Here is a 72089-nt window from a genome sequence, read left to right on the forward strand (position 1 = left end):
ACACAGAGGGCATACACACAAGATGGAATATGGAAAGTGATATTTCATCAATTTTCCTATGTTATGGATAGATACTTTTTAGAAGCAGGACTATGTTCAATTCACATACGGGAGAGGCAATTACCTAAGGATGTGAGTAACAGGGGGCTGGGATCATTAGGAGTGATTTAGAAACAAACTTCTCTGTCTCTCTTTCTCCTTCTCTCTCATCTATATTTCTATCTTTCTATGTCTACTGTCTACTACTTATATTTACATATCTCTCTGTGTCACTCTCTCTAGACATTTACCTATGTAGCTATGTAGGTATGATATTTGTTTCCAGTAGAATGATTTATTAAATGATTTTGCTGAAGCCTGTCACCAAAGAGGGGCTTCCCAGATGGCACAGCAGTAAAGAATCTGCCTGCCAAGCAGGAGACACAAGAGATGCGAATTTGATCCCTGGGTTGGAAGATCTCTTGGAGAAGGAATTGGCAACCCACTCCAGTATTCATGCTTGGGAAATCCCATGGACAGAGGAGACTGGCAGGCTAGAGTCCACAGAGTCATAAAGTGTCAGACACAACTTCTCGACCAAAACACCATCACACCAAAGTAGACAGGAGTATTCCTACAGTTCATAGGGCAGGAGAATTGTGGAGGCCTGGCCTGTGTGCCTGTGGGCAGATACAATCTAAAAATTCTTAAACAGTTGAATTACTAGTACTCCCAATGAAAATAAGAGAATAAGGGGTATTACTGTCACACAAAGATAATTTTAAAAAATATAGTTAAATTGGAATTATTTAATCCAACATATTTACAAGGACACAAAGCTAATAATGATCAATAGAATCTCAAGAACCACATAACGGCTTAAACAGTTGAGAGATTTAATTTTTAAATGTTATTTTAAACTATAAAATGTGCAACAGTTTATAGAATCTCTCATTCTCAAATAAATGAACATATTTTTCATCTTAAAAAACAAAAAGACAGCATTCATTCCATGTTTGTTAGAACTCAGAGCTGGTCCCAAAGGAAAAGAAATGAAAGAAGGCAAAGTAGTTGTCTGAGGAGGCTTTACAAATGGCTGGGAAAAGAAGAGAAGGGAAAGAAAAGGGAGAAAAGAAAGATATACTCAACTAAATGCAGAATTCCAGAGAATAACAAGGAAAGATAAGAAAGTCTTCTTAAATGAACAATACAAAAAAAAAAAAAATAGAGGAAAACAATAGAATGGGAAAGGCTAGAGATTTCTTCAAGAAAATTGAAGATATCAGGGACTATTTCATGTAAGGATGGGCTGGATAAAGGACAGAAACTGTAAGGACCTAACAGAAGCATAAAAGATTAAGAAGAGGTGACAAGAATACATGGAAGAACTATGCAAAAAAAGGTCTTAATGGCTTTGTGCCATTAATGACTGTGCTAACTGTGTGGATCACAACAAACTGGAAAATTCTTCAACAGATGGAATACCAGACCACCTTACCTTTCTCCTGAGAAACCTGTATGTGGATCAAGAATCAACAGTTTGAATCAGGCTGGTTCAAAATTGGAAAAGAAGTATGACAAGGCTGTATATTGTCATTTTTGCTTATTTAACATACATGCAGAGTACCTCAGGTGAAATGCTGGGCTGGATGAAGCACAAGCTAGAATCAAGATTGCAGGGAGAAATATCAACAAGCTCAAATATGCAGATGATTCAACTCTAATGGCAGAAAATAAAGAAGAAATAAAGACCCTCTTGATGAGGATGAAAAAGGAGAGTGAAAAAGCTGGCTTAAAACTCAACATTAAAAGAGCCAAGGTCATGGCATCCCATCCCATCACTTCATGGTAAAGAGAAGGTGAAAAAGTGGAAGCAGTGACAGATTTTATTTTCCTGGGCTCCAAAATCACTGTGGATGGTGACTGCTGCCATGAAATTAAAAGATGCTTGCTCCTAGGAAGGAAAGCTTTGACAAACCTAGACATCATATTAAAAAAACAGAGAGATCACTTTGCTGACAAAGGCCCATACGGTCAAAGCCACGGTTCTTCCAATAGTCATGTACAGATATGAGAGTTGAACCATAAGCAAGACTGAGCACCAAATAATTGATGCTTTCTAATTGTGGTGCTGGAGCAGACTCTGGAGAGTCCCTTGGACAACAATAAGATCAAACCAGTCAATCCTAAAGGAAATAAGCCCTGAATATGCACTGGAAGGACTGACGCTGAAGCTGAAGCTCCAATACTTTGGCCACCTAATGCAAACAGCTAATTCACTGGAAAAGACCCTGATGCTCGGAAAGATTGAGGGCAGGAGGAGAAGGGGGGTGATAGAGGGTGAGATGGTTAAATAGCATCACTTACTCAGTGGACCTGAATTTGAGCAAACTCTGAGAGGTAGCAAAGGACAGGGAAGCCTGGCTGCTACAGTCCATGGGGTTGCAAAGAGTCAGTCACAACTTTTCAACTGAACAACAGTGGGCTTCCCAGGTGGCGCTAGTGGTAAAGAATCTGCCTGCCACTGCAGGAGATGTAAGAGACAGGGGTTCAATCCCTGTGTCAGGAAGATCCCTTGGAACAGGGCATGACAACCCACTACAGTATTCTTGCCTGGAGAATTCCAGGGACAGAGGAGCCTGACAGGCTACAGTCCATAGGTGGCAAAGAGCTGGGCACAACTGAAGTGACAGAACGTGCAAACATGGCAGCATTAGAATATTTTGATTTTGACCATATATTTACCTTTACTGGTGAATATTTTTCTTTCATAAGTTTTCATGTTATGAATTAGTGTCCTCTCATTTCAATGTAAAGAATTCCCTTTAGCATTTCTTATAAGGCAAGTATAATAGTGATACATTCCTTTTGCTTCGGCTTGTCTGGGAAAGTCTTTATCTCTGCTGGAAGGACAGCCTTGCTGACTCATGTGTTCTTGGTTGGCAGTTTTTTCCTTGAGCACTTTGACTATATTATCCCCCTCTTAGGCTGCAAGGTTTCTGCTGAGGAATCTACTTAAAGCCTTAATAGGTTTTCTTTGTAAGTGATGAGTCTTTTTTCTTTCATTGCTTTCAAAATTTTGTTTGCCTTTGACTTTTGAGAGATAGATTATAATGTCTCTCCATGAAAATCTCTTTGGATTGAATATTTGGGAGTCATAAAGCTTTATGTATGCCTTGTCTGTCCCCTGATTTGGGAAATTTTCAGCCATTATTTCTTTAAATAAGTTTTTTTTTTGCTTCCCAAGACTTCCAGAATCTGAGTATTGAGTATTGTTTCACTTGATAGTATCTCATAATTCATGTACGCTTTCTTTACTTTTGTTTAACTTTTATTTTTTTCTCCTCTGACTATATAATATCAAGAGATCTGTCTTCCAATTCACAGATTTTTTTCCCCCCACTCAAATGAACCCACTGTTGAAGCTCTCTGTTGAATTTTTTCATTTTATTTTATCCTTCAGCTTCAGAATTTCTGTTTGGTTCTTTTCTAAGATTTATATTTTTGTTGAATTTCTCATTTTGTGGGTGCATTCTTTTCCTAGGTTCCTTGAGTGTGTCCACAACCTGTGTTCTCTTGAATCTCACTGATGTTTTTTAAAATAATTAGTTAGAATTATTTTTCAGATAACATACAGATTTCCATTTTGGGGGGACAGGTGCTGAAACACTGTCTATTCCTTTGGTGATGTAATGTTTTCTTGCGTTTTGCGTTCTAAGACTTTTGCACTGATGCCTGTACATCTGAAGACACAGTTGCCTCCTCCCCTTCTCAGACCGGCGTCCCTGGGGGAAGACTTCCACTTGCCTGTGACCGTAAGTGCTGGCTGGGTGGGGTGCAGTGTCTCTTGCTCTTGGGAGGGCACACCAGCATAATCTATTCACAGCTTCATCAGCTAAAGTTAATGTTGGTGAAGAATATAGAGTTCTTCAGTGGCAAGACTGCAGAAGCCCCACCGATGGGAGTGGCAGCTAGAGCTAAAGGGGTCTTTGAGGCAAAGGCTTCTGAGGATGTCTGATAATCATTCTTGCCTGTGGGAGGAAGTTCTAGCTGAGGGAATCTCTTGGGTCAGGTCTGGTGCACTGGTGCTCAGAGCCACAGCAGAGTCATGGGCTGGAGTCAGGGGCATACAGAACCATTGCTGGGCTGGGTTTGGGGGCCCAGCTGCTGCAGCGGGGACACCAGAATCTGGGACTGAGTCTCGGGCTCTCTGCCCTCAGTTGGGCCCGGGTTAGAGGGCGGGGAAGCAGAGTGGCATATGGGCCCTGGGGTGACTGAGTGCAGGACTCACTGGGGACCAGAGCCCTCCGGTGGCAGCAGCATCCCCTGGGGATACAGTCAGCCCCGACTCTGGCCCCAGCTGTAGAGTAGCATCAAGGCAGCCCAGCGGTGGTGGCACAGAGCTGCGATTTAGGGTCAAGGGGGAGCCACAGATCAACAGCAGCGTGATCCCGTGGGTGGCTCATTGAAACTGTGGGTTGGGCCCTAGGGGGCAGGCTACAGAGAAGTAGTCCAGCCCTGGTTATGGTGGGGAAAAGCCCCCACTTAGGACCCATGCTCAGGGCGTAGAGTAGCAGTGGCTCAGCCCCAATAATGATGGGTTGACGCTGGGATGTGGGACCTGAGGGCAGGGTGCAGAGCATCAGAAGCTCTGGTTCCACAGATGGCAAGGCACTATAGCATTCTGATTCCAGATTCTGGAGCACAGCAGAGACTAGGGGAGCCTGGGGTCCAGCTTCATCCCTGGGGAAAAGATTCAGCAGTCGGAACCCTGGGCAGATCTGTCAGCTTGGTTCAGCGCCTGTGAAGACTGGGGGTCCTCGGGAACAGAGGCTGCGAATATCCAAGGTGGGTAATAGCACTCCTTTTCCTCATGGTGGGAGAATCCTACAAGGGTCCTTCTTGGCACTGGGCTTCTCTGGACCAGGGCTTTGGGTGACACAGGTAAAGTATTTCCTTTGTTTTCCTAAGTGATCATCCTTAACTTTTGAGCTCCACAGGATTTCTGCTGTGTCTTCCTGGTAATCCAGAGCTCCCTGAGAGCTATCTTCATTTGATTCGTGGTTGCTTCGTTATTTATTTATGTATTTTTTTGTGGAAGGAATGAGCAGTGGAGCCCCCCAGCCCTCTGTCTTGCTGACGTCACACCTCAGTTCATTTACGAAACTTTCCTTCTCTCACTTAGCCCCTTCCACAGCAATACTTTGACAGCTTTTGCCTGGTTAATAACTTCTAAGACTCAATGATCTGTTCTTTTGTGTGTGTAACCTCTTTGCCAGCAATGCAGTTATTTTATTAATTGTGATAATTTTTGTTCTGAGTCTGGTCTAAAGAAATATTTGCAGGATATTCAGAAGGTAGCACAATATGGTAGATACAAAACCCGGCTATGGGTTTCAGTTGCAGCTCTACCATCCAACAGTTGTATGACTTGTGTAAGATAAGTCTCTAAGTCTCATTTTCCCTGTCTTTGCAGCGGTGAGGTAAATAGTTATTATTTCATAGAGTTATTGTGAAGTTGAATGAAGACCACATATGTGAAGCATCTTGCAAATGCTAGGTACATATATAGTTGATATTTAGCTATTATTACCCCATTGTTGTCATAGCTTATCATCATCAATCACAGTATCAAACAGATGAAAATGTGTAAGGAGAGTTACAGTGACACATTATTTTACATTCTTAAATGTATAATCTTTTCTTTCAAAAAGTATGGCACAAGGGAATAATTCACTTGGTAAACCTGATGCTCTTTTAGGCCCCCTGAACCAAGGATACTTAAAAATAAAGGCTTTTATATTTGAACCAAAGACCAGAAGGAAAAGTAGATGAGATTCTACACTGGCCTTGGGAATGGGAAAGGAACACTTCAGTCACAAACCCGTGTTTTGTAAAAGAAAAAAGAAAACCTTTGTAGCGTGAGTGGGAACGTGTCTGTAGATCAGGACCCAGGTGGCCCCAATTACTGGGTCTCTGGGAGGGAGACAGGAGTGTCAGAGGGCTGATGGAAAACAAGCTCTCAGAGGCTGTTTGCAAAACCTGTTCAGATGGAGCCAGACTCGAATGAGAAGCGGGTGATGTTTACCACCTGGGGCCTGACGGGGCGCTCCAGAGAGCCCCAGGGTCAGTGCCAGGGGCCTGACGATGGTCAGGAGTTTCTGGAGGAAGGTGTGAAGGGAGGAAAATGTGTTTTTCTCCTGAACCTCCCAGAAGCTTGGCGTATTACTCCAGACACATTGATTTCCTGCATGTTCTTACTCAGGGGTGGAAGGCCTCTGGGAGAGAGACAAACACTGTGAACAAGGAGAAAAATCCAACCCACACGCCTGGCTGACTTCACGCTGGATCAGGAGCAGGTCTCTGAGGAGGACACGGACCACACCAAAGCCACAGAGGATGAGGCTTTTCAAAGACCGTGTCTGCTAATTGGGCTTCATGCGGACCATCCGGAGCCCTAAGTGTCTCGTCACCACCACTTCTAACCATTTCTCTGTTCCCTAGAGTTCTGCCAGAGACAGAGAGAACCCTGCTGAAAAGCTTGGCGCATTAGAGAGTAGGGAGGGAGAAGGCTGGATAAAAGTGAGGTGGGATTTCTTGGCTGAAATGAATTTTCAATTTCCTGGTGAATCTGGATTTCACAGACTTTCCCTGAGGCCTGTTACTTGGGAGAATCAAAACTGCTGTCATTTCAAACAGAGTGGAAATTCGTAGATTGTCAGTCTACCTCCTTTTGGGAGAGCATGTGTCCCCAGGGATGTTTAACTAAAAGAGATGATTACAAGAACCCTGTGGGAAAGGTGAACCCTCTCCTCACCTTTTCAGTTGCAGAGTAAACATTTTCCAGACATACTAGAGCAAGTTTTCTTAACTCCCTGGCTTAGCATCACTTCTCAGTAGGTGCTCAATAAATAACTATTGAATGAATGAATGACTTTGATGATCTGCTACATGCAGGATAGCTTTCAAGGACTGAAAAGCAGTTAAGATTAATGAAAAGAAACTCCTAGTCGAAATGGTGGGCTAAGCAGAAATAGGAAACATCTTATATGGCTTCAAACACATAGAAGTGCTGAATGAGAGAGAACACAAATCTTCCTTAAAAGTACACAGCCGAAATTGAAAGTACGAAAGGGAGAAAAAATTACAAAGTCCTAGAAATGAAAAGGAAACTAACTCAAAGCCCCAGTTGTAGAACGACATTTGCTGTGGGGCTAAATGAATCGAATATGCATCTAAGGGGGATGGGTGCTACCAAGCCAAAGTAGAACCAAACTGTGATACAACAGTCATGGGAGGATCCAGGAGTATGAGGGGGAGTTCAGAGTTAAAGCACCCTACATTCCTCATGTGTTCAATAGTATAATAGAGATATTGATGAGACTTCGATTTGGTAACTTAGTGTATTAAAGTTATAAAGCTAAGGACCTTCCCCTACTTCCAAAAAAATGAGGAAATGGAATATTTAGCCTTAAAATCAGTAGAGAAAGAAAGAGAGAACATGAAAAAAAAAAATGCAGCCATTTCAACAAGAAAAAGTATAGCAAATAGAGAATGTCAAATAAGAGGACGTACACAGGCATACATACACAGATCAGAATCTGAATGAATTATGGAAGTAAAGTGTTAGTCACTCAGTCATGTCCAACTCTTTTTGCGACCCCGTGGACTGTAGCCTGCCAAGCTCCTCTGTCCATGGGGTTCTCCAGGCAAGAATGCTGGAGTAGGTTGCCATGCCATCCTCCAGGGGGAAATCACAATGATAAGGAGAGAAGAATTGGGGGACTACTGCTGTGTCCCTTTGACTGCTTTGGATAAAGATACCTAAAAACTGAGTGATTCACTAGCAATTACAAGCAAGAATGAAAACTCAAAGGCCTCCTTTTAAGTGTACAAGGAGACTCTCCTGTCCTGCGGCAGGATGGCAGAGAAATCTCAAGACCAGAAGCAGACCCAGGACTTAACTGCAAGTGTAACCAAGCTCTAAGGAGACTAGCTTCTGACCCAGGTAGGTCTGCTATGCCAAGGTCAAGGCTCTAGTTGGGACCTGTGACACAGGGACATCCAGGTTGATGCATCTGAAAGTCTTGACTTCCCAGACACATCTGAACTTGGGGAGTCTTCAGATGTAAAGATCTAGCACTCACCCTTGCTTAAAGGTAATGCAGAAACATATAGTAGGCTCCACTCTGCCCCCAGGTTCTGTCTGTATCACCCTCCAGGTCAGTAGGCCAATAAGCAGGATTAAGTCAAAACAGAACCTGGCCGTACTAGGTACACTTGCATCCATTAGGGAGCAGAAGGAACTAACCCCTCCCATAGAACTTTAGGACCTACTAGCATATACCAGTAAGAGCTGAATATTTGGGACTGCATTCTGAGGCTGCTAGACTGAGAAAAAAGGAATATAAATATGGATGAAAGAGACTATCAATATAGGAGCTTATGCTACAGAAATGCAAGCATTTAAGGTATTAACACTCTGGAGAGGACCTCAGGAAGTGCTGTGAACAAGTGCCTAGAAACATGGGAAAATTGATTTTACATTGTTGTTCTTGTTATTGTTCAGTTGCCCAGTTGTGTCTGACTCTTTGCGCCCCCATGGGCCCCATGATTCTACATTAAGTAAAGAATAAAAGCCAGAACAGTCATGAAAGGAAGTGGAAAAAAAGAAATTAAAAGGCTTAGAAAGTTAGAGTAGATATACCATGTAAGACCAGAAACTTGTTAGATGACTAGGTCTCATAAGAGGGCTGAGAGGATACATCATTTACTAGAACAGAAGGAACATACTAGAGAGAAAAGCACCAGCATCAGTAGCAGGCTCAGTCATGCTTCTCGGTTACAAGTCAGGACTGATGGCAGGAAAAGCCACTTCTCTAGTAGACTCATTAATATATAGCAAAGGAGATCCCTAAAACACTCTGACTGTAAACAGTAAAGGCCAGGTTGCAGAATTTTATACTCAAAAGCCAGATGAGCACAATTATTATCAATGCAATAAGTGGCATAGTTAGAAGAACAGCCAGGGAGCCTGATGTTCAGAAAGTTATAGGCAAGGTTGAGAGAGTGTGGCGTCCATAGGGGCAAACTAAATGGGTACCAGCATGAGAAATATTTTATCTGTAAAATTAAAAACAAATTGAGGGTTATGATCAGAAGGCTAAGAACAATCATTCTAACAAAAGTTATAATCCTCTGTACAATACCCAGCTTTCAGACCCAAACCCATTGACTAAAGAAGAGACTGGTTCAGAAGGAGGCCCCTGCAAAATCACAATAAATATACATGACAATGATTTCCTCAGATCTTTCCCAAAGGGATCTGCTACCACTTATTGGGTTACTATGCAAAGAGGAATACCTGTTTTGAGGATTGTCCAGTGTTCAAGTTGATATTGAAGCCGAATCCATTTCCAGTGAAAAAGTCAAGTGGAAGACAATAAATCTACTCCATCTCCCATGCTTAGTTCAGGATAGTAAATTAGAAGTGAAAGAAAAGTGCAAGTGAGAGTCACTCAGTTGTGTCTAACTCTTTGTGACCCCCATACAGTCCTTGGAATTCTCCAGGCCAGAATACTGGAGTGGGTAGCCTTTCCTTTCTCCAGGGATCTTCCCAACCCAGGGAGCAAACTGAGCTCTCCCACATTGCAGGCAAATTCTTTACCAGCTAAGCCACAAGGAAAGCCCAGTCAATGAGAAGAGAAATCATATTTGAATAGGAATGGCTGAAATTAGTATTATCTTTAAAATCCATTAAAAGGATGCAGAGTAGATGATTCCTATCAATCGCCATTTTATTCAGCAATCTGTACACTACAAAAATAAGACATATCCTGAATTATTATAGTGAATCACTGCAATCACAGCCAGGCGTTAAGTCCAATAGCAGATGTGGTATCTTTACTAGAACAGATTAACATGGCATTAGATATATGGTACACAGTCATTCATCTGGCAGACACATTCTTTTCCATCTTTAGGAAAAGAAGAAAAGAAAGAGTTTTCATTTACTGAAAAAGGACAACAGAATACACAAAAAGCTTACTCTAGGGCTGGGTTAACACTTCTGCCCTATCGAAATATAGTCTGAAGAGATGTAGATTACCTGGCTATTCACACAGAACATCACATTTGTTCTTGATATTGATGCTAATGGAACCATATGAGCTAAAATCAGATACTAGTTGGGGGCTTTGTTAAGAAGCATGTGTTTCAGAAGGTTGGAGACAAATTCTATGAAGATTCAGGATCTGTCACATTGGTCAAATTTTAGCTGTCTGGTGTTTCTGGCCTGCTAAGAATCACCCCTCCCTCCAATAAAGAACAAACTAATGAAAGCATGAATTAGGAAGTAAAAAAAAGAAGGAAGTATAATGCCCGGCAGTCTTCTTTGAGTGCTAGGGGCAGCATATTCCACACCTGGGAAGCACATGTGGCATACTAGTTGGGTAAGATGACATGGGAACCTGCCCACTTTGAAAGGGTTCTATCTTTGGCCCTCCAGTGCAGTTTGGACCAAGGGACCAGCAGGTAAGAAAATCAACTGATATCTTGTCAGGAGAGGTAAGGATGTACCATTGAGTGAAGGAAGTATTATGTAGTACATAGAGGTATGTAGAGTATGATACCATTTATGTCAGCTTTCAGTTCAGTTCAGTTCAGCTGCTCAGTCATGTCTGACTCTTTGTGACCCCATGGACTGCAGCACGCCAGGTTTCCTGTCAGCCTTTAGGACATAACAATTCTATGTATTGTTTAAGGTACACACTGATATGGTCCAAGTACAAATACATAAAGGACAGAGTACAAACTAACTTCAGTGGTAGTGACTGCTTCTGCAGAGAAAGGGGGTGAATGAGACTGCAGAGTCATATACAACAGATTTTGTCCCATCTTTGGGAGGAAAGCTATGACAAACCTAGACAGCATAGTAAAAAGCAGAGACATCACTTTGTCAACAAAGGTCTGTATAGTCAAAGTTATGATTGTTCCAGTAGTCATATATGAATGTGAGACTTGGACCATAAGAAGGCTGAGCACAGAAGAATTTATGCTTTTGAATTATGGTGCTTGAGAAGACTCTTGAGAGTCCCCTGGACTACGAGGAGATCAAACCAATCAATCCTAAAGGAAATCAGTCCTGAATATTCACTGGAAGGACTTGATAAAGCAGAAGCTCCAATACTTGGCCACCTGATGAGAAGAGCTTACTCGTTGGAAAAGACCCTGATGCTAGGGCAGGAGGAGAAGGGGACAACAGAGGATGAGGTGGTTGGATGACATCACCGACTCAATGGACATGAGTGTGAACAAACTCTGAGAGATGGTGAAGGAAGGGAGGCCTGGCATGCTGCAGTCCATGGGGTTGCAAAGAGTGGGCCATGACTATGTGACTGAATAATATGATACACATATAAAATGTATTAATTTCTGATGTTGGGTACATGGGTTGATTTCTCTCCATGTTTTTCTGTATATTTTTCATATAAAAGAGAAAAAAAGTAGAAGAGAAAGTTGATTAAGACATAGTCTTTACTCTCAAAGAACTCATCTCTATTCATCGTGGCATAGAGTTCTATATGCAAACAGTACCCTTTTAAGTAATAAAGCCACAAACAAAGGTAATGCTTCCAGTCTGCTAAGCACTGCTCTATTCTCCTGCCTTTCTGCTTTTGCCTGAGTTAGGAGATAAAAATTAGATCTGAAGCAAGAATCAGTGGTCATCTATACTACTCACAGGACAGATGAGAAAACTGAGCTCTACAAATAGCCTAAGATCAGGCATTATATGCAGCAACTGAGTGACAGGGCTTAGAGAATAATCCGGATCTCAGGGCAAATAAGGAAGGCACAGAATGGAAGTCAACAAGACAAATTAGGCCCACATACAGTTTTGTTTGACCCATATGTCATTTAACTTTTCAATACATTAAAATAAATTTTGAAATAAACACTCTTCATCTACTGATTAAAGCATCCAGTTGTTTACAACTAGCCCAGTAACATGGGTTCATTTCTGCCTCCTTCTCCAAACTTTTCCTTTTCTCACCTTTTCCTTTTGCCCTAATTTCATTGTTTTCATTCTAACAACAATAAACTATTTGGAGTTCCCTCGAAAAATTGATGCTTTTGAACTGTGGTGTTGGAGAAGACTCTTGAGAGTCCCTTGGACTGCAAGGAGATGCAACCAGTCCATCCTAAAGGAGAGCAGTCCTGGGTGTTCATTGGAAGGACTGAGGCTGAAGCTGAAACTCCAAAACTTTGGCCACCTCATGCGAAGAGCTGACTCATTGGAAAAGACCCTGATGCTGGGAGAGATTGGGGGCAGGAGGAGAAGGGGATGACAGAGGATGAGATGGTTGGGTGGAATCACTGACTCGATGGACATGAGTTTGAGTAAGCCTGGTGTGCTGCGATTCATGGGGTCACAAAGAGTCGGACACGACTGAGCAACTGAACTGACTGACTGACTGAAACCAACCATGCCATTTTATATCACTGCGTTATTCACATCTTGTTCTCTCCACATGGGATGTTTCATCAATGACTCCTCTGTGGGAACACCCATTTTTTCTTCAAAATTCAGCTTTAATGTCACTGTTCATGTGAGGCTTTTCTATACCTTCAGCCCTTCCGTTTTCCTCCTTCACACTCCAATCTAAGTTAATCTCTCCCTCCTGCACTCACTTTCCCCACTTTATACACATTTCTATTCTTGCATGCCTCTCACTGGATCCTAATTATTTGTTTGCATTTCCATCTCCCTCTTTTCTATTACAATCTCTTGGATGGACAGTGCCTTAGTTTATTTATTTTTTTTATAACTGCAACACTAAGCACGTGGACTGGCACATAAAAGGTGCTCAAAAGATACATTCTGAGTTGAGTGCAGCTCTGAGACCACTGGGTACACTGTGCAGATAGAGCTTGTCCTTGGGACAGCTTGAGTTTTCTCCATTTTCCATTTAGAATTGAGTAGCTCGAGAACAGGAATCATATTTTATTTTTCTTGCTCTCCTAGCATCAGGCACAACTCCCATCAGTCATTCTGATGATTGTTTAAATAAATAAACATGATTCAGAAGTATGTGTACTATGAACTTTCAGTGAAAGACAGTTTGTTTATTTGGCTTTTCATGATAGAGAAGAAAAAAGCACATATGCGCGTAAAGATTGAATTTGTATTCATACATATATGCACACAAATATCTGTAATATATGTATGCATACACAGTGGTAGCTATTTACATATATATATATATATATATATATATATATATGTGCAGTTGTATATATATGTATACAGTGTTGCCTTTGCACATCCAGGCATACATACATCTTCTGAATCTCAAAGTGCACTTCAGGTTATTTGAAGTCCTATACACTATGTCTAGCCTTCTAGGCAAAGTTTCTTGTTAATTTCCTCTGCGCCTGTGAATGTGTGATTTATTTGAAGAAACTACCATGCAGGAAATTAAACATTTGTTCTACCTAGAGGGATAGTTCCCCAGCATCACAGAATCAGCAGGCCCCATGACAAAGGTTTACGTAAAAACAATGGTCCAACTCAGAACCCCAAATAGAAGACTGCCTGCTGGTCTGCTCCCAAGAGATATAGTCCAGTGTCTAATTAGCTCAAGGTGGAATGAGGAAAAGAGCAAAAACAAACTAGTCCTAAGAATGATTGTGGCTATTGATTTTTTTCCTCCTCAAATATTAAGCATCTATTTTCAAATAGGTATTTTCATGTGATTCAATATTCAAATGAGGCAAAGGGCATTTTAGTGAAAAGTCTTCCTTCTACCTCATCTCTGCTTTTTTGCCTTTGTCCTGATTTGATCCCCTGGAGTAGGAAAAGGCACCCCACTCCAGTATTCTTGCCTGGAAAATCTCACGGACAGAGGAGCTTGGTGGGCTACAGTTCATGGGGTCACAAAGTTTGGGACATAGCTGAGCAACTGAGCACACAGGTGCATCATCACTTCCCAGGAATGCACACAGAAGTTGATATGATTAACTGGGTCTCTTTCTTACTCTCTGTCTCTGTATCTTTATTTTTCTCTTCTCTGTCTCTTTCTTTTAGAAAGAAAACCTGTATTTTTGTTGTTTAATCAGAGGCCACCAAATATTTAGCCATCTGTTTCAATGTTTTTATTTATTTATTTTTTACATAGAAAAAGACCTTGGGCCATTTCAGTCTGAATCTCTGGGAAACTATCCAAGAAATATGTGATGTGTACCATATCTAATCTTTTGCTCTGTTCTTTTGCAATTGCAGCCCAAATTAAAGAAACCATAAAATAAACTACAAAGTAATAAATCCACAAATTATTAAATATCAACATTTAAATATTCTTATCCAGTTTGCAAATCCATATCATCTTAAAGCAAGGCCAATTCTGAGCAGAAAAGGAGGATTTGTTTGATTCTGGTAATATTTTAGCTTTTATTCCCATTTTCCCTGGACTCAGCATCTTAGAGGATATTGTATGTTGGGAGGTTCACTCTTAGCACACATCATATCTTCGTTCATAATTAAACACACGCACACACACAAACTATGTGCCTTCATTTATACAATCAACATATGTTGAAAACTTACTTTGAGAATAGAAACATGAATACTACCCCTATCCTTAGCAGCATTCCAGTTAACCATTGCTTCATAATAAGCCACCCCAAAGCTTTGGGCCTGTTTTTCTATTTTGCTCACAGATGCCATGAAGCAGGAATTCAGAGGGCATGGTGGGGATGGCTTTACTCTACAAAGTCTGTGGTCTCAGCTGACAAACTCCAGGCTGAGGGTGACCAGATGGCTGAAGGCTGAAATCATTTGAAGGCGGATTTAGCCATTGCATGTCTGGCAGTAGATTCTGTTTGTTTTCTGCAATCTTAACTGGGGCTGTTGGCCAACGTTTATGTGGCTTTTAAATGTATTGGGTTTCTAACATGACTCCAAAGGAGACTGTCCTAACTATAAGCAGAGGTTATGTTGCCTTTCCTGACCTGTTCTTAGAAATCAGGTTGTATCACTCCCACTGCATTCTATTGGTTACAAGCAAGTTACAACTCAAATAGATTCTAAGGAAGTGAACATAAATCCTGTTTCTTGGTGAGAGGTATGTAGAGGTCACATTGTACAAGAACATGTATGATGGAAGATATTTTTTGTGGCCGTGTTAGAAAATGCAACCTGCACAGGTAGCTTTAGTTCAGTAGAAAAGTATGACATGTGAACAAGTCAATGCAAGAAAGGGTCATAGCACTGTAATAGGAGACTGTCTTGAGTGCGGTAAAATACCTGCATATCTAGAGAAAATTTGGACGGCAGGAAAAGTTTCAAAAGAGTTATGTCTGGAGAAAATGTGGAGGGCAGGAAGTTTCAAAAAGGAGGTGTCTTAATGCAGCTAAGTTAGACACAGAGTGATATACATTTTAGGGAAGTTGTTGAATTTTGGGGTTTTGAGGCATAAGTTATGTAAAATACTCAGTGGTAACAAATACACTTAAAACCAAGCTTAGGTTCAAACAATAAACTAGAAAGCGCCTGTATTCTACAATGCTTTTCAGAAGTCCTTTGTTAGTTAGAGAATGAGCTTGAACTGGGGTGTAGTAACTTTTCTGGGGGCAGGATAAGAAGTTATAGTGTACCAGGGAAGTTGTCACACAATCATTACATCCATCTACCTGTGTAGAAACTTCATAAGGTGTGAAGGCCAGCAGGAGAATCCCAGCCAGCCAGGAATTACCCTATATAAGGTACATCTTCATTCCCGCTTAGCAGATGTTATCCCAGGGGTCATCCAATCCAAGCTGCCATAGGCTGGGGGTGTTGTCCATTCTCCCCAGGTATTCAGACTTGATGAAATTGTGGATTTTTGGAGTCTTCGGGGGTTGGTTCCCAAGGAATTTAGCTACTTTATGATTCATTTGAGAATAAGGTCAATTCTCACATCTTTGGGGTACTACAAAGGCATTAAGAGAGGGGCCAGTGTTCCTTGATAGGAGAGAGGCAGAGTGTGTATGCATGAAGGTCCTGCAAAGCAAACAGGGAAATCCTGTGTGTTTTATTTACTTTGTGTTATTAAAGAAGCCTCACTGTGCCACCCATGCTGAGCCAGAGCTTTTAATTCAGTGGAAATGAAATTCCAACCCAGTGTGTGCTTAACTTCCCCAGCACAGCAAAGCCATTTCTCTCTTTGTCTCAGTCTCATCTCCCACTTTGTAGTGAAGAGATGTATAGGGTTGCAGTACACTCGGACAGTGGGAAGCCACACGGACAATTTCTGAGTGACATCTGAAGGAATGAATTGAAGGACTTGCCTGGGGTGGAGATAGAAGACAGACCATGCTTTTATAATCACTGCTGGGCTTGCAATTTGCTGTACACTTTATCTATGCATATTCTTTTCTGTTCCAGCATACAGGCAGACATTCCCCAACTTATCACTCCATATCAACTCAGGAGCGAGACAGACTTTCAATTTTTCCATTTGTGAGTGCAATTAAAAGTTGGCAAAGATTGCTGTGTGGAAAGAAAATGAACGGTTGTGCGTAATGGTCACTGAAGAGAGGGATGATATCCATGAGGGTAGGGTGGGAGGAATGGATCCGGGAATCACCCCACCCACATTTGATGCCTGCGAGCTCTGGCTGGCAATATTAAGCTATGCATTTATGTACTTAGGGCTGCCCTTGTCTGCTTCTGAGTCTGTGTCTCTGTTATTTGCCCGCACTAGGAACACTTTCCTCAGTCCGCCAGTGAGGACACCCTGCCTCCCTCCACACATGTTTACCCTTTTAACTCTAAGTGGTCCTTTCAGTTTTAATGTTACCTCTTATAGCAAGCTTTCTCTTCCTTTTCAATATTTGGTTTGACCCCTCCCTCATTGTCTTCCCTTAGTCCCTGAACTAAGCTCCGATAAAACTTTCTCACATGGTGTTACAATTTCCTTTTTTTGTTTGTTTTATGATTCCCTACTCAGACAGAAAGGTGCAGAAAACAGCATAGTCTCAGCTGTTCTATTTCTGCTCATACAGTAAAATACCAACTAAATTGTAGGAGCTCAAGCAAAATTATAGATTAGTAAGGTAAAGAGCTATAAGCCAGAAGTTACAGGGAATTATGTGGTCAAAGTTCAAATGAATGAAAATGGAATGAGGTTTTACATCAGCCAGATTAGAAAAAAGAAAATGGAGTGTCAAGGGAAGAGAGCAAGTTGACAGAATAGGAGGACATGGGACTCACCTCTTCCCACAAGCGCATCAAAATACATCTGCATGTGGAACAGTTCTCACAAAAGACTAACTGAAGACTGGCAGAAAGACTCATCTACAACTGATGCAATAAGAAAGATCCACATGGGATCAGGTAGGAAACAGGTAGAAAAGTGATCAGATGGGGACCTGTGCCTGTGGGAAGGGACTGAGAGGAAAAGGGAAATTGCATGGGCAGAAACCCACCTTGGAGAGTGAGTGGTTCAGGCACATATAGGGTGTCTCCTTCTTGGGATCTGACCCTGGAAGACGAGTCCCCTTGACTGGTCGGAGGACCAGAGGGATTCATAGGAGGACTGTGAGAAGCCTGGAATCTGCTCACGAGGACAGTTCAGTTCAGTCACTTGGTTGTGTCTGACTCTTTGTGACTCCATGGACTGCAGCACGCCAGGCTTCCTGTCCATCACTAACTCCTGGAGTTTACTCAAACTCATGTCCATCGAGTCGGTGATGCCATCCAACCATCTCATCCTCTGTCATCCCCTTCTTCTCCTGCCTTCAATCTTTCCCAGCATCAGCTTCTTTTCCAATGAGGCAGTTTTTTGCATCAGGTGGCCAAAGTATTGGAGTTTCAGCTTCAGCATCAGTCCTTCCAATGAATATTCAGGACTGATTTCCTTTAGGATGGACTGGTTGGATCTTCTTACAGTCCAGGGGATTCTCAAGAGTCTTCTCTAACACTACAGTTTAAAAGCATCAATTCTTCATCACTCAGCTATCTTTGCAGTCCAACACTCACATCCATAATGACTACTGGAAAACCATAGCCTTGACTAAATGGACGTTTATTGGCAAAGTAATGTCTCTGCTTTTTAATACGTTGTCTAGGTTGGTCATAACTTTTCTTCCAAGGAGCAAGCGTCTTTTAATTTCATGGCTACAGTCACCATCTGCAGTGATTTTGGAGCCCCCCAAAATAAAGTCCGTCACTGTTTCCACTGTCTCGCCATCTATTTCCCATGAAGTGATGGGACCAGTGCCATGAACTTAGTTTTCTGAATGTTGAGTTTTAAGCCAACTTTTTTACTCTCCTCTTTCACTTTCATCAAGAGGCATTTTAGTTCTTCTTCTGCCATAAGGGTGGTGTCATCTGCATATCTGAGGTTATTGATATTTCTCCCTGCAATCTTGATTCCAGCTTGTGCTGTGAGGCTGTCACGGCTAACGCCATGGCAGGCAGCCTAGATTAGGAGTAGGCCTGGTTTCCCAGGGTAACATAATTATCAGGCCTCCTGGAGCCAGCAAATCAACATATGCCTAGCCAGAAGAAAGGGAACCTATCAGGGGAAAGCTGAAAGCCCCACGTAGGGCCAACAAAAATTACCTTGCAACTGTGTAGCCAATCAGCTTGCGCCAACTACCCACTGTGTAACCAATCCGATTGCGCCAACTACCTGATGCTTATTTTGACCTAATAAATACCTGAGAGAACTGGGGCTCAGGGCCTTTCGTCCTCACACACCTGGTGAGGGCGGGAGGCCCTGGCTCGAGTCAGTAATAAATTCCCCTATTGCGAGTTGCATTGTTTCGAGGAGTCTTCTTTCCCGACCGGGGACTCGGACTATGGGCAGAACATTTGGGGGCTCGTCTGGGATCACTTGACTGGGGAAGAACGCTTTTTGGAACAAAGGGGAAAGAAGACAGGTAATAGCACCAGTGCTCAGGCAGGTTTAGAAAGGACCAGAGTAAAGCCGAGGCCCTGCTGTGAAGCGGGAAGGTGTCTGGCGCAGAAAAAGACCAGAGTAAATCTGGGGCCCTGCTATGAAGCAGGAAGGTGTCTGGCGTTAGAGAAAGCTTTCCATGAGGGAACGGACTGGCCGTTCCGGCTGGCGTGAGGCTGAGGCCAGCAAGCGCGCTGGGAGGCAGCCAGCTCTGCGGGAAGGAGACCTCCTCTCCTAAGCCCGAATCTGGGGAACAGTGGACGCCATACGGTAAGGTGACCCTTGTTCCAGAGGATCTGTGTTATCGGCCGATGTGTGTCTGTCTGTGTGTTTTTCTGTATAACTGCCAGCATTGTCTCCTGTCTCGTTGTTTTGTTGTCTACTTCCTCATTTCTGTTTCTGGGAGTTTCAGTGAACGGGCAGACAGTTGTCAGGGCAACTGACGAGTCCCGGCCAGGGCTACTCCCTGGCGGATTCTGAAGGCCTCCCAACAAGTCAGCCCCAGTAACGGGAGCCCGAGAGGGTGAAACTCTTTCCTTTTTTCTCGTATTCTAAACCGAGAATCTGGCCAAATAAAAACCCATCTGTGTGGGCACGGGACAGGCACTTAAGAGCCAATAGGGCACCTGCCACTAGAAGACTCCCGTGAAAGGATAAGGGGGTCACGGAATGGGCTAGAAACCCTTAGGGTGCCTGCCCCCAGCAAGAAAACTTCCATGCAACGACTAAGGCACTCAAATAGTTCCACGAAGCATACCACAAGCCCAACCTCCTGGCCGCCACCACTCCCGATAGGATTTATTGGTGGTAATTCTCGGTGACTTTCTTCTGACTCTCGCTATGGGGCAAGGAAAAGCTACCTCACTCTCTCTCATGACTGATCATTTCTCGGATGTCAGGGCTAGAGTGTATGATCTGTCGCTACTGGTTACAAAGAGTAAATTAATAACCTTTTGCTCTGCAGAGTGGCCCGCCTTCCAAGTTAGATAGCCTCCAGAAGAAACTTTTCAACCTTCTATTATTCGGGCGGTGAAAGAAAAAATTATGGCTCCTGATCCCTGGGGCCACCCGAGCCAAGTCCCATATGTTATGGTCTGGCAAGATCTAGTAAAAAATCCGCTCAAATGGTTAAAACCTTTTGTTCACAAACTCCCTGATTCTCCTAATGTACAGGCCCTGGTTATGAAAACTCCCACTGCCCCAGAGGAAGCCAAGAAAAATAAGGGCCCAAAACCGGTCTTGCAGGAATCCTTAGACCGGAACCCGATTGACTTGGAGATGGAAATTAGGCCCCTGCCATATGCCCCTCCTCCGTTGCAGGTTCCCCCGGGGGGAAGAGCCCCCCCTCGATGAATCAGAGGGGATAAGGAAACCCAGACCCCGGAGAAGGAATAGAAAAAACAGGGGTGAGCAGGATCATGGGGACCCAGAGTTACCTTCATCTACTGTACAGGCACTCCCCGTCCGGGTGGGACCAGCTAACCCGGACGGAGAGCAAACCTATCAATACTGGCCCTTTTCCCATTTTGTTCACTCATAACCCCACCTGGGATGATTGCCAGCAGCTGTTGCAGGTGCTCTTCACTACAGAAGAATGGGAGCGAATCCTGGCAGAGGCGCAGAAACGGGTCCCGGGGGTTGACGGGAGACCAACCGCCCAGCCTCATCTCGTGGACGAGGGGTTTCCTCTGTTGCCGCCTAACTGGGATTTTGAGTGAGTGGAAGGTAGGGAGCGTCTCCAAGTGTACCGCCAGACTCTAATGGCTGGCCTGCGGGCCGCAGCTAAGAAGCCGACAAATTTGGCGAAGGTAAATTTAGTAAGGCAAGAGACCACTGAGAGCCCGTCAGCCTTCCTAGAGAGGCTAATGGAAGCCTTTAGGCAATATACACCTATGGACCCCCAGGCTGAAGAATCACGCGCTGCAGTTCTACTAGTGTTTGTGAATCACGCAGCCCCAGATATTAAGAGGAAATTACAAAAGATAGAGGGGTTAAGAGAACAGACAATACAAGACTTACTGAAAGCAGCTGAAAAGGTATTTAATAATAGGGAGACCCCAGAAGAAAGGGAGGAACGACTTCGTCGGGAGAAAAAGAGAGACCAAAAAGGCAGGCCCTAAAAAAGATCAGTGTGCTTACTGCAAAGAACGGGGGCACTGGAGAAATGAGTGCCCTAAGAGGGACCCAAAGAAAAGAACAGCCCAGAGAGAGAATTTCCCCTGGAACTCGAGTTCTATATGCGGGGGAAGACAGTGACTAGGGGAGTCAAGACTCGACACCCCTCCCCGAGTCCTGGGTAACCATACATGTGGAGGGGAAACCCGTTGGCTTCATGGTGGACACTGGCGCCCAACACTCTGTTTTAAATCAAAAACTGGGACCAATGTCTAAAAAAACCAGCTTGGTGCAGGGAGCCACGGGGACAAAAAGATATTGTTGGACCACGAAACGGAAAGTGAATCTGGGGACCCACCAGGTGTCCCATTCATTTTTGGTGATACCAGAATGCCCAGCCCCTCTACTTGGACGGGACTTGTTGACTAAAGTTAATGCATCAGATCCATTTTGACCCTGGGGGAATGTCAGTCACGGATAGACTTGGACAGCCGATACATGTCTTGTCTCTAGCTTTAAGAGATGAATACAGACTTTTTGTGCCTAAGCCCTCAGAGGTTATAGCACCAGATATACAACCGTGGGTCCACAAATACCCGTTGGCATGGGCAGAAACAGCAGGAATGGGACTGGCTAAACAGAGACATCCGGTCGTCATCGAACTAAAAGCCGAGGCGACTCCTGTGAGGGTGAGGCAATATCCTATGAGCCAGGAGGCTCGGCGGGGGATCACTCCCCACATTTGACGGCTCGTGGATGCCGGAATTCTCAAGCGGTGCCAATCCCCTTGGAACACCCCCTTACTGCCAGTGAAGAAGCCAGGGGGTACAGATTATAGACCTGTCCAGGACCTACGAGAAGTCAACAAGCGGGTGAGTGACATACACCCTACTGTCCCCAACCCGTATACCCTCTTGAGCAGTCTGCTGCCTGACTACACTTGGTACACTGTGCTGGACTTGAAAGATGCTTTTTTCAGCCTACCCCTGGCGGCCCAGAGCCAGGAGGTATTTGCCTTTGAGTGGACTGAGGGGGAAGGCCAACCGGTAGTACAACTAACTTGGACCCGCCTCCCACAAGGGTTCAGAAACTCCCCTACCTTGTTTAATGAGGCTTTGAGTGAGGACCTCTATGAATATTGGACTCGCCACCCAGAGGTCATCCTGCTGCAATATGTAGATGACCTTATGTTGGCTGGAACCACAGAGGAGGCATGCAGCCGTGCCACCGGTGACCTCTTACAGACTCTAGGCACCTTGGGATATCGTGCTAGCGCAAAGAAGGCGCAAATATCCCGGCAAGAGGTCCCCTATTTGGGGTATAAGATCAGGCAGGGGCAAAGGTGGCTAACTCAGGCCATGAAGGAAACAATATTGCAGATACCAGAGCCCAAGACCCCCCGCCAGGTGAGAGAGTTTTTGGGGACTGTTGGATATTGTAGACTGTGGATCATGGGGTTTGCTGAGAAGGCCCGGCCCTTGTATGAGGGAAGTAAAGAGACCCCAAACTGGACTTGGACTGAGCCAATGAAACAGGCTTTCCAGACACTCAGACGGGCCCTACTAAAAGCGGCCAGCCGGGACTACGCCGCCCCCATATTAGCCATGGGACTTCCACCTCCTGGTATGGGGACTCGCCGCCAGTCCCAGACTATTCCCTCCCTGACCTCGTTTGGATCAACGAGGATACCACCCTCCAGAAGGATGACAAAGATGGATGGTACCGAGATCAAAACAACAACCTGATATTGCCTGCCATCCTGGGTCATCACCTATGTGAACACCTGCACACAACTACACACTTGGGGGGAAAAAAGACCTTGACTCTTCTCCAGACGGCCTGCCTGAGGTTCCCTTGACAAAATGCAACTGTACAAGAGATAATCCAGGCTTGCAAAGCATGCCAGCTGATGAGGACAGGGAAAAGGCAGCACACTGGAACGAGGTACCGAGGGGAAGAGCCAGGGCAACACTGGGAGATAGATTTCACTGAGGTAAGGCCAGGCAAGTACGGGTATCGCTATCTGTTGGTTCTGGTAGATACCTTCTCGGGATGGGTAGAAGCCTTCCCCACTAAGGGAGAGATAGCAACAGTGGTTGCTAAAAAGATCTTAGAGGAGATAGTGCCTAGGTATAGGCTGCCAGTGACTATGGGCTCTGATAACGGACCTGCCTTTGTGAGCCAGATTGTACAAGGGCTGGCCCAAGCTCTGGGGACAAAATGGAAGTTACATTGTGAATATAATCCCCAGAGCTCAGGACAGGTTGAGAGAATGAATCGGACCCTAAAGGAAACTCTGACAAAGTTGACAATGGAGACTGGCGTGGACTGGGTGACCCTCCTTCCCTTCACGGTCTTTCGAGCACGTAACACCCCTTATAAGCTGAATCTTACCCCTTTTGAGATTCTGTATGGAAGACCCCCTCCTGTGTGTCCTATATTCGAGGGAAAATGCCTACTACCCCCTACCTTGGGACAATTTCAGCAATCACTGATGGCATTAAGTAAGGTACATAGCCATGTTTAGAAATTAATTCTAGAGTTACACGAGGGTCCAAGCAAGGGGACCATCCCCTCACATAATATTGGCCCAGGTGATTGGGTTTGGGTAAAACGACACCAATCTAAAGCATTAGAACCTAGAAGGAAAGGCCCTTATGTTGTTCTCCTTACCACTCCTACTGCTGTTAAGGTTGACAGGATCGGGCCCTGGGTTCACTGCAATCACATGCGGCAAGCCACCCCAGAAGAACAGGAAAAGGCACAAGCAGAATGGGAGGCAAGACCTCACCTGTCAAACCCTTTGAAACTGAAACTCGTACAACGGGAGCCCTCTTAACCCTCCTGCTGATAACAGTTTTCATCGGCCCAGGAGCAACCAGCCACAACCCCCATCAGCCAGCTAACCTGACGTGGGTGACCTACAATCCTGAGACTGGAGAAGTGCTTAATTCGAGCTCCAACGTGGCCCCCAAAGAGACATGGTGGCCAGTACTGACCTTTGATTTGTGCGTGCTGGCGGCTGACGGTAGTGGGTTTGGTCCCCACCAACTGACCAAGTTCTTTGCCCACGGCTCTTTCGGTCTGTTCACCCGTAACTGTGAGCGAAAAGGCCCACAGTACTACGAACAGGTAGGTGCCTGTCTATGTCTGCCCGGGGGGAAGAAGGGATCGAAACCAAATTGAAAAATGTGGGAGAGCTGACTCTTTTTATTGCGCCGCTTGGGGTTGCGAAACCACGGGAACAGTCCATTTCACACCTCCAAGAATCCTTGAGCTCCTTGGCTGAAGTAGTGTTACAGAATAGGAGAGGTTTAGATTTGTTGTTTCTGCAACAAGGAGGATTATGTGCAGCACTGGGAGAAAAATGCTGTTTCTATATCGACCATTCAGGGGTGGTAGAAAAATCTCTCCAGAAAGTAAGAGAGAGACTAGCCCAGCGGAAGAGAGAACGAAAAGCCCAACAAGGCTGGTTTAAATCTTGGTTTCAGCGCTCCCCCTGGTTGACCACTTTGATTTCCACCCTCCTGGGTCCACTCATAATATTAATATTGTTACAACAATATCAGTCAATTTCACAGGGTGAAGAGGAAGATTCCTCTACTTGAACAACAGACAGGGGGGAAATGTGAGGCTGTCATGGCTAACGCCATGGCAGGCAGCCTAGATTAGGAGTAGGCCTGGTTTCCCAGGGTAACATAATTATCAGGCCTCCTGGAGCCAGCAAATCAACATATGCCTAGCCAGAAAAAAGGGAACCTATCAGGGGAAAGCTGAAAGCCCCACGTAGGGCCAACAAAAATTACCTTGCAACTGTGTAGCCAATCAGCTTACGCCAACTACCCACTGTGTAACCAATCCGATTGCGCCAACTACCTGATGCTTATTTTGACCTAATAAATACCTGAGAGAACTGGGGCTCGGGGCCTTTCGTTCTCACACACCTGGTGAGGGCGGGAGGCCCTGGCTCGAGTCAGTAATAAATTCCCCTATTGCGAGTTGCATTGTTTCGAGGAGTCTTCTTTCCCGACTGGGGACTCGGACTATGGGCAGAACAGTGCTTGCTCCAGCCCAGCGTTTCTCATGATGTACTCTGCACATAAGTTAAATAAGCAGGGTGACAATATGCAGCCTTGATGTACTCCTCTCCCAACTTGGAAACATTCTGTTGTTCCATGTCCAGTTCTAACTGTTGCTTCCTGACTGGCATACAGATTTCTCAAGAGGCAGGTCAGGTGGTCTGGTATTCCCATCTCTTGAATAATTTTCCACAATTTGCTGTGATTCACACAGTCAAAGGGTTTGGCATAGTCAACAAAGCAGAAACAGATGTTTTTCTGGAACTCTCTTGTTTTTTTGATGATCCAAAAGATGTTGGCAATTTGATCTCTGGTTCCTCTGCCTTTTCTAAAACCAGCTCAAACATCTGAAAGTTCTTGGTTCACATACTGTTGAAGCCTGGCTTGCAGAATTTTGAGCATTACTTTACTAACGTGTGAGATGAGTGCAATTGTGCGATAGTTTGAACATTCTTTGGCGTTGCCTTTCTTTGGAATTGGAATGAAAACTGACCTATTCCAGTCCTGTGGCCACCGCTGAGTTTTCCAAATTTGCTGGCATATTGAGTGCAGCACTTTCACAACATCATCTTTTAGGATTTGAAATAGTTTATCTGGAATTCCATCACCTCCACTAGCTTTGTTCGTAGTGATGCTTCCTAAGGCCCACTTGACTTTACATTCCAGGATGTCTGGCTCTAGGTGGGTGATCATGCCATCATGATTATCTGGGCCATGAAGATCTTTATTATATAGTTCTTTTGTGTATTCTTGCCACCTCTTCTTAATATCTTCTGCTTCTGTTAGGTCCATACCATTTCTGTCCTTTATTGAGCCCATCTTTGCATGAAATGTTCCCTTGGTATCTCTAATTTTTTTTTTTTTTGAAGAGATCTCTAGTCTTTCCCATTCCATTGTTTCCTATATTTCTTTGCACTGATCACTGAGGAAGGCTTTCTTATCTCTTCTTGCTATTCTTTGGAACTCTGCATTCACATGGGTATATTTTTCCTTTTCTCCTTTGCCTTTTGCTTCTCTTCTTTTCTCAACTATTTGTAAGGTCTCCTCAGACAGCCATTTTGCTTTTTTTGCATTTCTTTTTCTTGGGGATGGTCTTTATCCCTCTTTCCTGTACAATGTCATGAACCTCCATCCATAGTTCTTCAGGTGCTCTGTCTATCAGATCTAATCCCTTGCATCTATTTCTCACTTCCACTGTATATTCGTAAGGTATTTGATTTAGGTCATACCTGAATGGTCTAGTGTTTTTCCCTACTTTCTTCAATTTAAGTCTGAATTTGGCAATAAGGAGTTCACAGTCAGAGGCACAGTCAGCTCCTGGTCTTGTTTTTCCTGACTGTATAGAGCTTCTCCATCTTTGGCTGCAAAGCTTACAATGAATCTGATTTCGGTATTGACCATATGGTGATGTCCATGTCTCTTGTGTTGTCAGAAGAGGGTGTTTGCTATGACCAGTGTGTTCTCTTGGCAAAACTCTATTAGCCTTTGCCCTGCTTCATTCCGTACTCCAAGGCCAAATTTGCCTGTTACTCCAGGTATTTCTTTACTTCCTACTTTTGCCTTCCAGTCCCCTATAATGAATAGTACATCTTTTTTTGGGTGTTAGTTCTAGAAGGTCTTGTAGGTCTTCATAGAACTGTACAACTTCAACTTCTTCAGCATTACTGGTCGGGTCATAGACTTGGATTACTGTGATATTGAATGGTTTGCCTTGGAAATGAGATCATTTCCAAGAGATCATTCTGTCATTTTTGAGACTGCATCCAAGTACTGCATTTTGGACTCTTTGGTTGACTAGGATGGCTACTCCATTTCTTCTAAGGGATTCTTGCCCACAGTAGTAGATATAATGGTCATCTGAGTTAAATTCACCCATTTCAGTCCATTTTAGTTTGCTGATTCCTAAAATGTCAACGTTGACTCTTACCATCTCCTGTTTGGCCACTTCCAATTTGCCTTGATTCATGGGTCAAACATTCCATGTTCCTATGTGATATTGCACTTTACACCATCAGACTTTGCTTCTATCACCAGTCATGTCCACAACTGGGTGCTCTCCAGTAGCATCTTGGACACCTACCGACGTGGGGAGTTCATCTTTCAGTGTCCTATCTTTTTGCCTTTTCATACTGTTCAGGGATTCTCGGGGCAAGAACACTGAAGTGGTTTGCCATTCCCTTCTCCAGTGGACCACATTCTGTCAGAACTCTCCACAATGACCCATCCGTCTTGGGTGGCCCTACATGGCATGACTCATAGTTTCACTGAGTTAGACAAGGCTGTGGTCCATGTGATCAGATTGGTTAGTTTTCTGTCAGATTGGTTTTCATTCTGTCTTCCCTCTGATGGAGAAGGATAAGAAACTTATGGAAGCTTCCTGATGAAAGAGACTGACTGAGGGGGAAACTGTGTCTTGTTCTGATGGCCAGGGCCATGTTCAGTAAATCTTTAATCCAATTTTCTGTTGAACGGTGGAGTTGTGTTCCCTCCCTGTTATTTACTTGGGGCCAAACTATGGTGGAGGTTATGAAGACAATGGTGACCTCCTTCAAAATGTCCCATGCACATACTGCTACACCCAGTGATCCCAACCCTACAGCAGGCCTCCACCAACCCACGCCTCCGCTGCAGACTCCTGGACACTCATGGACTAGTCTGGGTTGGTCTCCTGTGCGGTCATTGCTCCTTTCTCCTGGACCTTGGGGCACACAAGGTCCTCTTCGTGCCCTCCCAGAGTCTGTTTTTTCCCAGCCCCGTGTAAGCTCTGGCAGCTCTATGGTGGGTTAATGGTGACCTCCTCCACGAGGGCTTATGCCAAACCCAGGTCTGCTGCACCCAGAGCCCCTGTCCCTGCTGCAGCCCACTGCTGACCTGTACCTCCTCAGGAGGCACCCAGACACTGTTCTGGCTCAGTCTCTGTGGGGTCTCTGGGTCCTGGTGCACACAAGGTTAGTTTGAGACCTCTGAGCATCTCTGGTGGGAATGGAGTTTGACTCTAAACATGAATTCGCCCCTCCTACCATCTTGCTGGGGCTTCTCTTTTGCCCTTGGATGTGGGGTATCTCTTCATGGCTGCTCCAGCACCTACAGTCTTGCATGAGGACACACACTTACTTATTCCTGAAATACAGTGGAGAAGGTAGATTAAAAGTGCGTGGGTTGCTGACCTGTTTCTCTTGTCCACCCTGGTGTGTACCTTTACCTGAATCCAAGTGGATGTTTTAGCCCCACTTTCTATGTGACCCAATACCACACTGAGATGAGGGCATCTATGGCTGAGAGGATAGCTCAGCAAGGAGGCATAAAGGCATGTCAGGCCCAGAGCATCATTTGAGCAGGGTGACGGCAGCCATTACTATTACTGAGACAGGCAGTGCGTGAGAAGCGGTCTGGGTGGCTGACTATGACGGGGACTGACCCAGTCTGTGCCCTAATCCATTCTGAGCACCTGGACACCCTTACTGCAGCACTGTTCACCTCTGGGGCAAGTGCAGTGGTGCTGAGAGCAGGGAGAATTATACACATAGTGGGAACATGGCCAGCTTGGACTTGACCTTCAGGGCTTCTGCTCCAGCACCCTGGCACCTGACCCTACTCTGGATAAGGAAGCAACAGCCACGGAGCAGAGGAGAAATCCCTGCTCACACTGTCTGTGGCCCATCCAACTCCAGTCCCACCTCCTACCAAGGGGACAGCTGCCAGCTCTCCTTGAGCGAAGAGTGACCTATGTTTATGTCAAAGCTAAGTCTTCCACCAAAGCCACTGGCTACAAGCAGACTGTATTGCCTGCACATGCAGACTCATGCTCCCAAGTAAGGACATCCCTTCAAGATCACATTATGTAACTGTTTCACATAATTTCATAAAGACAGAGAAAGGTAAGCAAAATGAAAAGACATAGGAATTTGTTTCAATTGAAAGGCCAAGAGAAAAACCCTGAAAACAGAACTAAAAATCAGTTAAATAAGCTAGTACAAAATTAAAAGATATAGTAAAATCAACTATAATTAAAATAAACAGTGAAGGAATACATATGAAAATGTGAAACATAGCAATGAAAACACAATATATGGGATACAGGAGTAAAATTGTAGGTTTTAAAATGACTACCAGTGTAAAATAAATAGATTTATAGGTAACCATACACAAAGCCTATGGTAGCAACAAGTCAAAAACTAGAGAGAAAGAAACATAAGCTACCCCTGAAGAAAATCTTCAAAGCACAGACGGATTCTACTAAACATATAAGGAAGATCTAATGACTATATTTCTCAGACTATTCCAAAGTTAAAAAGAATGGAACATTCCCCAATTCATTCTATGAGAGCATCATTAGCCTGATACCAGAAGCAAAAAGTGCAGACACTATGAAAAAAGAAAATTATAGGCCAGTATCTCTGAAGAATATAGATGCAAAAATAGTCAACAAAGTATTAACAAACCACACTCAACAATATATAAAAAGACCATAAGTCATGATCAAGTGGGATTTATTCCAGGGATGGAAGGATGATTCAATATTCCAAAATCAATCAATATAATACATACCACATTAACAAAAGGAACTATAAAGTCTCCACAAGAAAATGACTAGAACTACTAAATGAATACAGTAAAGTTGCAGGATACAACACTGATGTACAGAAGTGTGTTGCTTTCCTATACAATAATAATTAACTATCACAAATAGAAAGCAAGAAAACAATCTCATTTAAAATCACACCAAAAAGAATAAAATGTATGGGAATAAAACCTAATCAAGGAGGTGAAACACTCTGAAAACTATAAAATGTTTAAAGCAAATTGAACTGATACAAAGAAATGGAAAAATATATTGTGATCTTAAACTAGTAGTATTAATATTGTTAAAATGTCCATCAGTTCAGTCACTCAGTCATGTCCAACTCTTTGAGACCCCTTGGACTGCAACATGACAGACTTCCCTGTTCATCACCAACTCCCAGAGCTTGCACAGACTCATGTCTATTGAGTCAGTGATGCCATCCAACCTTCTTTTTTTTTTTTTTTTTTGACTTTTTTTTTTTTTTAATTATTATTATTTTTTTTTTCCAGTGGGTTTTGTCATACATTGATATGAATCAGCCATGGATTTACATGTAAATCCATCCAACCTTCTTATCCTCTGTTGTCCCCTTCTCCTCCTGCCTTTAATCTTTCCCAGCAGCAGGGTCTTTTCTAATGAGTCAGTTCTTCATATAAGGTGGCCAAAGTATTGGAGCTTGAGCTTCAGCATCAGTCCTTCCAATGACTATTCAATGAATAAAATGTCTATACTACCCCAAATAATCCACAGACTTAATGCAATCCCTTTCAAAATAACCACAGCAATTTTTGAGCTTTCCTGGTAGCTCAGTCAGTAAAGAATCTGCCAGCAATGTAGGAGACCCAGGTTTGATCCCTGGAGAAACAAATGTCAACCCACTCCAGTATTCTTGCCTGGAAAATCCTATGGACAGAGGAGCCTGGCAGGCTACAGTCCATGGGAACACAATAGTCGGACATGACTTAGCAACTAAACCACCCCCATAACATTTTTTATAGAGAAAGTTGCTCAGACGTGTCTGACTCTTTGCGATCCTGTGGACTATACAGTCCATGGAATTCTCCAGGCCAGAATACTGGAGTGGGCAGCCTTTCCCCTCTCCAGGGGATCTTCCCAACTCAGAGATCAAGCCCAGGTCTCCCACAGTGCAGGCAGATTCTTTACCAGCTGAGCCACCAGGGAAGCCCAAGAATACTGACGTGGGTAGCCTATCCCTTCTCCAGCAGATCTTCCCAACCCAGGAATCAAACCAGGGTCTCCTGCATTGCAGGCAGATTCTTTATCAACTGAGCTATCAGGGAAGCCCCAGTTTTTTTTTTTTTTTTTTCTATAAGCATTTTTTTTATAGAACCAGAACAAATATTCCTAAAATTTACATGGAACCATAGAAGACCCTGAATTGCTAAAACAATCTTGAGAAAACACAACAAAACTGGATGTACGATGCTCCCTGACTTCAGACTACACTACAAACTCACAGTAACCAAAACAGCATGATACTGCCACAAAAAACAGACATGCAGATCAATGTAACAGAATAGAGAGCCCAGAGGAAAACATGTAATACTTATGGCTAATTAAACTATGACAAAGGAGATAAGAACATACAATGAGGAAAAAACAGTCTCTTCAATAAGTGATACAGGGAAAACTGGATAGCTATATGTAAAACAATGAAATTAAAACATTTTATTACACCATATATAGAAATAAGCTTAAAATGGATTAAAGACCTAAATGCAAGATTGGAAATCATAAAATTCTCAGAAGAGAACATAGGCAGAATATTCTTTTACAAAAATTGCAACACTATTTTTTTAGATCTGTCTCCTAAGGTAAAGAAAGCAAAAGTGAAGCAAAAAACAAAAGCAAATCAAGCAAACAAATAAACAAGAAACAAGTGGAACCTAATTAAACTTAAAAGCTTTTGCATAGTAAAAAAAAAATATTGACAAAAGGAAAAAATAACCTACTGAATGGTAGAACATATTCACTATTGATTTGACTGATGAATCGTAATATCCAAAATATATAAGCAGCTCATGTGACTCAATACCAAAACCCAAAAAACCTGATCAAATAATGTGTAGAAGATTTGGACAGACATTTTTCCAAAGAAGATACACAGGTGACCAACAGGCACATGAAAAGATGGTCAATGTCACTAATCATCAGAGAAATGCAAATCAAGACCACAATGAGATATCATCTCATATCTTTCAAAATGGGCTGCCATTAAAAAGACAATAGATAGTAAATATTGGAATAAATGTGGAGAAAAGGGATCCTTTGTACACCGTTGATGAGAACATACATTGGTGCAGCTGTAATGGAAAACAGATCAAAGGTTCCTCAAAATCCTAAAAGTAAAACTACCATATGATTCAGCAATTCCACTGCTGGATGTATATTCAAAGAAAACAAAAACATTAGTTCAAATACATACTTACTCCCCAAGGTTCATAGTAGCAGTATTTACAGAAGACAAGATCTGGAAGTAACCATAAGTGTCCACTAACACATGAACAGATCAAGGATATATAGTAGGTTTATACATGGAATATTAGTCAGCCTTTAAAAAGAATAAGACTCTGTCACTTGCAACAACAGGGATGGACTGAGAGGATATCATGTTTAGTGAAGTGAGTTAGACAGAGAAAGATGAATACTTCACTTATATATGGGATCTGAAAAAGGAACAAAGGAATGTATATAACAAAGCAGAAACAGACTCACAGACATAGAGAACAAAGACGTGGTGACCAGTGGGCGCAGGGAAGGGGAAAGGGGCAACGCAGGATATGGGGTTAAGAGTTACAAACTGCTGTGTGTAAAATAAATAAGCAACAGGCTATACCACACAGTGCAGAGAAATAGCCATTATTTTGTAATAACTTTAAATGGAGTATAATCTATGAAAATACTGAATTACTATCTTGTACATCTGAAACTAATATAATATTTAAATTAACTATACTTCAATTTAAAATACAGATTGAAAGTAAACAAAAAGATAGTGTGCCAATAAGGACACCTTGGTGAAAATATTGCACACATTCAACTGACAGCAATGCTACTTAATAGGGTATTTTTGGAAAATAACACTTCAGTGTGAATCAATAACTTCAAAATACGTATTCTAAATTGACTCTGTTATCCTACTTCTGGGAATAGAACCTATGTAAATAATCTTAATAAATGAAAATGCTGCATACACGAAGATAATCTATTGTAGCATTATTTGCAATAGTGAGTAATTGAAAACAATTTAAACAGAATAGGAATGGTTAAATAATAACAATATCCTGTAGTAAAATGATAAATATGAGCCTTATTTTTCAACACAGAAAATATTTATTATATGATTTTACATTAAACAATGAAAATGTACTTGTACCATGCTTTAAATTATATAAAATTATGTTTTGAATGGACAAGTTCTGAGTAGAAATAAATAAGGTAGCTGTTATTTACTGGAGTGGTAGGGTATTGTGTGTTTTTAGCTTTCTCTTTTGTAAAGCTTCTTTAGTGTTATTTTGCTACATGCACAAATTTAAAACAATTCTTTCAAAGAAAGATCTTAAAGAAGCTACCAAGAATTGAGTTAGAAAGCTGGTAGGTTTTTCCTTCATGGAATCCACCTAGGATGTGTTACAGATATACTTGGCTAATAGATGTAAAGTCCTGTTTTTATCTTTTCTACTTGGAAATCTCAAGATTAAATCAGAAAGATCCAGTATAAGGATGTTTGGATGATTTTGCTCCAGATTTCACCTTCTAGTTAGACCCACTGCCAGTTAGAAGTTCATCCTCCAGTTGCCAAACAACTGCTAGGTCAAATAAAGAATCAGGTTTTCAAAGACAATTGTTACCTGACCAGCTGTGGTCTGTATCAGCTACAGAACCACACTGCATTTCACTTTCTTTGTCCACAAGGGTATTTTGTGTGTTGTTGTTGTATCACAGACCTCCACCTTTTCTAAACTTCCAACAGGAAGAGAAAGCATCAGATGCTTTTAACTACGTTCATTTAGATGGACAACCTGACCATGAGCTTGGGAGGAAACTGGGATGATGGAAAGATTGTATCTTTACAGGTTGACAGTTCAGTTCAGTCATGTCTGACTCTTTGCAGCCCCATGGACTGCAGCAAGCCAGGTAGACAAGTTTCAGGTTATTTAAGGATAAGACTGTGGGTAAGTCAGGCAGTTCTTCTGGGTCTTGGCCTCTGATATGATCTGAAAAATTTGGAAATTAATACCTACCTTATGTGACTCATGAAGATTCAATGAGATAATGTGTGTAATGCTTTCAGCCCAATATCAGCCACACAGGACCTTCTCCCTTAGTTCAGCAAACATTTATTGAGCACATACTATCATCCAGGCTAACTGTGAAATGGCCTAGTGGCTCAGATGGTAAAGAGTCTGCCTGCAATTCAGGAGACCCAGGAACGATCTCTGGGTCAGGAAGGTCCCTGGAGAAGGGAATGACTACCCACTCCAGTATTCTTGCCAGGAGAATTTCACAGACAGAGGGCCTGGTGGGCTACAGTCCATGGGGTCACAAAGGGTCAGATACAACTGAGCAACTAACTCGTTTACTTTTTTTTTTTTTTTTTACCATCATCCAGGCTAACTGGGAAATGTACAGCATTGATGCTGGGCCAACCATGTAAACTGACCAGCTCACACAGATGGCTTTGTGTTCATGACAAAATTACGATCTCTATTCATGGCTAACTGGTAGCTAAAAGGCACGTGAAAACAAGCCTAACCCTCTGAAGACTACTGTATAGCAGTGGGTGATGATTGTATGACAAATCAGGGAAAGGAGTTTCAGAGGCTCTATCCCTTAATCCAGTGAGCAATTCACACTCTGCAAAGGGGAAAACAGCAACATTTACAGAGGCAAACTCGGCAATTAGCAAAGTACAAACAACTAAACCAGGCTTCATTGACCTAGCTTTGTCCCCCTTCTAGGACTCATTCTCCTTTTAGCTGTGACTCTAGTTCTGGTCAGAACACTTTGTCCACACAGGTAGGGGCCCAAAGAACACTTTCTTCTCCGAGTCTCTTTGCACTGTGTAGACAATTAAGATATTTTGTGGATCACCAATCAATCTTGTGGAAGAGCACAATAAAAAGTTGAGGAACTCCAGTTGTGATCTTTTTCCTCCACAGATTTGATGTGTGATTTGGGGTAAATAGCTGAAGTGTTCTGAGTCTTCATGTCTTTGAATGGATTTATCAGCTTTACCAGATTTCTATTCATAAATAATTCCACAAGTTAGAAAGGAGGGAAAAAAAATTGTTTCAGGGAGTCTTGTGAGCCTAGAGAGAAAAAGATGCTACTGAATCTGTAATCCAGCATGTCTTGGGACCAGGATGGTCTATACATGTGTCCTGTATTCTGTACTATGCTAAATCCATGCATATAAAGCACATTTACATTGCAAATAAAATTTGCTGTTTTACCAACACTTCAAACTCATCACTGTTGTGTTCTAGGTCTCTTTTCCCATAGTGGGGAAAACATCTGTTCCTTTTCTAACTTCCTGTCTGTTGAGGGAACTTTAATCCCTGGAGCCATTTTCTATTCATTTTGCTTGACAGGCATCTTCCTACAGCATCTTGTGTTATGTATATGTGGCCCCTTTTACACCCCTAAGTGTGCACCCTATAGGTCTCGTTGGTCTTCCCAGGATTTCTCTAACAGACCCTACAGTCTGCATTTTCCCCTCTCCAACCTACGATAGCAGAATCTTCCTTAATGCTTATTCTATCTTGATTCTCTTCTGATATAAAGATTCAGGTCACTCCCTATTTCCTCCCATGTCAAATCTAATTTCCCCTACCTGGCCTTTAAGGATCTCTGCAATTATGTCATTGCTCACCTGGACACCTTTTCTCTTTTCAGAGCAATTTTTCTCCTGTTTCACAAGACCTTTTGGTCTAGTTCATTACAGTATCTGGAAGCCCCTTAGCAGTTTTCTGTGTCATTTCTGTCTTTCTTTAAATACTGCTAGTTCTGAGGACTCAGTCTGTGTCCCTCTTGTCTTTTAGGGACATTCTCTTCTCACAGGGAACTAAACAGTTGGACAATGTTTATAGAGGCGTGTTCTCTGATCCATAACTTCTCCATCCTTTCTGCAATTATTTCTTTGTTATGACTTCTGAAAATGATGTGAGCAAACCTCCTTTTTTGGTTGTGTTGATAGAGCTATAAAATCAACTCTCATGACAAGTTGGAAAAATTAATCTTCTTTATTTTGTCTAAAACACCTGCAGTGTTCCTCTCAAGCTGCCACCTGGCAGAATGGAAGGAAAAATAATTTTCTTTCAGTCCATCTGAACTGAAAGTGGGCTCAGAAAGCTAAGTCTCCAGGCCTCAAGCCCCAAACTTTCCAGATGTCAGAATGGCTGTGATGCTGATTATTATACAAGCAGTTCAAGGAAAATAGAGAAGGAGGGCAGAGATCTCCAGTATTCCCTCTCTCCATAATGTCTCCATAATCTGCTGTATCTGTTCATTCCAAGACAAACAGAAGCATAAAGGACCACATGGCCATCTTGCCTTCCTCATTGTGACCCATTCTCCACGTCCTCCTATATTCAGAGGCCTGATGAGCTGACTTTCTTTCCCTATATTTATACATTCTATATATGTATATATATGTATTATATATTACACACATATCATATATTACACACATATGCATATTATATATATTGTATATTACATGTGTATATGCATTATATATGTATATTATAGACACATTATATGCATATATTATATATGTACAATATATACATGCATAATTATATGCATTTATAAAATATATATATAAAGTAAAATATAAAATATATTATATATAACATATAAAAACATGTATACTTTATATATAATGTATATATACATAATGTATACATATAATTATATGCATGTATTATATATGTATATTACATATATTGCATATATCACACATACATATATGCATATTATATTTACATATATTATATATTGCATATGTATACATTTTAATACATATTATATATTACATATATATTACACCTATATATACACATAATACATATATATGTACCATATATATGTATTCCACATGAATGTCCAGCATCTTTGATCAGCATTGTTTTCATTTTCTCTCCATCTCTCACCCTCCATCCCTAAAGCAGATGCCAGACTTGGTTTTCCAGTCTCCTCTGCATCAAGGGCAGAACCATGACCTAAGCTCATGATCAGATGTCCCACCGGCACGAGACCTGGATTGAGAAGAAAGAGCATGGAGAAAGAAGTGCTCTCTGCTCTCTCCTCGTGAGCGTGGTGAGTGCAGCAGACGGACAGGCTCACGGAGGTCTTGGGCACAGCTGAGCTCTGCTCGGTGGCAGAGAGATCACCCTTCTGTGCATTCCAGGGCTATATTTTACAAACCTTTCCCCTTTCCTTAAGATGCTACTCTGAGCCTGTTTTTATGGCTTTTCTGGAAACTCCACTAACTATTTTATACTCTTTAGTAATTCTGCTTCAAATAGCCAGAATATATTCACTCTAATATCCTAATATACCGCCCTTCTATCCCCACATACACATCGACCTTCTTGCCCCAGACACTATTACCTAAAATTTTGGAGTCCACTTTGATCTTTGATATCTGCTAACTGGCAGCTTACAAATACCTGGCTTTAAAGGCCGTCTTGCTCAGGGAGTCAGGTTTCCATTCTCTCCTGCCATTATCTCAGAATATTTGCAAGGGGAAAACACTTTGAGAATAATATCAAAATGTATCATTTTAATGATTTCTGGAAAGGCCAAGTTAATCTTTTATCTTTGATGTTCCTGTTTCCATGGGGATTGCCTGATGATTTCACTGGCACAGTAAGTCCTGTCCTGGAGACTACAGGCCCTTTGCATGTCAGAGGAATGCTAGACTGGGAGAAAACCCTTCCTCCTTTGGGGCATTTCTCCATATCTACTCTTAAGCCTTGCTCTATCTCATCCTTGCACTTTTACTTCTGTTGACCGCCCCGCACCCCTGGCCAGGAAAATCCATCCAAGTTCCTGATGATGCTTCCAAAGCATATGTCCTTCCCAGTGAAATAACACCACATTCCTTCATATCTTCTCTGGGTGAGTTTAATTCCCACTGACTTCCCTATGTTTTGTATTCATTTAGCGCTTAGAGTTGGTGTTGCACAGTTTAGCACTTAATCATTGAGATATGTGTCATAAATTTGCAGGAATAAATCTTTAGAGAAAATACTCTGAGAAGTGCAGTTGCCCAATCTAGAATTCAGAATCTTTAAGTTTTTTTTTTTTCAACTGAAGTACAATTGGTTTACAATGTTGTGTCAGATTCTGGTGTACAACAAAGTGACTCAGTCATGGATAGATAGCTAGATAGTTAGCTAGATAGATAGATAGATAGTTAGATAGATTCTTAATACTCTTTTCCATTGTGGTTTATCAGGATGCTGACCATAGTTCCCCATGCTACACAATAGGACTCTGTCATTTATCCATTCCATATATAATAGTTCATATCTGCTAGTCCCTAGAACTCAAAATCTTGATTGTGACAGAGTTAATTAAGCCAACTCTTTATGCATCATAATAGAAATAATACAAAGGGACTTGTTTCTCTATCTAGGGTCTCTAGGCTTGTATGTCTCTATCTTGAGGCCAAAGTCAGTAAAATATAAAAGGCAAAAATGTTCAAAGAAGAAACTTAGTATGCAGACACTTTTGCTGATGACTCCAGAAGCATTTCAGAATACATTTAGTGCCTCAGAATCTTTATTTAAGTTTGGATGACCTTTGTGTTGTAGATATGCTTGAGTGGCAGTTAGCAGGGAATGCCAAATAGCCAAGTTCACTATTTGATTGTTTTGACAGTTCTGGGTCCTCATCACACAAAGAACAATGTAATCATCAATTCCTTCTCTGTACATAAAAAGGGAAATGGCCTTCTACTGTTATTCCAGAAGCATGGCTGGACTTTCTCTCAGAGTATCAAGGTGTTGGGCATCACATGTCTTTTTCCCTAGACTGGCCCATCAAGCCAAGATGAAAAACAATAAACTTTCAATTTTCTGTGCTTGTTTGTTTTCTGCCTAGCATATACAGAAAAGGCACTTAAACAAACTTTTGGATTATGTTTTCAAGGGTGTCTTTGTATTTCTGCCTGCAAAGCATTTGGGAGCCAGTTGTTCCTGGGCCCCAGGAGCCCATTTTTATTGTTTAAATGTGGGTGTCTTCACAGCAAGACAACCTCAAACATTCAACCCTAGCCCCTCAACCCACCACCATTTGCTAAATGAAGCAAAACACCATAATGGTCTTAATGATGTGGATTTATCTCTTAACTGTTGTTTTGAGATCATAACAAATCGTTAAGTCTTCTGGCTAAATTAGAGTACAGATCTTCTGGAGTGCAGGGCCAATGTGGTTTCTTCCATAACACTCTCCCTCTACCCCCCTCCACACCCCATAACCTCATCACTATTCTTCTCAGATTTCTTCCATGCGGAAAGAATTGGCTTAATATATTCAAAGTTACACTTTTAAACAGCTTCGTTACCTCCCTGCATGCCCATTCCTCCCCCATCCCCCAGAGCTGCTGCCTTAAGAAATTTAGGCAGCAGAGAGCAAAGTGAAGGGGTTTAGATCAGTGCTGACTCTGGGACCCAACACAGCAAAGGGTAAGAGAGGAAAGGAAATAGCCAGCGGAGATTTGGCTCTCCCAGCTAGCCTGTGCTCTCATCACTCACCTTTGGTCCAGCAAAGGTGGAGGATGTATCACAGACGCCACTGCCAGAGCAAATGAGGGTAGAACTGGGACTCATGCTGCTTCTTCTTAGTTCTGTCCCTTACTCTCTGCCCAGCCCATTCAGTCCCACAAAAATGGCTGTAAGGACGCATGTCCTCAGTTTCTGACCCAGGAAACGCGGGAGCATGGAAAACATGGAACCTGAAACACGAGGCTCCTGTGGGTGTTCAGTGAATGGATGGGGTCTCTCAAACATGTGTATATTGAAGTTCATACATGCCCATTGTTCTAGATCATCTTCATGTGGTACTCATGTGGGACAACATTTATTCATCTCTCCTCTAGGCAAGAAGAACAAAGGGATATGTATAATGCAGTGAAGAGCTGGTTTAAGAAATCCAGTGCCTGATAAGGATAGTGAGTTAAATGGAGTTTAGGTTAAACTCAGCTGGATGAAGTGTTTCAAGCTTAGCTTACACTAACTGCTGAGCTAGGTTACTGTAACACGTAGCTCGGTGCTGGTCAGCCAGGAGGAGACGTCCCATTAATGCCGGCTGGGTTAAAGGCTGTATCTAACCATCTCCTTGGGGTCCTAAGGTTTTCTAAGCTAAACCCACTTTACAAAGAGGTTAATTTTGTATCTAGTGACCAATGCGCCCTCTGTATAGTCAAAGCTCATCTGTTACAAAGCAGGGGCACCCAAATTTCTGAAAATTCTACAGCTTGAATTTAGGTGCCAAGGTTATGTGTGAAATCTAAGCATGTGATTTACTCTTAGGATGAAAAAGTTGGCATAACACTCAACATTAAAAAAACTAAGATCATGCCATCTGGTCCCATCCCTTCATGGCAAATAGATGGGGAAACAATGGAAACAATGAGAGATTTTATTTTTGGGGGGCTCCAAAATCACTGCAGATGGTGACTACAACCATGAAATTAAAAGAAGCTTGCTCCTTGGAAGAAAAGCTATGACAAACCTAGACAGCATATTAAAAAAGCAGAGACATCACTTTGCTGGCTAAGGTCCGTCTAGTCAAAGCTATGGTTTTTCCAGTAATCATGTATGGATGTGAGAGTTGGGCTATAAAGAAAGCTGAGCACCGAAGAATTGATGCTTTTGAACTGTGGTGTTGGAGAAAACTCTTGAGAGTGCAAGACCCTTGGACTGCAAGGAGATCCAACTAATTCATCCTAAAGGAAATTAGTCCTGAATAATCATTGGAAGGACTGATGCTGAAGCTGAAACTCCAATACTTTGGCCACCTGATGGGAAGAACTGACTCATTGGAAAAGACCCTGATGCTGGGAGAGATTGAAAGCAGGAAGAGAAGGGGACGACAGAGAATGAGATGGTTGGATGGCATCACCAACTCAATGGACATGAGATTGGGTGAGCTCTGGGAGTTGGTGATGGGCAGGGAAGCCTCGCATTCTGCAGTCCATAGAGCTTGACACAACTGAGCGACTGAACTGAACTGAACTGAGTGAGGTACTTTTGCTGGGGAAATGCTGTCCTGGCCAACACTAAACGGTAAACTCCTTGTCCCGTGCAGAACGATTAAGCTCAACCTGTGCTTGTAAGGATGGTGAATTAGAAAGAGTAGTAAAAAGGGGGAAAAAATCAGCCCACTGGAGTGGTGAGAAACTCTTAACTCCCTTCCATGGTTGGCAGCTTTACCCATCTCTTCTCCAATGGGCTTCCAGAAGAACTGGAGTGGATGTTAATGTGCCCTTGAGTGTTAATTACATTCTGTGAGCCCAAGTGTGTGTGTGTGTAAAAGTTCATTTATATCTAAATAGAAGAATCTGCTCTGAGCTCTATCTTCGGTACTGGAAAATTACTCTTTTATCAGGCAAATTCAAGGGCCAAATGAAGGATGACAGAATATAAATCCAGTGACCTTTTGTAGACAGGCAAAGTCAAGAGGATGAGAGGCTGTGAGCTGGGCAAAAGGAATATATGTCTACCCAAACCTGCTCCTTGTAGGAGAGAGAAGCATAGGGTGAACATAAAGGGCATTGGTTTCCCACTTCAGAGCAGTTCTACATGCAGCCTCAGAGAGACGGATGTCTGGGTTTGGCACATACACCTGAGTTCGTTTCTCTGGGCAACCTGGGAGCGCTTGCTTCAGACCCATCTCTGTGGGCAAGTCTCACGCGACATGGCCCTGCTACGTCCCTATCGATCTCCGATTGTCTTCTTTGTGCTTTTTCTCAGTTCCAGAGATTGTGAGAGAGAATGAGGTGGAGAGGATTGGGGGAGGGCAGGAGATACATCTGAGGGTGAAGGCCCACAGTGGCCCCCGTGTGCGGGCTGCTCCGAGCCTGCCAATCCACGCCACGCCATCCCCATCAAGCCATCCCTTGTCATTTTCTCGGCGAGTCTGAGCACCCAGAGGCAGTCACCCTTGTACAGTGAGGCTGAGGGAGCCGTGAGAGGCAGCTGGAAGGCGGTGTTTACAGCCCAGTGACCCCACAGGGGCTGTCACATGACCCCAGAGTGCAGCTCCGGGGGGTGGGCACAGGAATCCCTCAGCAGATGTCCTCCTTTGCTGCAGAGCCTCTTCCGGGCCAGCCCAGGTTATGCCTGCCTCACTGCGCCACCAGGACCCCGCCTAGAACCGCGATAAAGAAAAGCATCAGTGGTGGGGAGAGGAAAGCGCGCATGCACAGCGCTTCTACAAGCTTTCCCTTGCTTCCTCCTCTCACCAGTTCCCTGAAGTATTATGATCTGTGGTTTACAGCTGAGGAAACTCAGGCAGAAAGAGGTTAAGGGACTGGTAGGAGATCATGAAAGTGAAAGTGAAAATGAAGTCGCTCAGTCGTGTCCGACTGTTTGCAACCCCATGGACTGTACCCTACCAGGCTCCTCCAACCATGGGATTTTCCAGGCAAGAGTACCGGAGTGGGTTGCCCTTTGGTAGGAGATCATAGAGTTGGTAAAATGCACGGTTGGCATTTAATTCCCAGACTCACCAGCTCTGATGGCAGGACTTGGCCACCAACACAGTTGGCTGGCCTGGTTGAGCTTGTTCAGATAAAGCGCAAGTTGTCCAGGGTACTGGCTGACCTCTAAGGACAAGCTGGACGAATAGGAGGGCCTACTGCCTCAGACACACACACACACACACACACACACACGCATACACACACACGCACACACACACACGCGCACACACACGTGCGCACACACACTGCCTGCTCTGTTTTTTTCTTTTGTTTTTTCCCAGTCTTGCTCTCTCTGAGATCACCTAACATCTAGTCTTGTGTCTGCACATTGCCTGGGCCTCTGTGACTCTCTCTCCTTGAGACTACAGGCCACCACTTATAGCTGTAATTATAGGTCCTTAACCGAGGAATTAGTCAGCTGGCAGGTATGACTTTGGTTATTACATCTTTCCCTGTCTTTTTTGTTTGTTTGTTTGTTTGTCTGGGGCCACAAAAGCAGGACAGGCAATCAGACCTGGTTTAGATTCTGGGACGTGGACTGTGGTCCCGGCTTGGGTCTCTCTGCCTCCATTATAAGGCCATCTTGCATTGATGTTTTTTGTTTAGGCTTGGTGCAGGGCTGGACATGTAGCAAGAGCTTATCCAATGTTTCTGTCAGCAACATCTTTTCAAAATATCCACTTCTATTATATCACTTTTCTGATAAAAAGCTTACAATGGCTCCCGGTCTGCTGCTGTAAGGCCATGCACACAGGGCCCCGATCCCAGCCTTTGTCAAGCATAGAAAAGCAGGGACATTTCATTTACATCTAGTCGTCTTCTTCCAAGGGACTCCTCTGGCTGAAGTCCCTCTCTCGTCTTTCACAACTGCGTGTTCAAGTGCCACCTCCTGCAAGCCGCTGTACATTGCCAGTCATTCTAGCTGTCTGGAGCTTTCTTCTTGAGTTCAAGATACTATGTCTGAATAAGTCTAGGTGTGTGATCACAGTCTGTCTTATTTTGATACTTTATACTTCCTGGCTCATGTCTTAGAAATTATAAACACCTCAAGTACCAAGATCACATAACGAATGCTTCTGTATTACCCAGAGTGCTAGCCTGATGTTAGGAATATAATAAGGATTTTTAAAAATATTTAAATTAAATTAAATGAAAATTCTATTTTAGTGAGAGCTTACACAGGATGTTATTTATCACTCTTAAATGTATGAACCCCTCGTAGAGAAGAGACGTTTCTCATAAACCTCCAATATTTATTTTTATTGCGTCACTTAAGCATATAAACATAAGTATCAACTCCTAATAAACACTTCAGGCTCTTAAATCACTATAAAACCCAAACAGATTTATAAAGTTAAATATAAATAACAGTATAAACACTGCAAAGTTTAAATTAACAGTGTAAGTTTATTGTGATGTATGATGTTTGCTAAAAGCAAGTCACATCAACATCAATGATATGGAATTGCTCTGACCCACGTTCTTCACCCACTCCAGTGTTCTTGCCTGGAGAATCCCAAGGAAAGAGGAGCCTGGTGGGCTACAGTCCATGGGGTCACAAGAGTCGGACAAGACTTAGTGACTAAACCACCACCACTGCCACATTCTTTGGAGATCTTGAGCTAGGCGTGATTCATCTCTTACATCACTCTCCTGTGTTTCGTATACAATACATCAAAACCTTTATTTCTTCTGTGTGGTATCAGGTCAATGGGGATATTTCAGCCAAATGTCACCATTATTTTTAAGTCTGTTTTTTTCCTCCTACCTGAGACAAGGTCATGATGTGCTGAAACAATTTGCTAGTGTTTGGGTTTATGTAATCACCCACAGGGTCTAGATATGCTTATGTTAATTTTTTATTATCTATGAAATAAAAAATTCAGATTAAAATATTTTATAAGAAAGCTTTTGGACCATCTATAGAATTTATCTGTGTAGATGCCAGGTTGAGTAACACTGTCTGATGGGAGAAGAATTATTTAAAGCAGAAAAATATGGAATTATTCTTTCCTTTCCATGGAAGGCTATTGACTAGAGATGCATCATCTTATTTTTTTCTGTTGCTAAATATATTACTTTAAAATTGTTTCTAAAATTTGTCTTACAGACACAAAGCGACATATTTATCACAGAAAATTTAAAAGTTATTTATAAGTTTTTTCAAGGAAAAAAGAAACTGAAAACCTCAGAATCCACCTTGCATAGATAACCACTGATGTTCCTGTGACAGTAATACTTCTTCTATTGCTGCTAATAACATTAGCCGTGGCCACAAATTGCTAACTACATGCCAGCCAATATTCAAAGCATCTTGTAAATATGAATTTATTTGCTTTGCAAAACAACTTTATGGCATAGGTATTAGTAGTATTCCTATTTTATATTGAACTGAGACCTAAAGAGTGTTGACTGAAAAAAAACGCACAACCTAAAAGTTGTGGATTATGTTTTACTCAGTGGACCAACTGAGGATTTAAGCCCAGAGGCAGCCACTCAGACAACTCTGAGAGAGGAACTGTTCCAAAGAGGTAAGGGAGAATCCAGGATATATAAGAGATTTTGCAACAAAAACCATGTAGTTGGATCATCAGAAAATTATTTAAAGAAAAACCAGATATCTCAGTTAATGAATTTTCTATATTTTCTGTATTTCATAATTATGAAGCATTTTCATAATTCTATGCATGGGAAAAGGCAAGAGTCTGGGCTCACTGAATTTATTCCTTTGATATTTAGAGCAAGTATCCTGGTTTTTCCATCCAGAAACCTCTCAGAGTACACAGTTGGGGTAGCTGCAATGGCTGAAGGTTTAATGGCCGAAACAGTCTTTGTTTACTGACTAGAGTTTAAGTAACTTTTTCAAACATATAATTACTCTAAGTTTTAGAGCAAGATTCTAACTAAGGCATAGAAAACAATATATGAATTATATATAAATAATATACAAACAAAATATAACAATATATAAGTCAAATATAGGATCACTTATTTTTCTTACATATACATTAAACATATTTTTGTGTTGATACCAATAACTTTATGGATATCAGAAGAATATATTCCATTATAAAAATAGATCGTATTATCAACCAATATTCCATTGACAGCATTCTAGGCAGTTTTCAATCTTTGAGTATTTTGAGTATTATAAAAAGAGTATATATAAAATATATATATACTCAATCTTTGAGTATATAAAAAGATGAACATTCTTAGACCTTAATCTTCGAGCACATTCTTACAAGGGAGATATTTTTTATTTCTTATTTTGCTGAAGAATCTAAGAAGAAAAGAATATGGAAATCTCAGCATCCTCAGTCTAACACTGTTGCAACTGCTAATTTTATTCACTGGAAGAGTACTTCATTTTATACAATGTTCAATTATATGTTTTTTTTTAAACACTCAATCAAAAAGTTTACATTTTCCATAGTGCTAACAGGGGCTTTTCAGCTCTAAGTACACACGAGAATGAGCTACTATAAAAACCAGAGTTACACTTTGAAATAAATGTGCTAAATTTTAGAACTTAAGAAGTCTCCATTTGGTTGTTCTAAATCAGAAATTGTTGCTCCCAGTGGGTAGGTGGCACTTCGTTAGGTAATTTTAAAGCTCTGTTTTAGCTGTTTATTGGGAGGGGGGAAAGGGAGTAAAGTTTTGGGACTAACCGCAGATGTTTTTGCTTTTGCAAGCCTAGTTCTAATTGTTAGTCTTCAAACTTTTTAATTTACCAAAATAATATACCCACACATTGTTGGAGTTAAATAGTGTTAAAAGCTTTTGCTTTTGGTAGGTGGAGGGAAGTCCCCCTCCATCAAGTTCTACTCTCCAGAGGCAACGAATGCTAACTCTCATTTGTCATCCTCTTTCCCACGTCTCTTCAGTTCTCCACCTCCCAGCTCCTTCACCTCCTTCTATCTCCTCCCCTTCCTCAACGTCTTTCTCATCCTTCTGCACCTCCTTAGACCACAGTTTCTGAATATAAGGTTCTGTATACTCAAATGTGTCAGATGGTCTGTAAGTTCCTTTCCTATTATTTCACACACACCCCCCCCCCTCCCCGCCTCCGGAATATTCTTTCAGGATCTCTCTGGATTCCTGCTCCAATCTGGACTGGTTAATCTCCAAGTCTGCTCACTTTATCCTATTTTAGAGCTCCTATTCCCTGGCTTCTGTGCATTCTTTTTGCTTGGTTTTCTTATTTTGAAAGAACCCATCTTCTAAAGTCTTCCGAGGAAAAGGGATACATGAGAAGCAAATTTTTTGAGACTCTACGATTTTCCGTTGTCACACTTGAGTCCTCATTTAGGTACATTGAGCATGTGGTGTGGAGAAGTGTCATCTCTCAGAATTTGAAGGCACTGCTCACTTTTCTTCTGACCGCTGTTGTTGCAGTTGAGATGCTCAATGTCATTCAGATCCGGATACTTTGGCTGTAACTTCTTTTCTCTATCTTTGGAAGTTAGAAGGTTACTTTCCTCCCTGAAGTTGAACAGTTTTATAATGTTGTGACTTGTTGAGATCTTTTGTGATTCTTTGGTGTTGGCGTATATTTAAAATAAAAACTCCTGTTTCATCCATCTCATTAGAACTGATTCAAATGTATTTTTTAATGGCTGAGTAATATTCCATTGTGTGTATGTACCATAGCTTTCTTATCCATTCGTCTGCTGATGGGCATCTGGGTTGCTTCCATGTCCTGGCTATTATAAACAGTGCTGCAATGAACATTGGGGTGCACGTGTCTCTTTCAGATCTGGTTTCCTCAGTGTGTATGCCCAGGAGTGGGATTGCTGGGTTATATGGCAGTTCTACTTCCAGTTTTTTAAGGAATCTCCACACTGTTCTCCATAGTGTCTGTACTAGTTTGCATTCCCACTAACAGATCGCCAGCCCAGGATGGATGCATGAGACAAGTATTCAGGGTTGGTGCACTGGGAAGACCTAGAGGGAAGGATGGGGAGGGAGGTGGGAGAGGGTATCAGGATGGGGAACACGTGTAAATCCATGGCTGATTCATGTCAATGTATGGCAAAAACCACTACAATATTGTAAAGTAATTAGCCTCCAACTAATTAAAATAAAAAGCCAAGGGTGACCACTAAAATAAATAAATAAATAAATAAAAACACCCTAATATCTGGTACTTACTAGATTTCTTAATTTATTTCTTACTATTTCTTCTTTCTATAATTCTCTATCAAATGTTAGATTTAGTTCATTAATCCTATTTTTAAAATTTTATGGCTCCTATTGACCACACTTCTGTGCTATTGTTCAACTTCCTTTAGGTAGTCTCAACACAATCCTCCATCCTTCTATTTCAGTTTTTATTTTAAATTACCTGTTATGTACCTAATATCCAGGAGAATTTCTTACTCCAAGAATCTTCTTTTCCCTCCTCTTTTTTCCCTCCTCCTCCTCCCTCCCCCTCACTATCCCCTCCCTCTCTTCCTTTTCTCCTGCCACCCCTTTTCCACTCTCTTCTCTATCCTCTTCATAATACCATCTTCATAATATCATGATATCATATTCTTCTCTTTGGAAGTAGTATCTCCTATCTCTCTGGGAATATTAATTATAATTTAGTTTAAGTGTTCCTCCCTTTCTCTGCTTTGTCTATTGAGTTTCATTTTCCTCGTTTGTTTTATGTCTTTCACATTAGATGATACTTGACTATCTATTTCTATTTATGATTGAAACACTACAAATTTTGTTTTAAGGTGATAGAGTTTTCTGTTTAGTCACTAAGTCATGTCCAATGCTTTGTGACCGCATGGATTGTAGCTCACAATAGTGACAGACAGGGAAGCCTGGCGTGCTGCAGTCCATGGGGTCCTGGACTGGTTTGATCTCCTTGCAGTCCAAGGGACTCTCAAAGTCTTCTCTAGCACCACCGTTTGGAAGCATCAATTCTTTGGTGCTCAGCTTTTTTTATGGTCCAACTCTCACATCCATATATGACTACTGGAAAAATCATAGCCTTGACTAGCTGAACCTTTGCTGGCAAAATGATGTCTCTGCTTTTTAATACACTGTCTAGGTTTGTCATAGCTTTTCTTCCAAGGTGCAAGCATCTTTTAATTTTGTGGTTGTAGTCACTGTCTGCAGTGATTTTGGAGCCCAAATAATAAAATATGTCACTGTTTCCACTTTATCCCCATCTATTTGCCATGAAGTGATGGGACCAGGTGCCATGATCTTAGTTTTTTGAATATTGAGTTTTAAGCCTGCTTTTTCACTCTCCTCTTTCACCATCATCAAGAGGCTCTTTGGTTCCTTTTTGATTTCTGCCATTAGAGTGGTATCTTCTGAATATTTGAGGTTATTGATATTTCTCCTGGCAATCTTTATTCCAGTTTGTGTTTCATCCACCCTGGCATTTCACATGATGTACTCTGCATATAAGCTAAATAAGCAGGGTGACCGTATACAGCCTTGACTTAATCCTTTCCTAGTTTTGAACCAGTCCGTAGTTCCATGTTTGGTTCTAACTGTTGCTTCCTGGCCTGCATACAGGTTTCTCAAGAGAGAGCTAAGGTGGTCTGGTATTTCCATCTCTTTAAGAATTTTCCAGTTTGTTGTGATCCACACAGTCAAATATTTCAGCATAGTCAATGAAGCAGAAGAAGATATTTTTCTGGAATTCCCTTGCTTTTGCTATGATCCAACAGTTGTTGGCAATTTGATCTATGGTTCTTCTGCCTTTTCTAAATCTAGTTCATACATCTGGAAGTCCTCCTTTCACATACTAATGAAACCTAGCTTAAAGGAGTTTGAAGATTACTTTGCTAGCATGTGTCCTATATTAAGAAACATCAAAGGATAGTATCTGTGAGTTTCATTTTGAGTCTGTATACTCTCCAAAGAAGGTTCTTCCCTGCCATAGGTACCATAGAAGCAGCTAAGTGGCTGGGCAGAATAAGGATAATGATGCAGATTTAAAAAGGAATTTCCACCAATCTTCTTGATTTATACTCCACACCTCATTCCAATTCATTTTATTTGGTGTCTATGATTCTGAACTTTTCTGTGTTTCCTTTGGGTAAAGCAGCTTGCCCCATTGTTTTCCCTATCTCTGTTCAACTGAGTTTTTAATTTATTACTATTTATTCATCACTTCTGATTTTCACATATTCTACTTGTGAGTTATATGCATTCATTAAATGCAGAATTTATGTGTCTCCTTCTTGTGTGTGTGTGTGTGTTGACGCTTGACATCTTTATCCACTTAAATCTAAAATGCCCTCATATTGGTTAATCGGAAGAACACGGCTTTACAGTGTTATGCTTGTTTCTGCCGTACGACAATGCAAATCAGCCATAATTATACACATATCGCCTCCCTCCTGAACCTCTCTCCCCTCCCTCTGACCCCACCGCTGCAGGTCATCACAGAGCACCAGGATGTGCCCCCGTGTTATTTAACAACTTCTCACCAGCTATCTATTTTCCACATGGTAGTGTACATATGCTGATGCTACTATCTCCATTCGTCCTCCTCTCTCCTTCCCCCACTGTGCCCACAATCTCATTCTTTATATCTATGTCTCCACTCCTTCCTACAAATAGATTCATCAACACCACTTTTCTAGAATCCGTATATAGGCAATGATATACCATATTTGTTTTTCTCTTTCTGACTTACTTCACTCTGTGTAACAGGCTGTAGGTTCATCCACCTCACTAGAGATGACTCAAATTTGTTCTTTTTATGGCTGAGTAATATTCCATTGTGTATGTGCAACACATCTTATTTATCCAGTCATCTGTTGATGGACATCTAGGTTGCTTCCATGTCTTGGCTATTGTAAACAGTGCTGCTATGACCACTGGGGTACGCGTATCTCTCACTTATGATTTTTCTCAGGGTGCATGCCCCGTAGTGGATTGCTGGATCATATGGTAGTTTTATTCCTAGTTTTTGTTTGTTTTTTTTTTTTTTAAGGAGTCTCTTACTGTTCTCCCTAGTGGCTATATCAATTTACATTCCCACTAACAGTGCGGAAGGGTTCTCTTTTCTCCACATCCTCTCTAGCATTTATTATTTGTAGATTTTTTTGATGATGGCCATTCTGACTGGCATGAGGTGATGTCTCATGGTAGTTTTGATTTCATTTCTCTAATAATTAGTGATCTTGAGGATATTTTCATGTATTTGTCAGCCATCTGTTCTCCTATTTTTAAAAACTTCTTTAAAAGTAAAATAGACACCTATTAAGAGGATGTGTTTAGGTTAGAACTAGTGGTCTTTTGGGGCTGATAGAGACCACTAGACCACTATAAAGAATCCACACAGAGACTAGAATGATCAATTACTTAGTGATATTTTTTTGAGAATTACTCCATGAGATAAAGCTCTGTAGTTTTACCTAAAATTTCCTCCTAGAGTGTTTCATTGTTCCCATCATTATATGCATGACTTTTACCTGCTAAAGTCCATGTTTAAATACTGTGTTCTCCACGAAGCCATCTCTGATCATCATAGCTAATAATAATCCTTCCATTCTCTGAAATATATGGCATTTGATGTACTATTTTCTTATACTGGTTATCATATTTACATATTTACCCAGAATTATAATTATGTTTACACATCTCCAGCAGGAGCATTTTTAGATGAATTCCTTATCCCCTTCATCCTTGAGGATTGGATTCATATCTATTCATCTTTGAAGAGCTCATGGCTCCCAACACAGTGCCTAGGAAAGAGCATGTACACAGTTAACACTGAACAAATGTGTGAAAGTACAGGGGGGTACAACAATCTTTTCCTTCTGGAAAAACAGAAGGCACAATTTGAGGTTTTCCATTTTGCTATAATTAGGAAGTTTCCTCAAGAATGGAGCAAGTGCTCTTCTTACCTGTAACTTTTTGTGTGTCTGAAATTTGAGCAAGACCTATGACAGTTCTTTCTGTATCACAAATTTTCTTCTGAAGTTCTTCACTGGGGTTATTACCTTCTTAAGAATAATCACACCAAGGAGTTGGCCAGCTTCTTCTAAAAAATTGCTTTAGGCACAACTTGTCTTTTTTGCCTTCCTGCTGGACCCTCTTCCTCACCTTGTTGCAGTGATCAAGTACCTGGAACAGTCTAGGGAGTGCCAATTGAATAATAAGGAAAGGTATAATGTCTTGACAGACATAGGTTTGAACTTTGTCTTTACTGCTGTGGGCTGGGCAATCCTGGACAAGGGAGCAAATCTTTCATCATGCAAGCTTCCGTTTGTACAGAATGAAGAAAATGTAATCCTCCACAAGACGGTCATCAAGGGGAAACAAACAGAATACAGAAGACACGGGTTAGATCATCTTTGCTTTTCCTAAGACAAGCATTGACTTTTTCCAGGAATATTGGCATTTTTAAAATAGCTCCTCTGAGAGAGCAATGCCTAACTCAGAAGAAAACTCCCCTTGTGTGCCATCTCATGAGGTTTGTTTGAGGACTTCTAGACGCCCTGTATTAAAGCGCCCGCAAGTTCGGAATCCCTTTCCATACGCCTGCTTCTCAAGGAAGAAAACATAAGGAAACATGGTTCGGAAAGCTGAAGCAAGGCAAAGAAAGCCACCTTTTCCCAACCTTCGTTAGAAGTCTATTTTAAGAATGTTTGAGGCGAGCAGGTAAACTTCTGCTTGTTACCTGCCTTTGTCCCACTTTCAAAGTTTATCTTACATAGTTTATCATACATAGGATATGAGAACATGTATTTCCAGGGCATCTGTTCTAAATAAATTATTTCTCTGTTTGTCTTTTTTAAGTTGGTACAGCTCCAAATGATGGAAAGAGGAGGGAAAACTTTGTACCAGTAGAGAGATTGAGGTGTGAGTTCTGGGGTTGTGGGACCATTTCAAAAACTACCCAGAGTATCAGAGCTCTTGGGGACACAGTACTTGACAAGATAAATCTAGCTTGCAAGTAATTATGCCAGACTCCCTCCTGTCTTCCAAGATATTTTCAGACACTTGCTAGTTATGTGTTCTAGTGTATATAGTTTATTTTCTGCATGAAGGTATGGAATGGATTACTGTCCTTTCATAAAACTCTTTGGCAGTCTTAGAAAAATCCATCCTGCCACATTTCCATGGGTTAATGCTATTCATTATTGGGGTTTCCCTGTTGGCTCAGATGGTAAAGAACCTGCCAGCAATGCTGGACACCCAGGTTCAATCCCTGGTTTGGGAAGACCCCCTGGAGAAAGAAATGGCAACCCACTCTAGTATGCTTGCCTAGAGAATCCCATGGACAGAGGAGCTTGGTGGGCTACAGTCCATGGGGTCGCAAATGCTGCACATGACTGAGTGACTACCACACACAATATATTTACTCATCTTCTTTTTTTTTTGGCCCAAAGTCAAGCCAATTACTCTTTGACAAGTGGCAGCAGTGAAATGCTACTTCATAACAACAAAGTCTGTCAAAATCAGGGGGAGGCTGAGGATCCTTCCTTCTAATAATTCATTAGTGAAACACATAGCATGCTCTTTGGGAAGGGAGGAAAGTACTTCCACTCAGATGTCACAAAGGGGAAGTGATATTTACTGCTGCCCACTATGTACACAGGGCTGAGCCTAAACTATCTGAGGTCATCTGCCCACTGGTCCTGAGGAAGGTGCCAAATACTTTCATTTTCAAAATAAAGTAGCTTGGCAAGGTGAAAATTTACATAATGTGATAGAAATCATTAGGAATCAAGACAGGGACTCAGCCTGTTCTTTTCTGATTATACATACATACCTCATTTTATTGCTTTTCTCTTTATGCCACTTCATACATATTGTGGGATTTTTGAAGCTGGAGGTTGGTGAACCTTTGTTTTAAAAAATACTTTTTAAATCTATGTATTTATTTTTAATTTTTTAAAGATTCAGTTCAAGTTCAGTCACTCAGTCATGTCCCACTCTTTGGGACCCCATGGACTGCAGCATGCCAGGCCTACCTGTTCAGCACCAACTCCCTGAGTTTACTTTCCATTTATAGTTATTATAAAATATTGGCTATATTCCCCATGTTCTGCTGTACAGTACATCCTTGAGTCTATCTTATACCCACTGGTTTGTATCTCCCACTTCTCTGCCTCTTTATTTCCCCTCTTCCCTTCCCCACTGGCAAGCCCTAGTTTGTTCTCTGTATCTGTGAGGCCGCGTGAGGCTGCTTCTTTTTGTTATAGTCACCGGTTAGTTGTATTTTTTAGATTCCACATATAAGTGATATCATACAGTAATGAAGGTTTATGGCAACCCTGCATCAAGCAAGTTTATTGGCAACTCTTTTCCAACAGTGCTGGCTTCTTTTATGTCTCTGTGTCACATTTGGGTGATTCTCACAATATTTCAAACTTCTTATTATATCTGTTATGTGATCTGTGATCAGTGATATCTGGTATCACTACTACAACTCGCTGAGGCTCAGATGATGGCTAGCATTTTTTAGCAATAAAGCATTTTTAATTAAGGACTGTGCATTATTTTTTTAGACATAATGCTATTGCACATTTAAGTTATGGTATATAAATGTAACTTTTATATGCACTGGGATACCGAAAGTTTGTGACTCTCTCTATTGTGATTTTGCTTTACGGCTGTTGTTGGCAATCAAACCTTCTGTATCCCGAGTTCTGCCTGGATTGTGCTCCCTTCCAGGATGGGATGGACTAGATAGATCCATAGAAAAACTGTCAAACAGATGTTTAAAGTTAGGTGTGAACCTCAGGTGGCTGTCATTCCTGCAGCTCATTGTCCTCTTGCCGCCCCTGAGAATGGACACTTCCTCACCAGCCTCTTCTCCTTCCTGGAAGCTGAGCTGCACCCACAGTTCACTAGTAGTGTAGAACAAGCTTCTCCCTGTCTTCATTTTCTCGTCTACCTCTGCACAAGAAAAACACATTTTCTCCTGAAGAGAAAAGAGAGCGTTGGCACCATCTGGTCTGATTTCAGAGTCACCCTGCTGCAGGAATGAAGAGCCAGGCCTCCCCAGGATTCCGTCTGCCACGTGTGGCTCCTACCATTGCAGCCGTGGGGCACGGAGGAGACAAGATCGCCTCTCAGCAAGGGATCTAGGAGGCCAGACTAGGCTTAGCAGTCCTCCCCTGACTGGGGTCACACCCACGTGGAGCCACGTCTCTCGTTCCTTCTCTCAGACCAAACCTTAGAGGCTGCTGGCCAGAGGCACACGCCAAACAAGTTCAGCCATACTGTTTAGCTGCTGGTGGCGGAGTGAGAATTTCTCTCTCTCAACCTTTGGAAAACTCCAAATCCTGGACATACGTGCCAAGCTGGCAGATGTGGTTTTCTGTGGTCCAAGCTAGGCTTAGAGCGTGGATATAGAGCATCAGCTTCTCGTTTCTGGTTACCTTGAGCCAGGCATTGGCACAAGGCAGTATTGCCAACAAATGGCATTTTTGTGCCATTTGTGAAAATTGACTTCCCTAATTAACTTACTCATACAAATGCACTCAGGATAAAGACATTAGGATGATTACCTAGAAAATTACTACCTTGGTAGAGTCCCTTGTGCCCCCTTTTGCCTCTTAAATGTGCCAAGAACAAAAATTGCTCTGATGACATTGTTAGATCGCAGAGAGCAAATAACTGATGAATGAAAGGATGGCTCCACATGTTGGCTCCTTTAACCCTAATTTTAGCTCATGGATTCTGCTCAGCGTGGGGTAGCCAAGAAATGATTTTCTCCTTCCAGAGGGGAGCACTGGTGAAGATCAGAATGACTTCTTGGTGTGTATTCAAGCACCTTTTCCAGCACTAGGCTACACAGCAATTACGGCTAAATGAGTTTTGTATCAATTAGGACTGCTAGGAGGGTACTCTGGGGGGACTAGCAGGAGGCCTGCATTTCAGAAACAAGAGGTTATAAAATTTCATTTGTTTATCCAGCTTCCAAATGCAGCTTTATTATTTTACTTTATGAACCTAGGAATCTTCACCTAGAGCCTCAGCAATCTGAAACATTTCTAGCCCTGGGGGAATTTTACTTCCTCTTTTTGAAATATTCTGTGTATAGGTGTTGGTCATTCTTATCAGAAATCAAAGATTTCTGGAAAATGTCCACATTTTTTGTGGTTTCAATTCTTTTTGCTATATCGTGTGTGTGTGTGTGCGCGTGTGTATGTTAGTCACCCAGTCATGTCCGACTCTTTGCAACCCCATAACTGTAGCCCGCCAAGCTCCTCTGTCCATGGGATTCTCTAGGCAAGAATACTGGAGTGGGTTGCCATTCCTTTCTCTGCGGGGATCTTTCCAACCCAGGGATTGAACCCCGGTCTCCCGCATTGCAGGCAGATTCTTTACCATCTGAGCCACTGGGGAACTATATCATGTGAGTAGGTAACTCCTGAAATAAAATGTATAATTTCCCCCAAATTGTGTTCTATATTCTTTGCTAGATCAGCATGGAGAGAAGTCAGAAGATGTGGGGTGTGGTTCTTGTCATTGGTATATGGAGGTAATGGTGTGTGCGTCCTGCAAAGATTAGAGATAAATTTGTATTCTGAATTCAAATGAATGGTTTTAAACTCTGCTGTACATTAGATTCATCTAGTGAGTTTTTAAAAGTGCCAATGTCTGAGCCCCAACTTAGACCAGTTAAATTAATCTCCCTGGAAGGCGGAGTCAAGATATCTCAAAAGTCCCCCAGATGATATTAGTTAGCCAGGGCTGAGAACCAATCATTCATCACTTTCATAAATATCTACTCATTACCTACTATATGCTAGGCCCTATTCTAGAGGCTGGCGATGTAGCAGTGAACAAATCAGACAAAAACCTCTGCCTTTATAGAGCTTATATGCTCTATGCAGCAAACAAATAAATCAATAGCATTCATGGTATCTAAGTCTAAGTCTGTGAAAAGTGCTAAGAAGAAAAATCGAAGAAGGAAGGAAAACATCCCTTATGCGAGGGGAGGCACTGAAACATTTGCAGGGTATCTAAGGATCCCCTCATGAAAAGACGATATTGCACAAAGGCCTGGAGGAGGTGGGCAAGAGTCTCTGAGCAGAGGGAACAGCAAATGAAAGGTCTAGAAGTGGAGTATAGCTGTTTCAGGAAAAACACGGGTGCTGAAGTGCATGTGAATTACTCGTCTAAGCTAACAAAATACACACAATAGCTACAAGATGAACCACTTGTGGGAGTAAACCAGAAGACTGTGTATAAATGTGTGATTGATAATTTTGAAAATATTCTGAACCATAGTCCAGCTATAACCTTAAGGAAGCAGGCAGTGACGTGATGACAAGTTAGTAAGGGAAGCCCCAAGAATACTGGAGTGGGTTGCCATTTCCTTCTCCAGGTCAGGAAGATCCTGACCCAGGGATTGCACCAGGGTCTCCTGCATTTCAGGCAGATTCTTTAGCTGAGCCACCAGGGAAGCCCAAACTGATGTGAAGTATATTCCACTGTGGGCTTCCCTGGTGGCTTAGCCAGTAAAGAATCTGCCTGCAATGTGATTCCTGCCTGGGTTCCCTCTCTGGGTCTGAAAGACCTCCTGGAGAAGGGAATGGCAACCCACTCCAGTATTTTTTCCTGGAGAATCCCATGGACAGAGGAGCCTAGCAGGCTACAGTCCATAGGACTGCAAAGAGTCAGACACGACTGAACAACTAACACTCAACACTTCACATTCCATTTTAGCCTATTTGGGAAAGGCAGGAGGAGTAGGAAACAGATCAATCTAGAGAACAAAATAAGGAAGCTAAAGGAAGCAAGGGTAAGAAAAGTCCTCTATGCACCAGTGGGTGGGGGAGGGTACAAGGATACCATGTGTCTTGAGAGGTCGTGGCAAGTGTGTGGTTAACATTTGAATCACATAACTGACAATCATCATTGCTAGTCAATGTTCTTCAGGCCAACAAAATAATTTTGGGAGGGAGGGCTTTAGTTCATATGCTAAACTCTAGGTCTACCCATGTTGCTGCAAGTGGTATCGTTGCATTCTTTTTTATGACTGAGTAATATTCCTGTATATACATACCACAAAGTCTTTATCCATTCATTTGGCAATGGCCATTTAAGTTGCTTCCATATCTTTATCATATTTAGTGAAGTTAGTCAGACAGAGAAAGACAAGTGACATAGATACCATTTCTATGTGGAATTTAAATAAATAATACAGATGAACTTGTTTACAAAATAGAAATAAACTCACAAACATAGAAAACAAACTCATGGTTACAAAAGAGGAGAAGTAGGAAATGGAGGAGATAAATTAGGAATTTAGGATTAACATATATACACTACTGTTTATAAAATAGGTAAACAATAAGGACATACTCTATAGCATACATAGGACCTACTGTATAGTATGTGTATAGCATATTATACTTAATATCATATAATAATCTATAATAGAATATAATCTGAAAAAGAATATATACATATGTATGAATAATGAATCAATTTGCATACACTTGAAACTAACACAACATTGTAAATTAACTATACTTCAAAAAATTAATAGTAAAGAGATACTTGAAGAAAAACTTGGCTTCTGATATATCTAGCTCATAGGGAATGGTTGGGTTGATGAGCCAGTATGAACACATAGCTAGTTTAACTGTACTTCTTATGGTACATAAGGGAATTACAACTGAGATTCCAGTTATCAGTCTCGGTGAACTTTGTATGAGCTCGTTTCCCCTGAGTTAGATTACTGCAGTATTAAATACTGAGAAGGTAAAGACTCGGAGCCTATGGATGTGAGACGGTGAATTTGGGGTAAGACAAATGCCTCTTTCTTGGACCTCTCAGGCCCCCTAGCCTGCTGACCTCTCTAGCTTTTGCTTTTTGATTGCCATGTGACACATTTTCTATCCAAAGCAGCAACACCCTGTTCAACCCCTATCTTGCTGCCTGGCTGTTGTTTTTACATAGCATAAATCAAAATAATACCTAATATCTATCTCTTTTAGCTGACGAGAAAATCAGATGTGATAAAATTCATTAAGGTGCTAAAAATGTGTACAATAAGATGTTTTATTATTAACAATGAAAAGAGTACATCTAGGTAAATGAAGAGTTAAAAATCTGATAAAGCCACCTGGCATTTACCATAGGTGTTGATTAGATTCACTGTCTCTTGTAGATAACTATATTTTTTATTTAAAAGCTAACTTTATGTGTATAGTTGCATACAAAAATGTTTAAAAAGTTAATATATCAAAACATAAATAGTGGCTACATCTTGATAATAGGATTTTAAATTTTTTTTTCTTTTCTTGGTGAATACAGCTATATTTTATATTCATTTTATAGAAATATTCATATACCATTATATATAACATATCTGTATTAAAATATTGATATAATTATATGATATATGTTAATATATAATTATATATATGTATTGCATATAATTATATTATTTTGTATATAATTGCTTGTTGTTTAGCTGCTAAGTCATGTCATACTCTTCTGTGACCCCCATGGACCATAGCCCCACCATACTCCTCTGTCCATGGGATTTCCCAGGCAAATACACGGCAGGTGGGCTGCCATCTATGGGGTCACACAGAGTCGGACACGACTGAAGTGACTTAGCAGTAGCAGCAGCAAGGAATAATTAACAGAAGAACCTGGTTCAAAGAAAATTAGTTGCTTCTTTTCTAGGAACTTCTCTTGCTGGGACACAGTCCAGCTGCTCATACAGCCCGGAAGAATGAATGAGAAAGAAAAGGGGACAGATTGGGACCTTTCATGTTCTGTGAAGAGCAGTCCTTAAGTCAGTTAACAGAGTCATGTGTGTCCATATCCGCTGGCCAGAGCACCAGAAACACCTGTAGACAACTTTCAACTGCTCACATCGAGAGAGAATGTATATTAATGGGGACATGTGGGAACCTCAAAAGGGAGCAGTTAAGGAAGGATTCTCATAGATTTGACGAGGGCGGTGAAGTCATCATAGGATAGTCTTGGCAGAGATTGCTTAGAATCCATCAATTACAGAGTTGCTTGCTCAGTGGTTCAACCTTTAGAACTGAATCTGAGAAGGGTTACTGTGTGGTCAGTTTTTCTGTATCACTTAGAGCCTATGAATCAGAATGAGCTGGTATTTAAAGTTTGAGTTTACATAGTTATCTTCCTTTTCTGGTGTAATACAGTTAATCCATTTTGTAAGTCATGGTATAGTTATGCACATTACAGCTTTTATTTCAATTCCACTGGGTGAACACATTTCAGGGGAGGAACAGAGATAGGAAAGTGCAGAAAGAGATGGAGGAGAAGATACAGGCACTTGGGCATCCCATACATGTGAAGGATAATGTTTGTAAATATTGTACATATGATTCTTTCTGTGAACTTTACTCTCCTTCCAGTTTTATTCAACAAACTGTGTTCCAGTAGAAAAAACAATAAACCCTAGCAAATGTTTCTAGGAGTTAAGGTAGGACTTTCTTCTCATTTGTGTGTCCTTTATAAAAATCAGATGCTTAACAAATCTCTCCATTTCTTGTCATCAACACGATTAGCCACTTAGTCCTTGGACTTTGCTGCTATTTTCTCTTGATCCTAAAAATATAATACAGAAGTTTCAGATGCCCGTTGGGGACTCTTTACCCAAATGGTCCTAAGACTTCCTGTTTCGGTCCATTCCCACCTTCAAGAGACACGCTCTTTGTGAATAAGTCACTGTATCTTTTGTCAACATCAGCATTTGTTTCTCCTATCAAATATTTTACCCATTGGATCAGAAAGCATGACCCATGAAATTGACCCCCCCTTTTGCTTGTCCTTTTCAAAGTTGGCATCAGATGTGTCAGGGTCTGAGCTAATCCATCTTTCTCCAGGCTGTTCATTTGATGCAATTGGCATTTCTATAGCTTTCTCTTAGATCTTTCTTTAGCCTGAGAAATACCCCATGGCTGTAAAGGGTAGCTGGAAACCCATTCTGATCTGGGTAGATAGAAGGAAATAGAATTTGCCTGAAGGCTCATACTGAGGCTAAAATTAGGGACTAGAACACATAGTAACTTTCTGATTCCCATTTTCTCTTCAGAACCCTCAATTTGGATACTCCAGCTTTTGGTTCTGTCTGTGATACAACCATGGACAATCATTGAATACTAAGCAATCAGTAAGGAGCCACAAGTAGTCCTTCTTTTTGCAAATCCTCATAGATTTGCCACAGGAAGGAGCTAGGAGTAAGACACAGGAGGAGAAGGCAGAAAGTTGAAATGTGGCTGTGGCCGTTGGCCTTTTGGTAGGGTTTTCTTCATGGCTTCACCCAACTTTTCTTTGTTTTTCCTTCTTTATTTTATTTTTCCCCCAACTTTTCTGGAGTTATGCACCTTGCAACACATTCATACACTGTGAAAGATGGCAAGTTTCACATGGAAATGAGATGTGTCCTTCATTAGATTTCTTTCCTTTCTGCCTGTGAAAAACAGTGTGATTCCTTTGTTTCAATCCCTTTTCTGTTAGCGGCTGTTTCATCATAATACAACGCAATAAAATGAAAGAAAATACTCCTCCAATAGCCATATTTTTGCACATTTGAAATACGTAGAGCCATATTTTAAGCAGACTCAGAGAAGGCCAAGGACCCTAGAGAGATCAAAGCACTGCCATGGCTGGGCTAGGGCCACCAGGACTAGTTAGTGTAGGATGGGTGATTTGTAAACTAATTTTGGACTCAAAAATTTTACTTAGTTTCTTTAAACAGCAGCTTCCTAGAGGCACATTATTTTTGACAGGAATGGAGGGGTCAGGGTCTTATGCTGGTAGAACAGCTAATACTAAAATGTGATCCTGGAACTGAAGAATTGACTTTTTTAGACTTGGATTTCCCCATGGATTGAGACTTGGATTTGCCCCTGGATTGACGGATTTACAAAACTAAGCCACAGCCTTTTAGGATACAAACAACAATCTGGGTTGCGAAGCAGTTGAGGGTCTTCAGAAAAGATCCACCATCAGGCAAGCAAGTTGTGGATTTCACTCACTGAGCCAACCAGAGACCAGTTTCGTGGGCCTGGTGAAATTGTTTTCTGTTTTTTTTTCTTTTGTCCTAGTCCAAATAACAGGTGATAATTTGTGTCTTTTTACCTTCTAGATAGAGTTATCAAAGAAAATTCTGAACATGACATGAATTTAGGACTGTTTCAGTGCTGCTTTGTGTTCCTTCTGTCTGGAATGTCCCTTTCCCCAAACCTATTTAAAAAACTCCTGTTCAAATAATATGCCTCTCCACATGCCTTCTTCCCTTGACCTCCCAGGCTGAATCCATTACTCCGTTCTCAAAGACCTTCTTTATGGCCAAATGGACTCAGAGCTGCTTCAGAGATGCTATTTGTGTGTGCGTGATAAGTCACTTCAGTCATGTCCAGCTGTTTGCGACCCCATGGACTGTAGCCCACCAGGCTCCTCTGTCCATGGAGATTCTCCAGGCAATAACACTGGAGTGGGTTGCCATGCCCTCCTCCAGGGGATCTTCCCAACCCAGGGATAGAACCTGCATTTTCTGTGGCTCTTGCATTGCAGGTGGATTCTTTACCACTGAGCCACCAAGGAAGCCCAGAATGCTGTTAAGGTTTCTTGTACCCACACACTTAACACAATAGCTTGTTCACAGACCCTCAACAAAATGGACTACCTCTCCATTCCTCTTAGAAATATTTCCAGGTTGCCATGTAAAAGGGTGATCCCAACAAGGAGATTTCACATAAAATCCATTCTGCCCTGTCTCTTAGGCCACAACTGGAACGTCTTTTCTTTACAGAAGTTCAAGTGTAGAATTTTTACCTTGGACTTTACCGTCAAAAACTGCTCAGAGAAATGGCAATTTCAAATCATTCTTTAAGGGAAAGATAGGGGCTGGGCTGGATAACTTCTTATGGACCTCCCAAACTCTGCCCCTCCCTCAGCACGTTCACAGAAAACCTGTGCTGTGGGTAAGAGGACTCTTGAGCGGGAGTCAGAGGCCTGAATTCCTTCCCCAGTTCTACCACTGAGGCGCTGAGTTGTTTGGATAATTGCTCCATCCCTGGGACTCAGGTTCATCATCTATACACGAGAGGGCTAGGTTCAACGATGTCCAAAAATGCAGCTTCCAGTTCTGACAATGGTCTTAAAATATTAATCGTCTGTGAAATACCAAAGGTGGCAGTACAATTAATGGCTATTCTTCTAATCTCAGTTTAGCAGGTGGTGTCCTCATCCTCCTGTTGTTTAGGAGTTTTTCATCATTAAAATCATTGAGTGGGCTGTTGTTTGTATTCTTGTAACCTCTCTGCTCTCCACTGCCTTCATGAAATGCACTGCTGGCGACAAGGGTTCTGGGGAGTTCTCCTCTGTGCTGTTGTAACATCGAGGTGGAAAAGAAAGGGTACTGGACTGGAAGTCAGGTATTCTGAGGTCTAGCCTGGCTCTGCCACTAACTAGCTGCGTGGCCTTGAGCTTGCCAGGTCCCTTCGTGGGGTCTCCACTTCCTCACCTGTTAACTGGGGGATGTGAACCAAATGGTCTTTGTAGTTCTTTAACTCTTGGATTCTGTGAATTCTAAGCAATGGCATCTCCCTAGAGAGTGAGGGCTGAATGGAAACCTCATGTCACACCACTCCAAACACCAAACGATTATTACGGAATTCTAGCAATCAACCCCACTCCCTGCTCCCCAGCCCCCGCCTGCCTGCATTAATGGCATTTTCAGAGCCTTCTGTTTAGAACAACATGTCAGTCCCAGACTAACTGTCACCTTTCCATCAATGTCAAAGGTAGTTAAAGGAGTCTTTTTACTTAGAACTCTCCTGATTTTCCTTTGCGTGCCCTCAGGTTCTGACCCTCCTCTAATGTCTGAAAGCCTATCCTGGCTCTGCTGTCCTTGATTCCTGTCTCTTCCGGATGTGTGCTCATTTGAGAAATCCCACCAAACAGAATCGCTGTCTATGTCATTTGATATTCACGGAATTGACCACGTCAGCTTATAAGCACATGCGAAAAAAGATCAAAGTGAAGGAAGGAAAGCAAGGAAGGCACTCTTTTCTGTTAATTCCAGCACCGTGTAGGGTAAAAGAAGTTGGACTATGAGGACAACTGCCTTGGTTCGAATCTTTATCTGCCTCTGAGTCAACCATGTGGCAGAGGGAAGTCTACTTTCTCTGCCTCTGTTTTCTTATCTGTTAAATGGGGCTGGTAAATAAGAGTATCAACATCACAAGATTAATGAAATAATATATGTTAATTAATGAAACATATACACAAACCAGGGTAGGGTTTAACACAGGGTAACTTTTAATATTAAAAGGACAGTGTTTGACATTATTTTCGACTAACCAGCATTTGCAATGTGCCTCTTCTACTGGTGATACTAGTTGTCTGTCTTGGTTTGGCAGCAGCTCATCTCTACCCACTCCACTGAGTCTTTGTCCCTCTGCACAGCTTTGTCATGACTCCTATGAGATCTTACTATTTTTGGGTAATTCTTTAGCAAAGTGTTTTTTGACTGGAGAAACCCTCCTCCTAATACTTCCCACCCACCCAGGGAAGCTTTAACTCCTGACCTGTGCAAATAGGCAGCTCATAGCTAGCCTTTGGGGGAGAAGATGCTTAACTACAGAAGGGGGTTTAATCATTACTTTTGATGGGCACTCAGCAAGCATGAAGTACACAATTCACACACATTTAAGGCATCTTATGCTGCTCAAAGAGGAAAGAAACATCCCTCATTTGCAGAGCTTGCTGAATGGAGAGCTGTTCTGTGTTAATCTTTCAGTCACCAATTCCATTTTTTCTCTCCCTATTTCCCTTCCTTTAATACCAACAGCTGGGATTGTGCAGTGTGCAGCAAAAGGAATCAAGACTTTCTCATGAGGTAGGGTGGGGGGGAAGCAGAAGTAATTTATTTAATGTGCTTTATCGATTGCACAGCACATTTACTCCATGGGTTCAAGGCACCACGTGTCCATTCTCTCAAAGGCAAGTCCAAATCACTTACAGCATCTTTAAGGAAATTCAGAATTAAACGGAAATATGACTATGAAGCCATCAGCTAAAAAGCACTGACTCCTCACGGGGGATTTTGCTTTTTTCTTTCTTTCTGTCTCTCTCGAATTTGTGTCATCTTTCATAGCAGTGTCCTTGAAGAAATATCCCTTGGGCTGTCCCTACAGATCTTGAAAGGCCAGTTCTGGTAAGAGGCAGTAAAAATATCCAGACCATAGAACTAAATTGAGCAAGATACCTGATTTGGGCAATGCATCACCATAGGTAAGAAAGAAATTATTTAAAAAACAAACTACACTGTATATAAAGTTGGTTATATTTGTAAAAATCAAAACATGTGTTTAACAACACTCAAACTATGCAAACTCTATGTGCCTAGTTCCTATTAATATATACAGGATAAATATTGTGGTAGTAACTTACGTGAGGACTAGCCTAAACAATTCTGGTGATTATCTATGAGTGGCTGTATAGGCCAGGTATCTGTAGGAAAAATGCAAATTATAATCAAGGGATGAAGCTAGGTAGCATCTAGAAATTTGGAACTGGATGTCAGTTCTGAGATTTATGCATATCATGTCAGAAATCAGAAGTGTAGCAAATGTGGCTTCAAGAGGGTTGAAACAAGTGGCTCTGAAGGACCGATGCTGAAGCTGAAGCTCCAATACTTTGGCTGCCTCATGCGAATAGCTGACTCATTAGAAAAGACCCTGATGCTAGGAAATGTTGAAGGCAGGAGGAGAGGGGACAGCAGAGGATGGGATGGTTGGATGGCATCACCGACTCAATGGACATGAAGCTCTGGGAGATGGTGAAGGACAGGGAAGCCTGGCGTGCTGCAGTCCATGGGGTCGCAAAGAGTCGGACACGACTGAGCGACTGAAGAACAGCAACTGGCCTAAGATCACATCACAAAAGGAGGCAAAGGCCACATGCACACGATGCGTTTCTGAGACCCTGGAGCGGCCCTGGCCCAGGCTCTGTTCTCTCTCACTCCTGGTGAGAATTCTCATCTGTGCACTAATGGTGACTATAGGTGCTTTTAAGAATTAATTCCTCATGGGTCACGGGTAGATGGAGAGAAACCAGACCAAAGAGGTAAAGGAGCGGCCGATGGAGGTGACCGTGAGATTACACCCTCTTAAAAAAGAATGCCCTTTTCCGCCTACTCCCACCTCTTTGCTGAAAAACCAGTAGCTGGGTCCACGCTGCTGCAGAGTTGAGGGTTTTTTGTTGAATGAAGGAAGCCGAAAGCAATTCCCGTAATGCATTTTACGGATCACACAGCTCATATGCGTTCTGGGTTCAAGATAGCGCATGTCCATTCTCCTAAGGGCAAGTTCAAACTATTCTTTGATTTCTTTATAGGATCTTTCTCTTCTGCAACAGAATAAGGAAAGGATGGTGTGTGTGTGTGTGTGTGTGTGTATATGTGTGTGCGCGCGCGCGCGTGTGTATAAGGGGGTTAGGGAGAAAGTGAGAGACAGAGGTAAGAAGGGAAAAACCTAAAGGAAAATACTTAAGAACTAAAAGGAATTTGTATTTTAAGGAAAAGACAAGATCTGGGAAGGACATTCTACCAATGTAATGCAGTCTTAGAGAAGAGGTTCTAGAGATTTCGGGGTCTGGACTATGGAAGAATAAAAGAATTCTTTTTTTTTTTTTCCAGTTTTTTTTTTTTTTTTTAGTTGGAGGCTAATTACTTCACAACATTTCAGTGGGTTTTGTCATACATTGATATGAATCAGCCATAGATTTACACGTATTCCCCATCCCGATCCCCCCTCCCACCTCCCTCTCCACCCGATTCCTCTGGGTCTTCCCAGTGCACCAGGCCCGAGCACTTGTCTCATGCATCCCACCTGGGCTGGTGATCTGTTTCACCATCATAATGATAACCCTATATGCAAAACAGAAAAAGAGACACAGAAATACAGAACAGACTTTTGAACTCTGTGGGAAGAATAAAAGAATTCTTTAGAAGGTTTTGGATGTGTTGTTGCTTGGTACCAAGGAAGCAGCCCACATAAGGTCTTACTTTCCATAAGAGAAAGGTTGCGAGGAAAACGCCAAGGAAAGAAGGTATGGCTAGTTTATGGGTGACTGACAGCACTGAGAAAGAGACTTTTCCGGACGAAGGGCAGCTGGGCTGGGAAAAAGCTAAGCTTTACGTGCAATGTGGACCTGAAATCTGCTGAACTTAGCCTAGCTTGGGCTCTAGGATATTTATGCTATGGAGGAGAAAATTCTTTGACTAAAAGGGAAGGATTGAGAGGTTGCTTTTGCTCATCATTCCCTTTGGCCAGGCAGGGTGTATCATGAAGATGAACAGAGGAGGGCATGGCCTCTGTTGGGTGCTGGCAGACTTGGTCTGCAAGGACTGTGCAAGCGGGCCCCTGGCCTTGGAGCCTGAGTTTCTATTGAAGCCAGGGTAGGGAGCTTCATTTTCCATTCTCCATACTTCAGCTGCTGGTAATTTACAGGGGCAAAGACTTAGATCCTGACTGAAGTCTCTGGGTACCTTAAACCAATTACAACTCTTCACTCCAGCTGCAGATTTAAAAATGTATCTGGGATAATGTCAAACCACATCAGGAAAAGACTTTGGGCCTCAAATAAAGCGGCGGTGACCTCCTTACCCTCAATTTTCCCTGGATGTCAGGACACCCCTCCACAGGGTGAAGGAGTGTATAAATTTAATCTGGTTTTTCATAGCAGGGTTGAATGGAGGGACAAATCGGTCGTCACTCTGGGTAGTGACAAGCTCGCAGCCTGTCAGTAATGGGTGATGAAGCACAAGCTGCCTTGAGATACACCCACACTAGCCAAGGAGGAAGAGAAGGGATGCGGGAATCCTCCCAGGATGCCTTGTGGGGATGATTTTTATAGATCTTGAGAGAAAACAGCATCCTAAATAGCAAGGGAGAGAGGTCCCCCACCCCCAGCCAGTCAACTGATTCCTATTCAACCATCTTTTAAGGAGATGTTGGAAACCATTGGACAGCTATGATTCCACTCTCCCTGGGTCTCTCTGCAGATCCCATAACACATGCTTGTCTACAAGGAGCCTCTTGGGTACTCCTTTTACTCAAAACCTGGTCTGTAAATTAGCAGCCTCAGCATCACCTGGGAGCTTGCTAGAAATGCAGAATCTCTGACCCCACCCCAAGTCTCTTGAATCAGAACCTGCATTTCAACAAGATTTTCAGTTGTCTTATATACATATTAATCACCATTGTATGTGTGGTGCAAAGTCACGTCAGTTATGTTTGATTCTTTGTGACCCTATGGACTGTAGCCCGCCAGGCACCTCTGTCCATGGGATTCTTCAGGCAAGAATACTGGAGTAAGCTGTCCTACTTCCTGACCCAAGGATCGAACCCATGTCTCTTATGTCTCCTGCAATGGCAGGAGGGTTCTTTACCACTAGCGCCACCTGGAAAGATTCCAATTGAGCTGTTTGTCTGTCTCAACGCTTGAGTGTGTGTGTGTGTGTGTGTGTGTGTGCCTTGCCCACATAAATCTAAGCACTCTCATCAGCAATTAGATAATTTCTAGATCAGGCAATGTGCTTCATCTCTTTCCAGCATCTTTCATCTCTTGAAAAAAATTTATAGTTCCTTTCGCCATAGGAAGGCGAAATCTTCTCTCTGTGAGAAGATAGAGCAAATAGTGTATTAGTGAAAGCAAGTGAACCTGTTGTGTTAAAACAGCCTTAACCCCTCTGTGCTCATCACTACCAGTCCCTGCCTGTTCTCACCACCCTGGCTCAGTCCATCCCTGCCCTACTCACTGTCAGATCGCTGACCCCAAGGGAGGACTTGGAGTATCCTCTTTCTTTCTCTACAGGAGGATGGTGAGAGGCTGCTCTGGAAGGGGAGACACAGAGAATGCAGAGGCTCCCAAGCCCTGGAAAAAGCACAGGGCTGGGAAGTTCATTCAGAGTTAGTCTTTGTACTTCTTGCCCTTTTTCCTGCCCCACTGACCCCAGTCGACTTAGTAATCAAGTATCCAAGTGTGGCATAGTCTCCCTGCTCCTTCCTGGGCTCACATTCTAGCTATTATCAAAGCCCTGTCTGAGATTCACTGTGTTTATTCATTCAAATACTAACTGAGCTTTAATGAAATGCTTGTTACTGTTCTAGTTGTTCCAAGTGCATGGATAAATGAGACAGAATCCTGACCACTTGCAGTTCTGTGTAGAATAATGAAATGAGTGTGGGCTTTGGGGCCAAAATTGACTGGCCTTGAATTCTTACTTTAAAAATATACAGTCAAGTTGTTGAAACTCTGCAAGACTCATTGCTGATGCAAGCCAGTCTTCTCTTCAACATGAGATTGTAAGTATCTTAAATATTATATCCTGTTAGGTATGCATTAGCTGTTTAATAAATACTAAAAACTAAACCAAATTTGAATGCAGTTTAAACATCAATATATAGGAAAACCTGCAGCCCAGCGGTGTTACCAACTAGCTGAAAGTCTTGGATAAATCATTTAACTTCAGGGTACCTTACATGTGAAAAGAAGAAATTGCAAATTTTCAAAGATGCATTCTAGAAATTCTTACACATGATTCTTCTCTAGGATTCCAAACTTTTGTGAAATGCTACACCACTCTTCTATATCTAATGCCTTATTCATAATTCACTAAGATTTGCATTTGTGTAGTATATGTATATAGATACATATATAAAATACATCTTATATCATCAACAAGTATTTATTTTGCTACTTTCTGTATGAGGTTGAAAGTTCATAAGATATTTCAGAAAAAGATGCAAGATATCTTAAAGAAGACTTTGAACTTGTTTAACACAGAATTTCCCAGAAAATCCCTCCTTTTTTGTATAATGCCAGTTAACAGCTTAGCTTTCCCTAGCATACGCAACTCATAGAGGCTTGGCTTTCTACATTTTTGAATCTCAGATTGGAATTGTCTGCAAACTATCTCCAAGTTCCATTTCACGTAGTGATTTTCAATTTTGCTAAGTCAGCGATGTGTACCCTGCTATAGACTAGTGAGCGAGATGAAGTCACTACAGCTCTGACCAAGTCCAGCTAACTCCCCTGCCCATCATTCCAGCACTGCTGGTCCCAGCTCCAGATATTGCCATATTGGCTAGACTGTAGATTCACAACGATCTTCTACTATAATCCTCAAGAACATCAGGAGTTAAATATAAATATTTCTACCGTTGGACGTAGGCTCATGTTTTAGGCCACTGGCACCCCAGCTAAAGATGGATTATTATGCTTCTCAAGGTATTGGTAATCTGCTTAGAGAAACGAGGTGGATAATCAGCAAGCTCTTTCAATCTCATTGGTGAAAGCCCAACCTTCTTGAAATGCTAAACATATACCAGTGAACTATGCAGCGACTTTAAAAAATCCTGACATTTGGTGAGCAAAGTCCAACATTTTTTACTTTTAGAAATGATCTAACCACGTATTCCTAATGCCAAAGCCCATCCTGGGCCTTCTATTAAGGACAACATTTTGCGGGCTGATGGAATTATTTCACAAGTGCTCCTGGTCTCAGGGCTGAATCATGAGAGAAAGCTAAAGACGTTGTTTGAAAGCAGAGCCTGTTTCAAAGTCTAGAGTGGGGCCATCAGTCTGTATCTCCAAGTAGTAACTTCTCAACTCTTCCCTGTCCCTTGTCTTGAATATTCGACCCTGGGGATGGCTCCTATTGGTGATTATGGAGAATCACAGAAAGAAGAAACTGTTTCTCAGTTCAAATGATATGGACCTGGCGGGAGGCACTGCTGTTAATTGGCCTCCACTGTTTAGCAACTAATTAAATTAATTTTTTAATAAGAGTTACAAGTGAAATACCATACTCGTCAGTGTCCTGGCTCAGTAGGATATTAAATGAGCCAGACTTAGGTCTATGGACTTTCCCCAAGAAATTATTCTTGGAAAAGCCAGAGTAGATGATGCAAAGATTAAGCACTTCTCAGCAGAAATGCTGCAATATCATACCTTGAGTTGTTTTATTGTTTTTGTATTACAGCCAAGAAACATGTGGCCAGCAGACTGCAACAAGCCCTTTTATTTTCAACATAGCAAATGGCAGTTCTTGAACTTGAATGTCATGTGAAATTGGGACTGAAAGACAGACTTCATTGCAAGTCGATTATTGATCTTTAAATGAAAAAAGAAAAGCATGGCTATCAGGACTCTCTAAGTCTTGAAAACCATCCTCTAGCCCTTGAAGCCTCTTTGGTCACCAGGAAAATGTCAGAGGGCTGACTAATAGTGACTTCAGTTTGCAGATATAATTTCATCCATCAAACTAGTGATTCTGGTTTCTCTTTACAATATTATTGATGATCAGTTGGGGATATTACTTATGATGGATGAAGCTGAAGCAGGCTAGCAGAGCATTCTGTGAGCACAGGTAACAGAAATGAGAAGCTAGGTAGATAGAAGAGTTCCAGAATTATTAGGCTGCCTGCATTTATGTAGAATGAATAAGTCTAGAGCTCTAACGTACAGCATGTTGACAACAATTAATAAAGCAGTATTGAAACTGGGGATTTGCTATGAAAGTGGATTTCAGGTGTTATTATTATCAAAAGAAGAGGTAACTAAATATGAGAAGACAAGCTTGGGACTACAATAATCACTTCACTGTGTATGTGCATTTCAAAATACCATGTTGTATACCTTATATACTGTTTTTTATTTAAAAATTAATAAATCAAGACAAAAGCCATTATAGTTCCATACTTTTCAGGTAGAAATAGAACTGAGCTAGAACGAGGCAGAGCTGGACACAGATAAGGCTTTCTTTCCAATGTTTCTGTACATCAGTGGGAAACACACACAGCACACACAATACAAGGAAAATCTAAAAAAATAAGATATGAAACAATGGCTCTAAGACAAATTGTCAAATACATTTGTATCAGATGAAGAATTAATCCTTGCTGCTGCTGCTGCTAAGTCGCTTCAGTCGTGTCCGACTCTGTGCAACCCCATAGTCGGCAGCCCACCAGGCTCCCCCGTCCCTGGGATTCTCCAGGCAAGAACACTGGAGTGGGTTACCATTTCCTTCTCTAATGCATGAAAGTGAAAAGTGAAAGTGAAGTCGCTCAATCGTGTCCGACTCATAGTGACCCCATGGACTGCGGCCCACTAGGCTCCTCCGTCCATGGGATTTTCCAGGCAGGAGGACTGGATTGGGGTGCCATTGCCTTCTCCGAATCCTTGTTAGATACTCTCATTTATAATTCCTGGTGGCTCAGATGGTAAAGACTCTGCCTTCAATGTGGGAGGTGCGGGTTCGATCCCTTGGTTGGGAAGATCCCCTGGAGAAGGGAACTGCTACCTACTCTAGTATTCTGGCCTGGAGAATCCCATAGATAGAGGAGTCTGGTGGTTTACAACCCATGGGGTTGCAAAGAGTCAGACATGACTGAACGACTTTCATTTCATAATTCCTTCGGGGACAAATTATTTGAAATAAATTTTGTAGCACGTTGGATGCAGAACTTTATTTTAGGTCATGGGTAGAACCAAATCAATGGAAAAGCAGAGTTCTTGATTTGAGGGACTCTGTGTCTCCCCTTCAACATTCATTCACTCAGCAACTATTTTTCGAGAACCTATTATGTGCTGGGTTCTCTTTTTATCTAAATATTCAGAAGTTAAAACAAAAAAGGCAAAATATATTTTTCTATAAAATAGAAAGAGAGCTACATTGTAGT

Source organism: Dama dama, chromosome 14 (assembly GCF_033118175.1).
Source record: "Dama dama isolate Ldn47 chromosome 14, ASM3311817v1, whole genome shotgun sequence".
NCBI classification, from domain to species: domain Eukaryota; kingdom Metazoa; phylum Chordata; class Mammalia; order Artiodactyla; family Cervidae; genus Dama; species Dama dama.